Genomic DNA, 61,487 nt, shown 5'->3' with positions numbered 1-61,487 from the left:
AGAGCACCTTCTTCCACATGTTTGGTGTGTCTCCCAGGTGGTTTGTGGCAAACTTTAAATTACACTTTTTATGGATATCTTTAAGAAATGGCTTTCTTGCCACTCTTCCATAAAGGCCAAATTTGTGCAATATACGACTGATTGTTGTCCTATGGACAGAGTCTCCCACCTCAGCTGTAGATCTCTGCAGTTCATCCAGAGTGATCATGGGCCTCTTGGCTGCATCTCTGATCAGTCTTCTCCTTGTATGAGCTGAAAGTTTAGAGGGACAGCCAGGTCTTGGTAGATTTGCAGTGGTCTGATACTCCTTCCATTTCAATATTATCGCTTGCACAGTGCTCCTTGGGATGTTTAAAGCTTGGGAAATCTTTTTGTATCCAAATCCGGCTTTAAACTTCTTCACAACAGTATCTCGGACCTGCCTGGTGTGTTCCTTGTTCTTCATGATGCTCTCTGCGCTTTTAACGGACCTCTGAGACTATCACAGTGCAGGTGCATTTATACGGAGACTTGATTACACACAGGTGGATTGTATTTATCATCATTAGTCATTTAGGTCAACATTGGATCATTCAGAGATCCTCACTGAACTTCTGGAGAGAGTTTGCTGCACTGAAAGTAAAGGGGCTGAATAATTTTGCACGCCCAATTTTTCAGTTTTTGATTTGTTAAAAAAGTTTGAAATATCCAATAAATGTCGTTCCACTTCATGATTGTGTCCCACTTGTTGTTGATTCTTCACAAAAAAATACAGTTTTATATCTTTATGTTTAAAGCCTGAAATGTGGCAAAAGGTCGCAAAGTTCAAGGGGGCCGAATACTTTCGCAAGGCACTGTAGTTAACTAGTGATTATGTGAAGATTGATTGTTTTTTATAAGATAAGTTTAATGCTAGCTAACAACTTACCTTGGCTCCTTGCAGCCACAAGGTCCGTTTGATGCTGCACTCGCCTAACAGGTGGTCAGCCTCCCACGCAGTCTCCTCGTGGATTGCAATGTAATTGGCGTCTAAAAAGGCTGGTTACCGATTGTTATGAAAACTTGAAATCGGCCCTAATTAATCGGCCGACCTCTAATCTTGACCAGAATGTCCTGACTAGATAGGAGAACAAGAAATATTCTGGAAAGTCAGGACATTTAGCATGTCCTGAAAAGTAAAAATGCTATTTTAGGTTTAAGGGTTAGGTTTAGGGTTTAGGGTTTGGGGTTACGGTTAAAGATGCACTCTCAAACTTTTGTATAATTTCAGCCAGTAGTTTTGAATGTGGTGCTAGCGTGCCTAAAGTCCTCCCCTTTTTTTGGTACTACGTCATCCATTTCGTATGATATGTTACATCTTGCCATTTTTATTTGTTTATTATTATAATAAATGTTTTTGTATTTTGTATGATACTGTATGTTACGAATCCAGTTTGTACTATATGTTCTGAATTTGAGTGTGCTTAAGATCCTGGAGTGCATCTTTAAGGTTAGGGGTAGGGTTATGATTAGGGTTAGGAGTTAGTTTGGGTTAAGATTAGGGCTAGGGTTATGATTAGGGTTAGGAGTTAGTTCGGGTTAAGATTAGGGCTAGGGTTATGATTAGGGTTAGGAGTTAGTTCAGTTTTCGGGCTAAGGTTAAGGGTGTGAGGAAATGAAAGGGTTTTGAATGGAAATGAATTTTTACTCCCCAAAAAGTCCTGACAAGTAACGAAAACATGGCGGTGTGTCTGTTTGCATGTGTGTCTGGTGTGCACGAAACAGTGAGTACAAGCACCCCCCCCCCCCCCAAATTTTTTTTTGTTCTATCTTGATCTTCTCTATTTTCAGAGGCAGTCCCCAAACCCACCATAACTTCTTCCTGTAACCCAGACAAAACCTCCTGCACTCTGACCTGTGAGGGCGACACCACTGATGCTGAACCAGTCACCTACAGCTGGAAACAGGGAGAGGGGGCGTGGGAGGACTTAGACAAACAGATTAATATCAATAAGAGCGACGCTGGCAAATCAACCAACAGTTACACGTACTTCTGCAAGATGAAGAACTCTGCTGGGGAAGGTGAAGTCAGCGAGCCAGTGGTGTTAGGTTCAGGTGAGAGGACTCTCGTAAGAGTGAACACTAAAATCAGCTGCACCTGTCAATTCAAGGACCCTGTGAGCGAGGCCAGTGAAGTCTTTGATAAAGACCCATTTGGCCCAGGTGACAGGACACTCATAGTTGTTGTTACACTGCCCAGTATGTTGTTAAAGCCTAAGACTACTTACTACTTATATGTATGAATCGGGGATTGTTGATAGGTGAGGTACTCAATATTAAGAAGGTGTTCCTAATGTTTGGTATGGTCAGTGTAGCTGAGGGATTTGGGAAGATAGTACAAAAGCATCTAGAAAAAAGCATCTGGACTGGAAAGTTGTGTCATATTTTATTAAATGTTAACATTAAATGTATACCTTCCTCACTGCAGATGGCTGGTTGACCAAGGCCAGGTTACTTGGTATTTCTGTCTTTGTTATTGCTGTTGCTGGAGTTCTATCGTTCATTTTTGGTCATAGAGCTATAACAGGTAAGGACAAATTATATTTATTGCACATTTTACTTACACATGTATGAGGTGGATTGTCAAAGTAAATGTATTCTTATTTTTCTATACCACAGGAGTTTGGATCTATGAGAAAGGTAGGATGATTGTCTGTTTGTCTGTGTCTGTCTGTCTGTCTGTAATCTTGGGTAATAGTTGTGATTTGATGAAACTAATCCCTTTTTCCTTTTTTTCTTTCAGAATCAATGCCTTGGAAAGGAGGTAGGAAACATGCATTACGTTTCATTTGTAGTAATGTTCATTTAACTTCCATTCATTGTTTTGTAGTAATGTTCATTTAACTTCCATTCATTGTTTTGTAGTAATGTTCATTTAAATTCCATTCATTGTTTTGTAGTAATGTTCATTTAACTTCCATTCATTGTTTTGTAGTAATGTTCATTTAAATTCCATTCATTGTTTTGTAGTAATGTTCATTTAAGTTCCATTCATTGTTTTGTAGTAATGTTCATTTAAATTCCATTAATTGTTTTCGCTGCCATCACAATTCCTCACGATCATGTCCCTTTGCTCCGGTGGAAGGGAGATGAACATGTTACATGTTTATTACTTGCATTAGTCACTGTTGAGATTACTGACCTAATTGAATATTTGTTCTCTGTTTTCCATTACTAGAATTCTGGAAAAACCAGAGAGAAGTGGGACCTAGTAAGTGTTTCCTTTACTTGACCACAACAAACAGGATCTGTGTATGATTAAGCTAAACTCTTCTCTCTTCTCTCTCTCTTCAGCCACTGACACATCAAATGGAGTTGCTGCATCCACAGGCAAGTCATAGAGCTACTTCTAGACTGCATGATGCAGAAATAGTACCAGAAGTATCATTAGATGTCTCTCAGGTGTCTCCTACTGTGCTGTTAACACAACCGCAGCTGAAGAGGGGCATTTGAAGGAAGGTATGATGCCCAGCATCTTCCACTTCTATGTTTGATCTGAAGGGACCAAATAGGAGTTAGGAATATAACTTTAACCTCCTGGCTCACCCAAATGAAAAATGTATGCATGCATGACTGTACAGTAAGTCACTTTGGATAAATGAGTTTGCTTAATGGCATAAACAGTATTATATTTAGATGTTAGCAATATGGTGGTAGCTCTATCTAGCGATGGCAATGGGACTTTGAGCGCTCCAACTATCCTGTTTTGTTTGTTATTTTGCAGAGGAAGCCTTGGCGAGGAAAAATGATCATAAAGATGATTCGGTATTGTAGGACGGTAAGTTTAACTGTAAAATAATATATACTGCATCCACCTCATTCTCTTAATTGTGAACCAATTTAGGCTAACTCTACCAGTGTGTTGAACTCTTGTTCCTACTGATGCGTTTTAGCTGTGGCCAGAGGATCACTGTGGATCAAGAGAAACAAACATCTAGACAACGAGCACTGGATGACAAAGGGAACGCTCTCCGACTTTATTGTACCCATTAAAAAAATGTTACATCCCGATCTGAGAAATAGAGGTCAATTTGAGTTACAGATGTAGGATCTTAATTTGAGCTAAACTGAGTTTGTTACTGCAGGAAAATAGTCCTGCAGAAAGGAACTTTTAATTATATGGATTATAATACATTTTGTAGGGGTTAATATTTATTTTATTTTTATTTTATTTAACTAGGCAAGTCAGTTAAGAACAAATTCTTATTTGACAGATTTGTACCTTGTCAGCTCAGGGATTTGAGCTTGCAACCTTCCGGTTACTAGTCCAACGCTCTAACCACTAGGCTACCCTGCCGCCCCTATATATATTTTTTTGTACAGGAAAATCAAGTCAGAAGTTTCAAAGTGGAAATTACTAATTTCAGAAGCCCTTTTAAGCCTTGAGTACACTACAAGTTTTACATGCTTAGGGCCTCCCGAGTTGCGCAGTGGTCTAAGGCACTGCATTGCAGTTGCTAGCTGTGCCACTAGAGATACTGGTTTGAGTCCAGGCTCTGTCGCAGCTAGGCCGAGACCGGGTGACCCATGGGGCGGTGCACAATTGGCCCAGCGTCGTCTAGGTTAGGGGAGGGTTTGGCCGGCAGGGATGTCCTTGTCCCATCGCTCTCTAGCGACTCCTGTGGCGGGCGGGGCCAGTGCATGCTGACACGGTCGCCAGGTGTACGGTGTTTCCTCCGACACATTGGTGTGGCTGGCTTCCGGGTTAAGCGGGCATTGTGTCAAGAAGCAGTGCGGGTTGGTTGGGTCGTGTTTTGGAGGACGCATGGCTCTCGACCTTCGCCTCTCCCAAGTCCGTACGGGAGTTGCAGCGAGGAGACAAGACTGTAATTACCAATTGTATATCACGAAATTGGGGAGAAAAATGGGTAAAAAAAAAATATATATATATATATATATATATATATATAAAGTGTACATGCTTTGCAGGAAAGAACAATTTGCAAAGTAAATTGCTAAACCCTTACAAATTCTCAGGATCATAGACAAACCTATGACACCAATGACTACTACACTGAGTATGTTTACGTGCACACAAATTATTCAATATTAGCTAATTAGGGTTAATACTCAGAGTTTGGCTTCAGTCATGTCAACACCTTACTCTGATTTTCTGAAGGTCAAAAGCCAAGTAAGCATATGCCGCAATCTTTCTAATTATAATGGTATGTAAACATCCTAATCTCACTTCCAGTGGTGTATTAATGGCATGTAAACATCCTAATCTCAGTTCCAGTGGTGTATTAATGGCATGTAAACATCCTAATCTCAGTTCCAGTGGTGTATTAATGGTATGTAAACATCCTAATCTCACTTCCAGTGGTGTATTAATGGCATGTAAACATCCTAATCTCAGTTCCAGTGGTGTATTAATGGCATGTAAACATCCTAATCTCAGTTCCAGTGGTGTATTAATGGCATGTAAACATCCTAATCTCACTTCCAGTGGTGTATTAATGGCATGTAAACATCCTAATCTCAGTTCCAGTGGTGTATTAATGGCATGTAAACATCCTAATCTCAGTTCCAGTGGTGTATTAATGGCATGTAAACATCCTAATCTCAGTTCCAGTGGTGTATTAATGGCATGTAAACATCCTAATCTCACTTCCAGTGGTGTATTAATGGCATGTAAACATCCTAATCTCACTTCCAGTGGTGTATTAATGGCATTTAAACACCTTAATCTCACTTCCAGTGGTGTATTAATGGCATGTAAACATCCTAATCTCACTTCCAGTGGTGTATTAATGGCATGTAAACATCCTAATCTCACTTCCAGTGGTGTATTAATGGCATTTAAACACCTTAATCTCACTTCCAGTGGTGTATTAATGGCATGTAAACATCCTAATCTCACTTCCAGTGGTGTATTAATGGCATTTAAACACCTTAATCTCACTTCCAGTGGTGTATTAATGGCATGTAAACATCCTAATCTCACTTCCAGTGGTGTATTAATGGCATGTAAACATCCTAATCTCAGTTCCAGTGGTGTATTTGATCTGCACATGTGCTATCACGAGCAGCGTGAACCTCCTTTTCTGGCACAGGTGAAGTGAGTTTGGGAAATCTGAAAGTATGTATAGTTTTCACATGCAAACATTATATAGTATGTCCAAACTCTGAATCAGATAGGCTTCCCAAAATGATATGATCGATGTGATAGAACGTTTATGTTGATTGGTGATTTTCAGGTTGCCTGAATATGACCTGTCCACCGGATTGTAGAGGAAATCGTTCTTCTCGCAAAGCATGTAAACGTTTTAATCAAACTATAATATTAATCAGAGTATTAACACGAATCATATTATTGAATGCATATAAACATACCTGTTGTTACATGAAATACGGTAGTTTGCAAAAATACTTCATTTAAAGTTTGTGCTTATGTAGACATATGCAGTTGGTAAAGTGCAATTGCTCAAACTAAAGCCATGTGCCTTTAAAGCCTTCTCACACTTCTACTCTGCCAGTGTGTATCTCTGTGTATATCTCTGTTCTTTCTTAACCCATGTGAGAACAAGTTTACTGCAGTACTAGCAAACGTTACAATGACAATCTTAAACTGTGTGATGTGATTGCAAGATCACTGCCTTACCTCTCACACTCAATAATAGTAAAGGCAATTTTTACCCAGTGCTGTCTAATTGGAATGTAAATATCCTATCGTTTTACATGTTTATTTCCTGCATCTTAAACCAATGTTGATTTTGTGTTGAATGTATGTAACATTTCTATAGAGACCACGGCCTCAGTTTTGTACATGTTGTGAGAGTGAAGGCTGTCTTTTTAACAGAATTGTAAAACTGTCACACTTAGAATGTAGTAGTAATAAAGCAGTGGTTTTATTTTTAATGATTTGAATGTGCCTGACACCATAGACACCCTACACGCCTGTACTGTACCTGGCATTGCGTGGTATACCAAAGATACTGGCAACTAACTCAATATATCTCATCGGTGTCGTTTCTAATGTGAGCAAATTGAGCATATTGGACAGAACAAGCAAGGAGGTGGGCAGATCCAGGCACGAGCTAGCAAGATCCTATTGGCACGTGTTTGCAAGCATTTGCATATTTCCGTTAGGGTATTCCTTTTCTCTAAAGTGTGTTTGGGGCAATAACTCAATTCGCCCTTGCATTCCTAAAAAACAAAAACATTTGAAGCTTTGGCGAAGGGTCAAGTCTACAAAACGGTGTGAGTGGAGGTTCAAAATGGACGCTTCAGATTTATACATCCGGTGAGAAATCTGTCTCTTTCTATCTGTGGTGTACGTTGTGACAGTTGAATAAAGAAGTCTCTATTGCACCCCTTAGTCAACTCACACGATCACTGCGTCATAAAATGAGGAAGGGTGTGGCTTAGTTGTTACTATCTGATCACGGTAGAAACGACGGAACATTACAACCACATAGTCCCTTTCACCGCTACCCCTAACCTTAACCATTACCCAAACCTTAACCCTAACTAAATCGAGTACCAAAAATGTACGTAGTTACACATTAGTTCGGACAAAATCGTAACTTTAGTTCTTTCTAGCATTGCCATCTACAGTAGTAACTACAGAGTTGTTTTTCGCTGCACTCAGTTACTCACAGATGCCCCCTTCTGGATGTGCAGCCAAAAGCACTATGGACACCGTTGTGGCCAGTTTGGGCTGTTAGATTATGTCTAGTTGTTTGTGTGTGTACCCACAATGCCTGCATGTGAGTTTGGAGCCCCACCTGTTCAAGCCTCTACCCTTGAATGACACTCACCTTGAGGTTCCGTTTCCTGCCCTCGGCTATCGATGAATTAACTACAAATGTCTTGATCTTCTGAAACTTCGGTTTCACCACACCTCCTATTCAGTTTTAACCATTGTCAAGTGATTACCCATCTCATTTACCCTTCAAAGCTCAACGACAGTGTCCCAGAGTCCACTTGTTTATGACATCCTAGACTAAAGAACAAGGATTTTTTGAACTTTTCCTGTCTAGGTTGTTGAACAACCAACCTTCACAATTTGTGCAGGACTAGTGTCAGAGTCCTTATAGTGATCTTTTCAAACTGACATAATCTCGGTTAACGGAATGTTCATTTCGGAGTAGAATTCATTGTTAAATGGAACAGATCCCTCTCTCTTACTTGACTGTAGACAGCTCAGACTCAGTTATTCAACTGAATGGTTTTCCTTTGAAGGCCTAATAATACGTAATATGGACTTGTTAATAGATGAATAGATACCAGATGAGTTCTGGTCCAACAGACAGTATAGCCTACTATTGTACCACATGTTACACTGTAAGATCAAGCCCATGGACATGCTGTATGCTTCACAGCCTCACACATTGACCTAATGTTCTAAGGTAACTGACTTCAGGGTGAATATCTTTCATCTCTGTGACATTGTTTATGACCTGGTAGTAATGGTCTTTATTAATGTATAACTATGGCAGAGGGAGCGGCAGGTTGGCTACTTTTATGGTACGTAGTTCCACTGACCCTGTTACAATAAAGATAACCTCGTCCCCAGGCTGGAATTACTGGAGAGAGAGAGAGACAGAGAGAGAGAGAGAGAGACAGAGAGAGACAGAGAGACAGAGAGAGAGAGACAGACAGAGACAGAGAGAAACAGAGAGAGAGAGCGTGGGAGAGAGAGAGAGACAGAGAGGGGGGGGGGAAACAGAGAAAGACAGAGAGAGAGAGAGAGGGGGGGGGGAGAAACTGAGAGAGAGAGAGAGAGAGAAACGGAGAGACAGAGAGCAAGAGAGAGCCGGCTGGTGGATGAGACTACAATAAAGATAACTTGATGATAAGACTGAAAGAGCTTAAACAAGCACTGTGTGTGTGTGTGTGTGTGTGCTTGAAGCCCTGACAGTGCTGCCCACTCACAGAACCATGCGTGCCAAGTGTGTGAGTACATGCTGTCTGTGTGTGTGTCTGTATGTGTATGTGTGTGCGTGTGTGTGTAAAGCCCTGCCAAAGAGCACAAAGTGCTGCCCACTCACACAACCATGGCATCTGGTGGCTCTCTAGAGCAGTAATAATAAAGAGAGATATTCAGGAATGGGAGAGCCCAAACTGCACAGTTGTATGGTTAGTAATGCCAAGAAGCAGAGAGAGAGAGAGTGAGAAGGATGAGAAACAGAGACAGAAGTGTATTTCTTGTTTCTACCAGCAGGAGGCAGTGCTAAGCCAAGCTTTACCACTGCTGGCTGCACCCATCAGTAGCACAGTGACTGGGAGTAGCATGTCAAACACATCACAGAAATAAACATGTTTATTTACCCCATACAAAAAGCACGAATACATTAAATCTACACATTATTATTGCATACTGTAATGTTTTGTAATGGTCATAGGATTTCCTGGAATCAGTCTAGACTCTAGAGACATAAACAAGGATTATGGAAAGATTAGGTCCTGTAAGAAAGCAGGAAGTACACATGGGAGCCAACTGATCCATTTGTGTCACTCAGTGGGAGTTGATGTCTAATCCCTCTTCCCTTTCTCATTATAGGAATCAGTATGACAGCTATGAGCCATTGACCAACTCATCATTTTCGGCTGTTGACACCACAAAATCGACACTGGTGTTGACATCACAGTTCCACATGAATGACTGCCACGTCCACTCTGTCTCAAAATGTTTAACCAGGACACTGCATTTTAACTTGCTTATCCACTCAAACTGTTACTTCCTCAACAGTTTCTTCAAACTGTTTTGTATATATTTAATGTATATATTATCTAGATAGTAACCTGTCTTAATGACATCTCTCATTTCCTTATTACCGTAGTGCCTCCATGATAACAGCGTGACCAACCTTAGATTATTCCGCAGCCCACTAGTGAGCTGATCTAAAACCAGCATGGGAGAGACATACCTCCTATTATAACCCTTTGTAGAGAGAGTTTTTTTTATGTTATTCTCAGAATTCTACACCATTCACAGAATTCTGCATTCTACCTGCCCCTTCTAAGTGGAGCTAGATCAAAGAATGCAAGGAATTCTCTTTCCAAAACTGTCAGGTTCCCCCCACCTCCTCAACATGATATGTATGCTGTTAAAAGCTGGTGTTTTTATTCTGTGTATCCGTGGAGTTCACATCTGACCATGGTCACTGAGCGATGGACTGTACCTGCCATGGTGATATAGGGGGACCATGGTCACTGAGCGATGGGCTGTACCTGCCATGGTGATATAGGGGGACCATGGTCACTGAGCGATGGGCTGTACCTGCCATGGTGATATAGGGGGACCATGGTCACTGAGCGATGGGCTGTACCTGCCATGGTGATATAGGGGTACCATGGTCACTGAGCGATGGGCTGTACCTGCCATGGTGATATAGGGGGACCATGGTCACTGAGCGATGGGCTGTACCTGCCATGGTGATATAGGGGGACCATGGTCACTGAGCGATGGACTGTACCTGCCATGGTGATATAGGGGGACCATGGTCACTGAGCGATGGGCTGTACCTGCCATGGTGATATAGGGGGACCATGGTCACCGAGCGATGGGCTGTACCTGCCATGGTGATATAGGGGGACTATGGTTTGGGCGAATGGTATTGGAGCTTTAAATGTATTGGAGTTTGCTTTATGATGAGTGGTGAAATGATTATCCCAGACGGTGTGGAAATGTAATCCAGATACCGGTAAATTAATCATTGATATGCACATTTTTCATACCAAAAAATTAATTAAGCTTTCATTATGTGTGTGTGAGTGAGTGTGTGTGTGTGTGTGTGTGTGTGTGTGTGTGTGTGTGTGTGTGTGTGAGAGAGAGAGAGATAAGAGAAGGGTGAGGGAAATAAGGAAGAGAGAGGGAGATAGTTTAGAGATGATGAGACCATTTCCCACACATTTGGAGTGGCCCTAGCTATCACCTATAGCCACCTCTTACAGTAGCGTTTAATCTCTCATATAATGTACTGTATGTATCTAGATATCACTTAATAGTTAAATCAAATTGTATTGGTCACATGCCTCGTAAACAGGTGTAGACTAACAGTGAAATGCTTACTTACGGGCCCTTCCCTACAGTACAGAGAGGAAGAAAATATAGCTAATAGAAAAATAATAACACAAGGAATAAATACACAATGAGTAACAATAACATGGCTATATACACAGGGTACCAGTACCGACTCGATGTGCAGGGGTACGAGGAAATCGAAGTAGATATGTACATATGGGTAGGGGTAACGTGACTAGGCAACAGGATAGATTATAAACAGTAGCAGCAGCATATGTGATGAGTCAAAGGAGTTAGTGCTAAAAAGGGTCAGTGCAGATACTCCCGGTAGCTATTGATTAACTATTTAACTAACTATTTAGCAGTTTGGTGGCTGGGGGATAGAAGCTGTTTAGAGTTTTTTTGGTTCCAGACTTGGTGCATCGGTACCGCTTGCCGTGTGGTAACAGAGAGAACAGTCTGTGACTTGGGTGGCTGGAATCTTTGACCATTTTTAGGGCCTTCTTCTGACACCGCCTGGTATAGAGGTCCTGAATGGCAGGAAGCTTGGCCCCAGTGATGTACTGGGCCGTACACACTACCCTCTGTGGCGCCTTACGGTCGGATGCCAAGCAGTTGCCATACCAAGCAATGATGCAGCCAGTCAAGATGCTCTCAATGGTGAAAGTGTAGAAGTTATTGAGGATCTGAGGGGCCATAACAAATCTTTTAGCCTCCTGAGGGGGAAGAGGCATTGTTGTGCCTTCTTCACGACTGTCTTGGTGTGAGAGGACCATGATAATTCCGTAGTGATGTGGACACCGAGGAACTTGAAGCTCTCGACCCCATCCACTACAGCCCCGTCGATGAGGTGTGCTCGGCCCTCCATTTCCTGTAGTCCACGATCAGCTCCTTTGTCTTGCTGACGTTGAGGGAGATGTTGATGTCCTGGCACCACACTGCCAGGTCACTGACCTCCACCCTATAGGCTGTCTCATCATCTTCGGTGATCAGGCCTACCACCGTCGTGTTGTCAGCAAATGTAATGATGGTGTTGAAATCGTGCGTGGCCACTCAGTCTTGGGTGAACAGGGAGTACAGGAGGGGACTAAGCATGCAACCCTGAGGGGCCACCGTATTAAGGGTCGCATGGCGGATGTGTTGTTGCCTACCCTCATAGACTACTATCTCGCACAGAATGTGCTGTATGTATCTAGCTATCACCTATAGACACCTCATACAGTAGTATTCATCTCTCATAGAATGTGCTGTATGTATCTAGCTATCACCTATAGACACCTCATACAGTAGTATTCATCTCTCATAGAATGTGCTGTATGTATCTAGCTATCACCTATAGACACCTCATACAGTAGTATTCATCTCTCATAGAATGTGCTGTATGTATCTAGCTATCACCTATAGACACCTTCTACAGTAGTATTCATCTCTCATAGAATGTACTGTATGTATCTAGCTATCACCTATAGACACCTCCTACAGTAGTATTCATCTCTCATAGAATGTACTGTATGTATAGAGTTCTGATCTGGCTGAGGGCCGTGGGCTGTGGGATTATGCAACATGACTAGGCCCCAGGAATCTGAGAGAGCCCTCCCATTGTTCACAGCCATGTGACAAAGGTCAGGGTCAACTGCAAAGGCAACACAGGGGCCGGCCGGACTGTAGAAACACAGAGAGGAGGATGGAGAGGAGATGTTTCACATCGGTGCAGCTAAATTGAACGGGCAGGTTGCTCAGAGAACACTATGACAAGCAACAAGTGATTGAATGTTCTAGAGAGTAAGCCACAGAGATAGACGTTTGACTCTCAGTGAGAATGTACATATGTAGGAGATAGAGAGTGTGGGAGGGAGGGAGGGAGGGAGGGAGTGAGTGGAGGGAGGGAGGGAGCGAGGGAGGGACGGAGGGATGAAGATAAGTGTGTTCTACAAACACAAAGACAAAGGAGAAAAGGAGAGAAAGAGGGAGAGAGTGAGAGAGAGAGACCGTGAGAGACAAAGGAGAAAAGGAGAAAAAAAGAGTGTGAGAGAGAGACCGTGTGAGACAAAAGAGAAAAAAAGAGTGTGAGAGAGACCGTGAGAGACAAAGGAGAAAAGGAGAGAAAGAGAGTGAGAGAAAAAGAGGGAGGGAAGGAGGAGAGGGTCCAAACTCCACAGAGCTTTCTTGTTAGTGTTGCCAAGGTCATTTAGAACCCAACCTCCCTCACCAGGCACAAATGGTTAACCCTTTCCTTGGTCCAGTTCCAACTTCCCAGCCCTGTCTATGGCTATAGGCCTGGCAATGATATGAAGGTGGAACTCGCTCAACTACTTTCTACACAAAAAATATAATAATGTCTGGTTGCTAGGGTCTAAGATACCTTCAGTTATGTCCATATACAATTGTAAGGGCCAGCACTCATTGATGGAGTTGGAACAGTTTGCCCTTTTTTACACTGCATATTAAAGGATACCTCTATCCCTCCCTCTCCTCGCCAGCCATGTTGCAACTTGCCACCATCTATCAACAGGTTGTAGATCAGCAAAAAGACATGTTAGCTAATTGCACTAACGGGTACAGCGACCCTTGCATCAGGGCGACAGAAATCATAGTGGGGCGTCAACAGCGTACCATGGTTGGCACTCAACTGCTACACTATGATATGTATGGTGTGTGTATCGTGTTTATGTGTGTTTGTGTGTGAGTGTGGTGGTGGTGAATTCAGCAGCACTGGAGAGAGTAATCTGATCATATAATGAAAATCTTTCTAAATAGATATTGCTCTACTTAAAGCTCTCTTCAAAACTCAAGAAACAGTATGGTTGACAGGACTCAAATACAATGAAGAAGAACAAGTATCACTTCTTTCCCTGTGGGTGCAATATAATGGTTCTTACATGGAGCTCGGGCCAGCTCGACCTTTCTCTGATAAGCGTTCAGCTAAGAGTCTGCAGTATCTGAACACTTTGAGTATTTAATTATTAATCTTTAATGTCCATAACAGCCTTAGCTCAGCTACACATATCGGTGTTTAAGCTACACTCTCTCTGGCTCTGGAGCCACTCAGCTCACTGGAAAACATGGCCCCGGATTCTAGGCCCTGAGTGGGTGGAGACTGGAGAATGTAAAACATGGTACTGGTATATTGGCCAAACTGGATCAGGTACCAAGTCTGCTGGATCATTAACAAATGTGAATGATTGGTTCATTTGGCAATGGGATGGGAAATGGGAGAGGGGCCACTGGGTTTGCAATAAAGGCCTTTATTATGGCTAGCTCAGCATGTTAGCAACAGGACAGTTCTGCATTGGACTCAGATGGACTTCATGGCTTTACTGCTACTACTTGCATATCAGCTGCAGCTAGATTCACCACATGTTGCAGGGCCAGTGTTGCTGGATCATTAAGGATGGTTAACGACTGGCTAACGACTATGTTCCAGAGACAACGATGGGGATGGAGGGTTGAGAGTGGAAGCAGAGTTAGCAGTTATAGGCTTGATTACAGCTATATTAGTAATTGAGTACAGGGGCGGTGGTTGGCGATGATGAGTTCATACATCACCAGACTTGCAGCAGCTGCACTGTTTCTCTGTCTCCTGATGCCTTCCAACAACTCTCAGGGGGACCCCTAGCCCTCCAAGCTAGACTTCTATCGACAAAACACACCACGTACAACAACGCCCCGCTGCTTCCCCTGTTGCACTGCTCTAATGTCTGAAAGTTGCGTGTCTATTTGAGAGTTAGTGGATGGTAGATGGAGGGAAGGGACCCGAGGGGTTGGTTTGAGAGTTAGTGGATGGTAGATGGAGGGAAGGGACCCGAGGGGTTGGTTCAAGTGGGGGAAAAATTACCATCCGCAAGATTCAGTTGATTGGCTATTTAATATGCTGTTTGTTGGACAATAACATGTTTTTAGGGAAATAGGAGACGATAAAAGGCCTATCAGGACCATTATTGATGGAAGCTATAATATTTGCTTCTCTTTAGAGAGACTTGAGGGAAACCTACAAGTGAGTGAGCTTGTGAAATTAAAAAGTATACTGTTGATATCTCACAGTTGAATGAAGGTGCATGATGAAATGAAGAACAACTCTGATCTAGAAAAGACATTCAACCATGTTCCTCCAAGAGGAAACTGGAAATGTTTCCTTCTTGATCAAGTGAATGAGGATGGAAACGTAAGAGTCCCCCCCCATCCCCACCTTTCTGAATCCATTCATTATTAGTTCACATTTATTTTGTATAATATTTTTTTTCAGCAGGAAAGATATTACAATTCATACATCTCCCAGTCAACTGTTTTTTTTAAAGTAAAGGTAATCCATTGAGTCTACCGCACTCTGAAAACCAGACTTTAGATTCTGAGTTATCCCTCTTACCCATGATCGTTGTTTAAAACTCAAAGACAACAACGGCCAGATATACCCAGCCTCAGTGTCAGTCTTATGTTACATAGAGAAGCCACATTAACTTTATGGTATCCTCTTGACATGGAGGTTGTTCCCCACCCATTAGCCATTAGCACTAATGATGGTAATTGTTGAAATACGTGGGAATCCTAACAATACAGGTACAGTACCCAACACAGAGCATCATAATTCCTAATGCGAGGGGTCTCTGTGTGTGTGTGTGTGTGTGTGTGTGTGTGTGTGTGTGTGTGTGTGTGTGTGTGTGTGTGTGTGTGTGTGTGTGTGTGTGTGTGTGTGTGTGTGTGTGTGTGTGTGTGCGCGCGTGCGCGCGAAACCCCCAGTTTGGTCAAACACACATCCTTATGATTCCTTCTGAAATGAGCCAGTGGTGGGTACGGTGGAGTGGAAGGGCTCAGCTGTAGCCTTCAGGGTCCATTATCTGATCCTTTCATCCACAGGGCGAGGACACCTGTGCCATCTCAGGAATACAATACAGGAGATAGGGGTGTTAAATGCAGACGTTATGGCTCTATATCATTTCTATATCAATGGAATGGAAACTGAATAAGTAGGAAATGGTGAGATGTTTATTTTCTTTTTCCTACATCCCTCATCCACTCCATCTCATTCTGCCTCTCACTTTCAGCTCATTACGTTCCCTCGTTTCTTCTCTCTGTCTGCTTCCTCTTTAATCTCCATCTTTCTTCTTTTCATCAACTGAAATGTTCTTCCTCATCACCAAGCTTTTTTTTTTTTGTTGTTGAATTTTACCCCTTTTTTCTCCCCAATTTCGTGGTATCCAATTGTTTTAGTAGCTACTATTTTGTCTCATCGCTACAACTCCCGTACGGGCTCGGGAGAGACGAAGGCTGAATGTCATGCGTCCTCCGATACACAACCCAACCAAGCCGCACTGCTTCTTAACACAGCGCGCATCCAACCCGGAAGCCAGCCACACCAATGTGTCGGAGGAAACACCGTGCACCTGGCAACCTTGGTTAGTGTGCACTGCAACCGGCCTACTAGAGGAGTCACTGGTGCGCGATGAGACAAGGATATCCCTACCGGCCAAGCCCTCCCTAACCCGGACGATGCTAGGCCAATTGTGCGTCGCCCCACGGACCTCCCGGTCGCGGCCGTTTACGACAGAGCCTGGGCGCTGCAGTACAGTGCCCTTAACCACTGCGCCACCCGGGAGGCCTCTCATCACCATGCTTATCCAACTGATGGGGTCTAAATAGAATATTGTTTGAGCTGATGATGCGTTCCTCACCATTTACAGAGAATAGAGGCTAACAGAGGTGTGGGCTTGTCCCCCACCAGGAGAAATAGAGTCTGGTTTGTACTCATTTCCAGAAGAGCAGGAGGGCAAGGCGTCTCATTTCCAGAAGAGCGGGAGGGCAAGGCGTCTCATTTCCAGAAGAGCAGGAGGACAAGGCGTCTCATTTCCAGAAGAGCAGGAGGACAAGGCGTCTCATTTCCAGAAGAGCGGGAGGACAAGGCGTCTCATTTCCAGAAGAGCAGGGGGGCAAGGCGTCTCATTTCCAGAAGAGCGGGAGGACAAGGCGTCTCATTTCCAGAAGAGCGGGAGGGCAAGGCGTCTCATTTCCAGAAGAGCGGGAGGACAAGGCGTCTCATTTCCAGAAGAGCGGGAGGACAAGGCGTCTCATTTCCAGAAGAGCGGGAGGACAAGGCGTCTCATTTCCAGAAGAGCGGGAGGGCAAGGCGTCTCATTTCCAGAAGAGCAGGGGGGCAAGGCGTCTCATTTCCAGAAGAGCGGGAGGACAAGGCGTCTCATTTCCAGAAGAGCGGGATGGCAAGGCGTCTCATTTCCAGAAGAGCGGGATGGCAAGGCGTCTCATTTCCAGAAGAGCGGGATGGCAAGGCGTCTCATTTCCAGAAGAGCGGGATGGCAAGGCGTCTCATTTCCAGAAGAGCGGGATGGCAAGGCGTCTCATTTTTAGAAGAGCGGGAGGGCAAGGCGTCTCATTTCCAGAAGAGCGGGAGGGCAAGGCGTCTCATTCCCAGAAGAGCGGGAGGGCAAGGCGTCTCATTTCCACAGTAGAAGTGTGTAGGTGGAGATGGGAGACAATGGGTTCATCACAATTGTTCCAAAAGGTTTCCTTTATGATCACTCAGAAGGAAAGGAGATGAGGATACAAGGAGAGGAAGCCATTGTGGACTATTGAGAAGCACCCTAGACTACTGGTGTCTTGGCCCTATATGATAACACACGAGCACACTGGGATCATCCAATATTCTAGACTACTGGTGCCTTGGCCCTATATGATAACACACCAGCACACTGGGATCATCCAATAACACACTCTCGTGGGCTGCTGCTGTGCTTCAATCCAGTTTGCCTTCGGGTGGGGAGAGCAAGAGAGAGAGAAAGAGAGAGAGAGAGACAGCGAGAGAGTGAGAGAGGAAGCGAGGGAGAGAGAGAGATCGAGAGAGAGAGAGAGAGAGAGAGAGACAGCAAGAGAAAGAGTGAGACAGAGAGTGAGAGAGACAGAGGGAGAGGGATAGATAGCGAGCGAGACAGAGAGGGAGAGGGAGAGAGATAGAGAGACAGAGAGAGCTAGAGACAGAGAGAGAAAGAGAGACAGAGGGAGGCTGTCACACTGTTCTACACCCTCTCTCTCTCCATTTCCTCTCCTATTACCATCTTTCTGTCTGTTTTCCTTCTCTCTTTCTGACTCATTTTCTCGCTCTAATCTTTTTGTCAAATTACTCTGAGAACACAGACTTTGCATCGTTGTGTTGTGAGAAGAGAATGACGACCCAAGGAGTCCAGATTTGCAGGTATATTTCATGTAAAGTAGGAATGTAAAGGGAACACAAGCCCATTCCTGTCTGCCTATCAGAGAGCACACACATTGTGGTGAACTAGAACATAAAGCCTCACTGCCAGTGCATGTTTACTAAAGAGAGAGAGAGAGTGTGAATGAGAGAGAGATAGAGAGTGAATGAGATATATACAGTATTGCCTCAGTGGAGGCTCCTCAGAGGAGGAAGGGGAGGAAAGAATTTCATAAAAATAAAAATGGTAAAACATTGAAAAACTATACTAAATACATTCACGTCTCCAAATAAGTGATTAAAACACACTGCTTTGTCATGAAGATCTACAGTAGCCTCAACAGCACTCTGTGGGGTAGCACCATGGTGTAGCCAGAGGATAGCTAGCTTCTGTCCTCCTCTGGGTACATTGACTTCAATACAAAACCTAGGAGGCTCATAGTCCTCACCCCCTTCCATAGACTTACACAGTAATTATGACAACTTCCAGAGGATATCCTCCAACCTATCAGAGCTCTTGCAGCATGAACTGACATGTTGTCCACCCAATCAAAGCATCAGAGAATGAATCTATTACTGAAAGCATAAGCTACAGCTAGCTAGCACTGCAGTGCATAAAATGTTGTGAGTAGTTGACTCAAAGAGAGAGAAGGACCATAGTTGAACAGTGAAGAGGCGACTCCGGGATGCTGGCCTTCTAGGCAGAGTTGCAAAGAAAAAGCCATATCTCAGACTGGCCAACAAAAAGATTAAGAAGGGCAAAAGAACACAGACACTGGACTGAGATTTGGCTTTTTTCTTTACAACTCTGCCTAGAAGGCCAGCATCCCGGAGTCGCCTCTTCACTGTTGGCGTTGAAACTGGTGTTTTGCGGGTATTATTTATTGAAGCTGCCAGTTGAGGACTTGTGAGGCATCTGTTTTTCAGCTGCACTAACATAATTGCAAAATAGTTTTCTAATGATCAATTAGCCTTTTAAAATTATAAACTTGGATTAGCTAACACAACGTGCCATTGGAACACAGGAGTGATGGTTGCTGATAATGGGCCTCTGTACGCCTATGTAGATATTCCACTACAATATTAATAATGTCTTTATGTATTATTTTATGTTTTATTTTATGTTATTTTAAGGGACAAAAAAAGTTATTTCTTTCAAAAACAAGGACATTTCTAAGTGACCCCAAACTTTTGAACAGTAGCGTATGTTGTAAACTTTCATTCATAGGCTAGGTTGTAACAACCTCATGATGGGTACAGGGAAATAATTACAGTGTCATGTAGTAGCTTAAACCTATCAATGTTACATTGAACTGGGTGAATGGAGAATGAATGACAGTCATCCAACATGCTGTAATAGAAATAAGGCCATGCTCATGAACAAAAACAATTGTCCTCCCTCGTCATAAACGTCACCGACCGCTACTGCATTATAGAGAGAGAGAGAGAGAGAGAGAGAGAGAGAGAGAGAGAGAGAGAGAGAGAGAGAGAGAGAGAGAGAGAGAGAGAGAGAGAGAGAGAGAGAGAGAGAGAGAGAGAGAGAGAGAATTTTCATTTAGTGAGGAAAGAAGGGGATTGTCAGGGATGACTGTGTAGGGATCAAACTCTGTGAGGTGCCGGGTCTGGAGCGAGGTGAGTGGACTGGCCTAGCAGGGTAATTACCCAATCAGAGCCAACTACAGTGCCTTGCGAAAGTATTCGGCCCCCTTGAACTTTGCGACCTTTTGCCACATTTCAGGCTTCAAACATAAAGATATAAAACTGTATTTTTTTGTGAAGAATCAACAACAAGTGGGACACAATCAGGAAGTGGAACGACATTTATTGGATATTTCAAACTTTTTTAACAAATCAAAAACTGAAAAATTGGGCGTGCAAAATTATTCAGCCCCTTTACTTTCACTGCAGCAAACTCTCTCCAGAAGTTCAGTGAGGATCTCTGAATGATCTAATGTTGACCTAAATGACTAATGATGATAAATACAATCCACCTGTGTGTAATCAAGTCTTCGTATAAATGCACCTGCACTGTGATAGTCTCAGAGGTCCGTTAAACGCGCAGAGAGCATCATGAAGAACAAGGAACACACCAGGCAGGTCCGAGATACTGTTGTGAAGAAGTTTAAAGCCGGATTTGGATACAAAAAGATTTCCCAAGCTTTAAACATCCCAAGGAGCACTGTGCAAGCGATAATATTGAAATGGAAGGAGTATCAGACCACTGCAAATCTACCAAGACCTGGCCGTCCCTCTAAACTTTCAGCTCATACAAGGAGAAGACTGATCAGAGATGCAGCCAAGAGGCCCATGATCACTCTGGATGAACTGCAGAGATCTACAGCTGAGGTGGGAGACTCTGTCCATAGGACAACAATCAGTCGTATATTGCACAAATCTGGCCTTTATGGAAGAGTGGCAAGAAGAAAGCCATTTCTTAAAGATATCCATAAAAAGTGTTGTTTAAAGTTTGCCACAAGCCACCTGGGAGACACACCAAACATGTGGAAGAAGGTGCTCTGGTCAGATGAAACCAAAATTGAACTTTTTGGCAACAAAAATGTTTGGCGTAAAAGCAACACAGCTCATCACTCTGAACACACCATCCCCACTGTCAAACATGGTGGTGGCAGCATCATGGTTTGGGCCTGCTTTTCTTCAGCAAGGACAGGGAAGATGGTTAAAATTGATGGGAAGATGGATGGAGCCAAATACAGGACCATTCTGGAAGAAAACCTGATGGAGTCTGCAAAAGACCTGAGACTGGGACGGAGATTTGTCTTCCAACAAGACAATGATCCAAAACATAAAGCAAAATCTACAATGGAATGGTTCAAAAATAAACATATCCAGGTGTTAGAATGGCCAAGTCAAAGTCCAGACCTGAATCCAATCGAGAATCTGTGGAAAGAACTGAAAACTGCTGTTCACAAATGCTCTCCATCCAACCTCACTGAGCTCGAGCTGTTTTGCAAGGAGGAATGGGAAAAAATGTCAGTCTCTCGATGTGCAAAACTGATAGAGACATACCCCAAGCGACTTACAGCTGTAATCACAGCAAAAGGTGGCGCTACAAAGTATTAACTTAAGGGGGCTGAATAATTTTGCACGCCCAATTTTTCAGTTTTTGATTTGTTAAAAAAGTTTGAAATATCCAATAAATGTCGTTCCACTTCATGATTGTGTCCCACTTGTTGTTGATTCTTCACAAAAAAATACAGTTTTATATCTTTATGTTTGAAGCCTGAAATGTGGCAAAAGGTCGCAAAGTTCAAGGGGGCCGAATACTTTCGCAAGGCACTGTATGACTGTATGATAGAAACAAATTCTAATCGATTCTGTTTTGGGACGTATCTAGGTTTAAGAATGCAATACTGCACAATGGTATGCAACAATTCCCACTTCACTGTTTCGATTTCCACTTCACTGTTCCACCAAGTGTTTTGTATCCACAGAGCCAATCCCAATTCAAAATAATTTTGTTTTAAAATAATTTACAATATTTCAGCGATGCTAAACAGAGCCCAGAAATCGGACTGTCAGCAGAACCTGCAGCAAATATACAGCAAAAATACCAATTAGTGACAAAAAGATCAGAATTATACTGGCTGTGTAAATTCAGCGAATGAAGCCTGGAGACTATCACAGAACAGCAAGCTGAACAAAAAAAGGAACATGATGGTCAGTCAAAAGATAGATGAGATGGCTATTAAATGAGAAACGTCTCAGGGGACAATAAGCTAAGAAAACTATAGCCTCCAGTTACTATCCTGCAGTGGATGAATTCAAGAGATTAAATTGTCTAATTTGAATGTGCAAAGAGATATTCACTCAGCCATTATTGGAGGAAAATAAAAAAAAGTGTATTAGCCATTAAAAACCAATCTGTTTCAGTATTGCACACATCATCAGCACGTGATGGATCCTAACACTTGCTGAACCGAGCTGAGCGGTGTTGGGTTGAGCGCTAACAGTCAGAGCCATCAGTGGTGCCACTGAGCCAGCAGGGAGCTATCCTAGCACATTACATGAAACGAGCAGCAACCAAACTCTAACGTTGCCACAACGATGTCATAACCATACAATAGTGAGATGGGGGAACAGATGTACAATGCAACGTAACTGTGTAAATGTTTGCAAAGTGAAATTGTTAGATTGGATTAACTGAATATTCTTTATGTAGCTGTTCTCTGTCTATCTCTCTTTCTCTTTCCCCCTCTCTCTTCATCTCTCTGTCAAACTGCTAAAAATGTCTCATAACAAAGTCATGTAATATTGATGATGTATGATCTTAAAATTGGATAAGTTGATTTACCCCCTCTTCTCACTCTGTCTCCTTTCCCATTTCTCTCTTTGCACAAACACACGCACGCACATACACACACACACACACACACACACACGCACACGCACACACACACACACACACACACAAACACACACACACACACACGCACATGCACACACACACACAGACACAAACCCACACTCACAAAGAATTATCGCAAAACAATCCAATCAGAACCAGTACCAGAGCCCTGTCAGCCCAGCTTTTCCAGTCCAGACATCAGCCAGAGTTATTGTATTATTCCCATTAGTGAGGAGTCTAAGGGTGTTTTATTGTGCCTCCACATTGGACATCAAGAGGATTTAAGACAGTGGTGCCGCCGACAGAGAGACAGACGGAGAAAGAGAGAATGTTTTAACGGATGCTTTCATCAGAGGGAGAAAGCAAAGCAACACACCATAATACCAGTCTACATACAGATTGGTATTTCCTTGTTGCTGTATGTTAATGATGTTTTCCCTCTCTGTGTGTGCAGGCTGATGCACTGTGCTGTTTCTCTGGTTTTTACACTCTTTTTTTGTCTCTTTTCTCAATCTTTTTACTTTCTATGTTTCCCCATTAGTTTTATTTTTCTCTTTCCATTATCGGTCACCTACTTATTGTTCTCTAAATCCATATTTATCTTGTTCTCTCTCTATCTCTCTCCCTCTCTGTCCCTCTGTCTCTCTCTCTCTCTGTCACTCTCTGTCCCTCTCCCTCTCTGTTGTTGTCATGGGTGCCGCTGAGCATCTTATTCAAATCAAATCCAACTTTATTTTTCACATGCGCCAAATAGCAATAACGAGGCTATATACAGGGGGTGCCAATACCGAGTCAATGTGCAGAGGTACGGGTTAGTTGAGGTCATTTGTACATGTAGGTAGGGGTGAAGTGACTATGCATAGATAATAAACAGTGAGGAGCAGCAGTGTAAAAAACAAATGGAGGGGGGGGGGGGTGTCAATGTAAATATTCCGGTGGCCATTTGGTTAATTGTTCAGCAGTCTTATGGCTTGGGGGTAGAAGCTGTTAAGGAGCCTTTTGGTCCTAGACTTGTACCGTTTGCCGTGCGGTAGCAGAGAAAGCAGTCAATGACTTGGGTGAATGGAGTCTTTGACTATTTTTTGGTCTTTCCTCTGACACCGTCTAGTATATAGGTCCTGGATGGCAGGGAGCTTGGCCCCAGTGATGTACTGGGCCGTATGCACTACCCTCTGTAGCGCCTTATGGTTAGATACCAAGCAGTTACCATACCAGGCGGTGATGCAACCGGTCAGGATGCTCTCGATGGTGCAGCTGTATAATATCCTTTTGAGGATCTGGGGACCCATGCCAAATCTTTTCAGTCTCCTGAGGGGGAAAAGGTGTTGTCGTGCCCTCTTCATGACTGTCTTGGTGTGTTTTTAACCATGATAGCTTGTTAGTGATGTGGACACCAAGGAACTTGAAACTCTCAACCCCCTCCACTACAGCCCCGTCAATGTTAATGGGGGCCTGTTCGGCCCGCCTTTTCCTGTAGTCCACGATCAGGTCCTTTGTCTTGCTCACATTGAGGGAGAGGTTGTTGTCCTGGCACCACACTGCCAGGTCTCTGACCTCCTCCCTATAGGCTGTCTCATCGTTGTCGGCCTACCACTGTTGTGTCGTCAGCAAACTTAATGATGCTGTTTGAATCATGTTTAGCCACACAGTCGTGGGTGAACAGGGAGTACAGGAGGGGACTAAGCATGCACACCTGAGGGGCCCCAGTGTTGAGGATCAGCGTAGCAGACGTGTTGTTGCCTACCATTACCATCTGGGGCGGCCCGTCTGGAAGCCCAGGATCCAGTTGAAGAGGGAGGTGTTTAGTCCAATGGTCCTTAACTTTAGTCAGACGCCTTCTTCCACCAACCATGTATTATTCATGACTCTGGCACACATAGAAATGAATACACATCTCTATGGTAGTAGAGCATGGAGTCTAGGGTGGATGAGACTGGGTATCAGAGCTGTTGTGGCTCTGTTGTACCCTGCTGCTACGTGGGCGGTGCTCACAGGCGTTCAGATTCACAGGAGGTCCTTGTGTGTCGGTAGGAAATCAATTTGGTAGCACTTTACTTAAAGCCAGCATGGATAACGCAGTATTACAGTGTATATGGCCCATTATAATGTTTTTAGTATCAATGCAAATGCTGCATTTATATCTGGCAATGGTCCAAAATACTAAAAATGGCCTCCAATGGATTATGACTGCATACTATACCATTAAACATGTTACAGCCTTAATAGCAAAATTTGAAATTAATTCTCAATTCGTAAATGGCTGCCAGACTCAACAAAGTAACATAATATGAGAAATGGGAGGCACATTTCTTTGTTTATTTTCTCATTTCATTTTAAAACAGATTCAGTCTGCCAGTTGGGTATAGGCCACACACAGTCCCAGCTCCTGCCGTGCTGGCATGCCGTTAACTAGCGACCCTGTCCAAAACTATACCTCCCATCACCACACTGGGCACACAACAACACACACACACACACCAGATGGCCTGGTATAAACAAATGTCTATATAGTCGCTTCTACAGTATGTAGAGGATGGATGTGATGATGCTATTGATAATCCCTTCTTATAGTGCCTGAGGAGATTGATCTATGGTATTCTATTGTATTGTCTCGTATTGTCTCACTAGTGTGTGAGCTGATATTTTATGTGAGCTGTTATTTTATGTGTCCTTGTATTTCCCTGTTATTCCTCATCTATACACCCAGACAGACAAGGTGAGGCTCTGTGAACTCCCTGGGGAACCATAAACGGCTAAAAATAACTATATTTCTTTCTCTCCCTACTCGCTCTCTCTCCTACACGTTCACAACACCCAAGCACAGACGCGCGCACACTCACACACACACACGCACTCACAGACACTCCCCTCTCCCCCTCACAAATACACACACACTCCCCACTCGCTCTCTGTAGAACATAAAACCGTTCCACTGCCACAATCTCAGCTTTGGCCCAGATACTCTCTCTCTCTCTCCACCTTATCATATGCTTGATGGTAACAGATGGTGGACGTGATAATTACCAAACAGACCAAAAGGAAAGTCTCTGCGGGACCCGCTCTCTAAAATAGCACTGCATTCAACACCATGTCTGCTCCTAGGCTCTAGGAAGCATAAAGCGAGGACACGTCTGTCTCTTAAAACCAACCTGATTTATGCCTGCAAGACCAATGGCTGGTGACGGGCACTACTGTTCGGGGAGGGTTATTAAGGCAATGGAAACATGCACGTGCACACACACACACACACAGCTACACACATTCGCAGACACACGCGCGCAGAGAAACAGAGCGTAAAAACTGACCCTCCTCCTCGAGATTCAGCTGCCCTCTTCACAAACACAGAAATGTATCCGCATCCCTATACAACCAGCCATCAGCTGGTGGAGGATCGGGATTTCGATTTCAGAACACCTACTAGCACACAGGTCAGAGGCTCCAGAGGTGCTTCTCTAAATCAACAAAAATATGTCCCTTGAGAAAACACTGATTACTTAAAGCCTCTACAACAACACGGTTAAAACCCATTCACCTGGGATGCGTAACATGATGTATTGTGTTGAATCAGCAGAGTGCAACATCGTTAAAACCCGTGACTGATACATGTGGAGTTGCCTCACTGACAGCGTCATCCAGCATGGTGAATTTCACCAGTGGGCTATATATATCATAATTAAAGCATAACTAACAGGAAAACTGCTGTATAATACAAATGAGGTGAGAGTTCGGTCCTTGGTAAACCCAGCTGCGAGCCTCAGAGGATTCCTGCCGAGGCGAGTGGGGGAGCTTGGACGATTCAGGTGACACACAGCGAGTTGTAAATACAACGAAAACACCCTCACTACAATGGTATCACTGCTATTACTACGAAAATGTAATGGATTTGAGGAAATGGCCGTTGGTTGCGAAATTAAAGCGTTTTATTTTAAAGTAGCCTACTCGCGAGAGCGAGGTGCAACCGTCATTTCTCCATCAACAGCGGCTGTGAGTGAGACAATTAAGTGTAGCCTAGAACGGTCAAATCAGCGTACGCGCAATTATATATATTTCTTTATTTTAAATGTAACCTTTATTTATCTAGGCAAGTCAGTTAAGAACAAATTCATATTCATAATTACGGCCTACCAGGGAACAGTGGGTTAACTGCATTGTTCAGAACGACAGATTTTACCTTGTCGACTCGGGGATTCGATCCAGCAATCTATCGGTTACTGGCCCAACGCTCTAACCACGAGGATACCTGCCGCACCCAACGTACCAGCAATAACAACCCGGCACACCAAAACGCATATATTTTCACCTCTGCTTTGTTAAATGTTAGTGTCTGACTTCGAAGGTGTCTGCCTTCATGATGGATGAGTCAAGAAAATAATACCCCGGCATGATATGAATTATGTGAAGTGAATCCGCTGTACATTAAACGTGACTATATTCATAGTTTAACATAAGCTAGAGGCCTATAAAGGGGATGTCGGCAGCTAGTTAGCTAGCAGTATGCTGTCAACAGTGGTAGCTAGCTGACTAAACTATTTACTAGCTAACATTAGCGAGCTATATACTTTCCCAGAATAGATAGGTGACAGAACTAATGTATTTAATTTGACACCCTCGTTTTATAAATGGTAAAAACAATAGTTAAACAACAATTTCTCAACTTTTCCTAATAATACTAGTAAGCTGGCCTGTCTAAAACAATTTGATAACTTGTCCAAATTGTTCTGCTTATCAAAACGTTGGAAATGTGTGTTTTGTATTCATAGACTTTAGAAGTAATGGCAGTATCTCACACAGAATACACCCCCTTTCTTTGAAACCCATTTCTATCAAATCAGTTGCTACCTTTCAGATGGGTCCCTTGCCAATAGACCTGTTATCCCCTGGCAAAATCCAGAAATCTAATTTCATCTCCCCTCATACAATCTAATGAAGGTTACTACCAGGAAACCACAGTGATAGTTCCAAGAAACTCAGGAAGCAAAAGATGATAATGTGAACAGAAGACCCACTTTCAAAACCGTCTAATCCTTTGATCGGTTTGTGCTGCTAACAATCACAAGCCTTGTCAAATCGGTTATAATGGCTGTAATAACATATTGCATGTCTATTACCATATCAATTACATGAAATACGTCAGACATGTTTGTTAATAGCCACACAGGGTGAATACATTGTCCGTGATGATCCACAATGGTGCACAATCTGCTGAGCAACTACAGTAGATTGCCTTGTTGTTTTTCTCCGCTCATTGCTAGTCACAGAGAGAAGCCTGCAAGGCCTCTTGGTGGGAGAACGAGACCAGCACTGCAATAATGAACAGCTCCAGAAAGACAAACGCTTCCAGTCCGGGAGAAGTGAACCCTGTTCCCCCTACTGCCGCTGGTCCGAGCTCCACAAGAGCTCCATTGTTTTGGTGCAGCTCCCCTTTGCCATGGTTCCGCTGCCATTGCCAGCCGGCTACAGCTACATTTAGCCAGGAAACAACCAACAGAAGCTCGCCTTCCACCTTTGGAAGCAGAGCTGTGCTGTGGCTCAGTTTTTTTTGATGAAAGGCCTGCTTGACCAAGAGCTTTGGCGAGCACATTGGAAAATGTTTGGGCCAGCAGAGATGACGTCTGTGTAGTTAAGATGAACATCTCGTACCGAGATCCTATTCATTGCTCCCACCAGTGTCTCTCCAGATAGACGCTACACTCTACTAGAGGATCTTTAAGATACAGCCGATGTTTTCTCTCCATGGAGGTAACCATGGAGGTAACCATGAAGAACAAAGTCTAAAAGCTTGTTTATTCTGCCTGTGTTACGATTTCCAATCCATTTGAAATGTGACGCTCTCATTATAGGAAATTAGACATTTAAATGGACTGTGCAGGCCAGGTAATTAGCGGCTGTGGGGGAAAAACCAAGCTAGCGTTAATTTAATCATTTCTCCAAACCTCTCTGCTGCAGGAAATGTAAGACCCTCCAGCTTTTTGGGTTGGCATCCTCCTCTCCTTTCCATCTCCCCTTCTTTCTTCTGGGCCTATTTCTTTCCTTCCTGACGTTTTTCACATCCTATTTAATACGGTCTGGAGGACCGCGATCATCTACTTCTTAGTTCCTGTGCTACATCATTGACGGGTTCTGTCCCTCTAGGGAGGAACGCCTGCTGTGTTGCAGTGGGATGGATGTGGATTAATTCTGTCTCTCTGTCTTACAGTCTGATCCAGGGAGATAGGCTTCATCAGAGTAGGATTTAAGCTATGTCCAAGGCAGGACAGTCCAGAGCCTGACAGGGATTGTGTTGATTCTGTGAGGCATACCATAGAAAGAAATTTGGTCACCCCAGTTTACATATTGTAAACATGTCCCATTGGAATAGGCCTACTTAAAATTCATCCTTCCTTCCCTTTCTTTGAATTAGTGATTGATCTGACATGACTGGATGGATGAAAGCTATGTAGTGGAACCCTTGCTTTCACCCGTCCAGTTAGTCATTGCTTTCACCTATCCAATTAGTGATAACTTCAAGGAAAGAAGTTGGGAACGAAGGATGAGTTTTTAAAGTATTCAAACAGGGCCCTTGAAGCTTATTTTGGGAACAATAACATTTACCATCCATTTCCCTTTGTACCGTGTACTTAAAAAACACCCTTAGAGAGATTGTCTACGGTGCTCGTTTGGCACAGAAACTGTGACAGTTTCTCTTTAAGGTTTCAGCTCCATTTTCTTTTAGGAGTGTAGGCTGTAGGCACACTACAGCCCATTAGCACCACTGTCTCCACGGTAAAGAGAGCTCTGAAGAGTGGAGGGAGAAAGAGAGAGAAACACATCCACAAACACACTGCCTGTAAGATTAAGATCTCTTTATTGGTCAGTTGCACACATGGTCTAATCGAAATGTGGCTTTCGCTTATATCCCAATCCTGCCGAAAGACACACGTACACATACAGGTTTTGGAGATAGCCCCCTGGGTAACGACAGAACAGGGACCAGTGCTCATCAGAGCTCCCTCATCATGTTCTGCCTCATTTGAGCCTTTTAGAAAAAAACAATGGACACTGAGTCTGTAGATCGACTCCAACAGGAGACAGTGTTGTTAGCTACAGCCACTTCTTGTCTCACCACACTTTCATCTATAGTTACCTTATGGTGTTACACCTAAAAACCTGAGGGCTGGCTTCTTGCACTTAACAAATAAAAAGCTTTGTACGTGACAGGAGGCTGCTGAGGGGAGAACGGCTCATAATAATGTCCAGAACAGAGCAAATGGAATGGCGTCAAACACCTGGAAACCATGTGTTTGCTGTATTTGATACCAGTCCACTGATTCTGGTCCATTTATTACCACGAGCCGGTCCTCCCCAATGATTGTGCCTCCAGACTCCTGTGTTGTACATTGTATGCAGCCACGTAGTATCTGTTTGAAGACCACTTACAGCTGTAACAATAACAAACAGTTAGCGCAGCACTGCAACCGCAAAACCGTAAAGAAAAGCTACTAGCGTGTCTCAGGAAACAAATGGGTATTGAACTTCAGATTGTTGACTCAAGACTGCATTAGCCCATTGAGTTAAAGCCTAGGCATTAGCTTTGGGAGCTATGACTAATCTTACATTTCCAAGCAAGGCGACTCATCACGCAAACTGAACCTGCTTCACTATACATGGAATAAGGGTGGCTGTCTGTGCAGCATGGCAGCGGGCTATATAAGGACAGTAGACAGTTCATCTTATCCACAGCGAGGCCCAGCACCAGACACAGCTCTTTAACAGAGCCAGCTGAGGGGTCTGGATGAACATAATCAGATGGGCCAGGCTACAGAGGGACAGCCAGACCATGCAGTTATTGGATTGGGTTCTAACAGTTTTCAGTAACACTTGTAGTCTGGATTGACTTCATATCAATCATATCATAGTCATATCATAGTCCTAATCATATCATAGTCATATCATAGTCCTAATCATATCATAGTCATATCATAGTCCTAATCATATCATAGTCATAATCATATCATAGTCATATCATAGTCCTAATCATATCATAGTCATATCATAGTCCTAATCATATCATAGTCATAATCATATCATAGTCATAATCATATCATAGTCAATCATATCATAGTCAATCATGTCATAGTCCTAATCATATCATAGTCAATCATATCATAGTCAATCATGTCATAGTCATAATCATATCATAGTCAATCATATCATAGTCATAATCATGCCATAATCATATCATAGTCAATCATGTCATAGTCATAATCATATCATAGTCAATCATATCATAGTCAATCATGTCATAGTCATAATCATATCATAGTCAATCATATCATAGTCAATCATATCATAGTCAATCATATCATAGTCATAATCATATCATAGTCAATCATATCATAGTCAATCATATCATAGTCAATCATGTCATAGTCATAATCATATCATAGTCAATCATATCATAGTCAATCATGTCATAGTCCTAATCATATCATAGTCAATCATATCATAGTCAATCATGTCATAGTCATAATCATATCATAGTCAATCATGTCATAATCATAATCATGCCATAATCATGTCATAGTAATAAACATATCATCAGATTGGATTTGATGATAATCATGTCGTCATATCAAAGTAATAATCATTATAGTCAATCATGTCATAATCATGTAATAGTATAATCATATCATAGTCATAATAGTATCATCATCTTATCATAGTCATGGTGTTATTAGTCAGGCAGACTAGAGATAGAGGCATGTAAAGGATATTTATACCAGAAGAGGTTTATTTTAACCCTCTTTCTGCTGCCCAGAAGTCTAACAGTGATTAGAGAGGCTAAAGCCACCTTGCCCCTCCAGTAGCCAAGTATTGATTATCGCCTGCTGCCTTGACATGCAAACTCCAGGATACGGCTGCATATTTCAACAGGGGCATCGACAAAATCTCTGACTGGGGGGTTCTGGAGAACCGGAACCCCTGTAGATGATGGAAGAGCAGGCAGGCAGGGCTGTGATTTAGAATGTGATGCAGAAGGGTCAGAAAGAGATTAGGCCCAGTACTCATGGGAAGCCAACTGTTCCAACTGTACCAATGTGCAGTTCCATTGACTGACTGAGTTCCATTTGGCTGTTCAGTCTAAGGAGAAATGTAGGCCAAGCAACAGAGGAGGAAGTAGCAGTCCCTCTCCAGACTGAGTGTCTATTGCTTTTTTTAAAAGCCTAAATGAGGCAGAAAATACTGAGGGAGCTCTGATGAGCACTGGTCCCTTTTCTGTGGTTGCCCAGGGTGCTACATCATGTTTGTGAATGTGTTTCACTCTTTCGTCCGCCACTCTCCAGAGGTCTTTACTGTGGAGCCAGCGTCGTTAGTGGGCTGTAGGGAGGAGATATGGCCCACTGCTCCGATCTGCACTCATTAAAATGAAGCTGAAACGTTAAAGAGAACCAGACAGACATCATTTTTTAACAGCACACACCTTAGTGCAGTAAACTAAGCACACCGCATAGTGAGGTGTTGGTGCTTGGATCAAATCAATACCAAAAGAGATACCATATGATTGCTTATGACCTGACCTGTCTAGCCGATATGTAAGTTGGTGCTTGAATGTAATAGGTGCTCCGATCTGGCCTTTCCTGACCTTAAAAGTTTTCAAACACAAGATGTCATCAAGCAGCATACGCTCTGTTCCCGATAGAGGTGAAGTTATAGAATCTGAATCCCTTGAGTGTTATGGAACGCTGAGTGCCTTAAAATGTACACATGAAGTTCCAATGAAAATCAGGAAGCGATAGGAACTACCAACGACATGCTATTGATGACAGAAAAGTTTCAGAAAATTCCAACTATGACCTTCAGTGACTATGTAACCACTAGACTACACTATTTAACAATATATATTTTTTAACTATTGTACTCATTCTAATATTTTTCATGATGATATTTGCAGATGAAGATATGAATGAAACCACATTCCTTCTCTCACAGTGTTGTTTAAACATTCTACCCTTCGATAGGCCTACACCATGAATGGAAATAATCTTGAATGGGGCTGTATTTGGCCAAATCACTGTAGAAACCTCAAATTCTACACGGTGCAGGAAGTCGGTTTGTTTCCATGCCTACTGTACATACGAGCCTTAACTACCATAGAACTGAAATGGGGCTGATCTAGAATTGTCATTCTCATTCATTGAATGCAGAGTTCCGTGTGGAAGTGTATAATTCAGGATGTTTTTCAGTGCAAGAATGTAGTTGGCTAACATTTCGGTAGGTCTGTGTTAAATCAAGTGGAATTTCTAGCCATGTCTGTTTTACCTATTTCTAGCCTCACTCTTCTCACCCCTCTCATTTTTGGCCTCTTTCCAGACCTGCTAAAGACCTGCCAGAAGCACCCCTGGGAGATAGAACTTCTTTCCGTAAGTATAACGTTTTTTTCACCTTACATTAAAGGATAATTCACCTCAGTGGTGCCAATCTTTCCTATTCATTTGAATCCTGAGACATTTACACAACAGATGCCGTGGGATATGGAGCTCGACTATAGGCCACATTTGAGGCATGACAAACTTTGGCTTTGGAGAATGAACTATCCCTTTAACTGGAAGCCACATAGGCCGTCCTATGAGAGTAAGGGAGGTGTGGAGATTACGCAGCACTGTCAACCCACACGCTGTCATGCAGCCTGTCCAGAGACGGAAGAGAGACATCCCACTCCCAAATTGTTTCTAGTTCATAAACAGTCAATGAACTAAGCAGACCCAGCTGCTATCATATTGGTGTCTATGGGAGAGTCACCCCTTAAGACTGGACTGTGACACAAAAAAAAAATCTATGGTAAAGCTGGTAAATTTATCCACCATCTTTTCCCATACATGAAGTCCGGTAGGGACTGACAAAACTGGACTGTGCACTGACACCCCAAGCTTGGGGATTGTGAGCTTGTTACAGTTCTCTTTCCTTGTGGATGGGATGTTGTGTGTACTTTCGTCTCAAGCGTCTTCCACTCCACAGACAGACGGGATGTGAAATGCCTACTTTAGCAAGCTAGGTTCAATTGTAGTGTGCTCAGTCTGAGTGGGGAGTTATCAATTAAATGTTTTCTGAACAGTAGGTAGCTTAGCTTCTTATTTCGATAAATCTGGTTGCAGCTGTAGATAATATAGCCTGCAGTAGATCTACATGTTTGTAGTTGACAATGCTGCAGAGGTGGTTGTTCCTTCCACAATTTCTATGGCAGGAACTCAAACTAGCGGTTAGTTCTTATTTAAACTAGGCAAGTCAGTTAAGAACAAATTATTATTTTCAATGACGGCCTAGGAACAGTGGGTTAACTGCCTGTTCAGGAGTAGAAAGACAGATTTTTACCTTGTCAGCTCGTGGATTTGATCTTGCAACCTTTTGGTTACTAGTCCAACGCTCTAACCACTAGGCTACCCTGCAGTGTTTACATAGGAGGGATGTTGAGAGAAATCAGGAGTTCTCCTTCTCGTCGTCATGCCGTCAGTAGGACTAGGGGTTCACCACTAGTGGGTGGATATTGGATCAGGCATTCCATAGCTACTTTATTTTAAAAATATATTTATTTTGTAAACACCCACCCACAGGAGAGCATTGCTACTGTAAGCGTTATACAGAGGGTTTGAATGAAATATACATATTAAGCCACAATGTTATCAGCAGGGTTTTTATACTCAAGTGCTGCCAGTTGATAAGTCTTGCCTTGTGCTTCTGATAGACGGTTGCTCTGACACAGGCTTGCTAGTGTTTAATGTCAGGCAGTAGATGGATAACAAAGTGTGTGTTGTGAATGGGTCAAAAGGTGACATGAAATACAGTCTACATTCTGTACTACAATGACAGTGAACAACTAGCTGGTGTTCGTTGACTGCACACTGATAGCAGTGTTCATGGTTAAAACAGAGAGAATCTCCAGGAAGGATAGGAAAAGAAGGACCTGAAGATCTGTTGATGCTGTGTTTATTCTGGAAAGTCTCCAAGTTGCAATGAGGAAACGTGCAAGCACACATGCACAAACCATACACACCAAAGTGGGAGCTGACTGAAAGTTTATTTATATTACTGTTAAAAACATGTATAAAATTGGTCCTGTTCCAGAAACAAGGCACACAATGTCAAATGTCTTGGTTCATCATCTCGATCTCAGTGTTTTAGTATCACGCATTCCCTATATAAAAACACATCCACATTTTACAGAACTTAAAATTCCGAGCAGCAAGACAACCATGCAAGAACTTGGGCGATGCACACGGGATGCTTTCTAGTAGTACGTCTCCCTCTCCACCCAACCTAAAACAGAGAAGATGGAAAACAGGATTTAGAGATCAATTACCTCTGGTAAAACAGGTGGACTAAGGAAGGCTGTAGCATACATAAACAATGATCATGTTAACTATCCGTGTGTGGTTCAGACGATCACTGAGGAAGACAGTCAAGTGACCGACGTCTTTCACATCAACTTAGTCTCTGATAGCATACCGGTTTACTCACATCAAATGTATTTTATAAAGCCCTTTTTACATCAGCAGTTGTCAATGGAGTGTACTAGACTCCCAAACGTGTCTGTGTCCACTGTCTTGCACTGACTAAGCAGCAGCATATTTTTCAGATGCACTAAAGATTTACAGACTTCGCTTGTTTGCCAGATAGTAAAGCTACCTAAATATGCAGCCTTACTATCTTCCTGAGAACGAGGGAAAAGCTTGTGGTTTTGAGAGCCAAACTGACCTTAAGAATTGTATGAACAAGTACTACAGATTGTCACAGTAATAACTAAAGGGATTTAGCCTCACCTCCTGGGCTGCGTCGGATGATCAGTTTTCGGATTTCATCATAAATAAAGATGAGGAGAGAGTATGGGAAGGCGCAGAACCACCAGCTGGGTCTAAGGAGAAAAGAAAAACAAAACATAAAACAAAAATAACAGAACTGAAATGACTCCAGACCAGAACGCGTCAAGAACAGACCTTAACATTTTAAGCAACACATAGCTAAGCTTAATAGAAGTCTTCTTAGAGTTAATTTTTTTTTTTTTTTAGTACCAAAAATACTTAAGAGATGAAGTGTACCTAACTGAAGGGTCTTTACTTACTTGAGTGGGTACATTCTGAGGGCGATGCCCATCCCAGGACAGTAGGACAGGAAGGCGGCCAGGGCGGTCTCCTCAAACAGGCCGAAGATGAGAATCTTGTTCCTGAGGAGGACAGAAGCAGCATTTAAAATCAAGTAAAACTAAAACTAACAGCCGATGCTCTTCAAAATGGCTACTGAACCCACCTCATTCCTTGTTGGAAGACTGAGTTCCTCCTGGTCTTACAGATGATCAAATCAGCCCACTGTACAACTACAATACTGGCAAAGAATGCTGTGTGGCAGGTGAACTCCACAATCTTTCTCTGTTCATAAGTCTGTGGGAAACAGTCAGCAACAGAGGGAGAAACAGTCAAAACACAGTCAGCTAATCATCTACAATCAACAAGGCTTGTGAAAAGCACATTGGTGTCTGCATACTCACCCACTGCTGGCCATAGCTATCCTCCAGGTCATTGCAAAATTTGTTGTCCCAGTCCACACGAATACCTAGCAGTCTAGAGGGTAAGAACCCATTCTCAGCAAGGATCACAAAGTATGTGAAGAACCCAGCCAAAGCCTGGATCATACCTGTGGAGAGATGGGGAGCCAGATGGGTGCATTTGTATCAGATTCTATCCATGTCATTCTGTCTGTTGGTTTTCTATGTTGCATCAATCTCCATAAAAAAATGTTTTCAAGTTTGATTGTCACATACACCGGATAGGTGCAGGAGAATGTGTTGTTTTACAGGGTCAGCCATAGTAGTAGGGTGCTCCTGGAGCTTATTAAGGTTAACTGCCTTGCTCAAGGGGGTGGCGACAGATTTTTCACCTTGTCGGCTCAGGTATTCGAACCAGCGAACTTTCAGTTACTGGGCCAACACTAACCGCTAGGCTACCTGCCACCCTACAGTGATTCCCAAGGAGTATCACGTTGGTGGGAGAGGTTCGCGACCCATGACATGATGCAACAGTATGTGAATGCTGTCCATATCAGTGTTTCCTCTTAAGGAAAGTCCCGCTCACGTGGAAACCTCTGGTTTAAACCTATTTTTGGCTCCATCACCAAAGTGTGAAACTCTTGAGCCAGAGACATCCCATAATCACTCAGAGACCCCTTCTCTTATCACCAGGGAGGCTATTTCTGGCGCATACCCCACTTCCAGCTGATCCCAAAACCACCCAGTCAACTTAAGAGTTAGAATCCAGTTTGAGGTGTATGAGATGTTAATCTTTCATCTAAGAATGAAAATACTTTGTTTTGCGCAAGTCAGGCTTTGTGAAAAGCGGTCTTACCGATTTGACCGTAGGCTATGCTGATAAGTCTTTCATTCACCAGTTTGTCTGTTTTGGAGTTTCTGGGCTGTCTCTTCATGATGTCACTCTCAGCAGCTTCGTAGGCCAGGGAGATGGCGGGGACCTGCAAAGTTGAGGACGATTTCAACAATTAGAATAAAACTGAACGGTAAACAAAGATTTAGAATTTTTTTTTTTTTTTTTAAATATACAAATTCCTTACCATGTCAGTTCCCAAGTCGATACAGAGGATGGTGACGGTTCCTAGGGGCAGTGGAATGTTTGCAATGATGAAGAAGAGGAAGGGTGTGATTTCTGGAATGTTACTGGTCAGGGTGTAGGCGATGGACTTCTTCAAGTTGTCAAAGATCAGACGGCCTAGGAAAGGTACATACATAACGTTAGTGAAAATAATGCAGAATAGAAGGAACCCCAAACATTCTAAATCCACTGAAATGCTGCTTCTACCTTCTTCGACACCAGTCACGATGGAGGCAAAGTTGTCATCCAGGAGGATCATGTCGGCAGCCTGCTTGGATACATCCGATCCAGAGATACCCATAGCAACACCTATGTCAGCCTTCTTCAGAGCAGGAGAATCATTCACACCATCACCTGTCACAGCTACAATAGCACCCTGTGGATAAGGAGGAGAGGTGTTTGAGTCTATGGAGAGAGAAGTCTAGAGAGAGAAAACTGGTAAACACATTTTTAATTTGAAAGGAATTTATCTACGCTACAGTCACTGTTTACCTCTCGTGAGATAGGCCTAGTGTCTTTAAGTTGAGCTGAATATTACCTGGCGCTGGCAGCCCTCCACGATAATAAGCTTCTGCTGAGGAGAGGTTCTGGCAAACACAATCTCTGTGTGATATTTCAGGATGTCGTCCAACTGTTCAGCGCTCAGGTCCTTGAGGTCACCACCATGGACCACACAGGCCTTGGCATCCCTGGGAAAAATGTACCCTTTATTTATGGAAAATCGCATTGATATGAAGACATTTCTATAATGTCTATAAGCACTCATGAAAAGGACCTGACATTCAAGCCTGAATGAAATCTTTGGGAGAAGGCCTTCAAAAATGAAAAATGTAGAGAAACTGCAGGAGTTTAACAGTTGTTTCCAATTACAGAACTTAAATATTTGTTTTATTACCTAGGGTCAACTTCATTGACTGGAATGTTCAGACGAGCAGCAATGTCTTCAACAGTCTCATTTCCTTCAGAAATGATGCCCACACCCTTGGCAATGGCTTTAGCAGTGATGGGATGATCACCAGTGACCATGATAACCTAAGGGAAGGAAGGGAAGAGGAGTGGTCTGATCACAGTGGCTGCTATGTGGATTGACTGAAGAGTCTTGTGTTTAGTATGATATTGCCATACCTTGATTCCAGCACTCCTGCACTTTCCTACAGCGTCAGGCACAGCAGCACGGGGAGGGTCAATCATGGACATTAGGCCAACGAAGCACAGATTCTCAGTTGGGAAGTTCACCTCTTCACAATCGAACTGGAAGCCCTCAGCGAACTGGTCATCAGGGAGCTGGAAATGACAGAACCCTAGACGGATACAAAATTGTGAAAATGTGAATTGAAAAAAGGAGCAAACGCGCAATTTTACACCTCACATTGGATCATTTGAAAACACAGATGGGAAAAAAATCCAGTAGTATTGGCTAGTGATGACTGAAATAAATGACTATTACCCAGCACTCGCTCTCCCAGACCACCCAGTTCCATGTAGGCGTTCTGGAAAGAGTCCTTCATCTCGTCATCCAGAGGCTGTTCTTTGCCCTGGATCAAAATGGTGGAGCAGCGGTCCAGGATCCTCTCAGGGGCTCCCTTCATCACCAGCAGATGCTTGGACTCACCCTCATTCTTGTTCAGGTGAACTGAGAGCTAAAGGATAAAATTATAGGAGCAGCCATTTTGAAAACAGATTACCAGAGTAGGCATAACAATGTTGATCTCTGTGCTAAAGGGAAGGGTTTTCAAAGACTTACAGTGAAACATATCCCCTTATTTCATGTTGCATGGTGCTACCGTGCCATTGACCTACCTGGTATTTGTTGGTGGAGTTGAATGGGATCTCAGCAACCTTGGTGTACTGGTCTCTCATGCCTTGCACAGACCCACAGCACAGCTCAATACACTTCAGCAGGGCAGACTCTGAGGCATCACCAGCCACATCTCTCTGTGAGAGGGAAACGAGTAGGCAGATGAAGTGGACGTGGTATGCCGCACATTCTTTCACACACTAGCACTTCCCGAGGACCTGGTATATCCTTATGTGGCCTAAGACATTAAAATGCCCTCCATCAATTTAAACAGATTTAATGAAAAGGAAATCTTTGAAGATTTTGTCTTCTACCAGGCTCAGACAGTGACAAAGAGAAACTGAAAATAAGGGGTGAAATTAAGTGTGGTAATCACAGCTAGTCCAAGGTGAGATGATTAACGGAGGGAGAGGTTATATTCCAGGGGATTGCGAGGGCTGAGGCAATATGAGGCATTCGGGTGACAGGGGAGGAATTACATAAGGTGAAAGACACCCCTGTTGAGCCTTTTCAGCAGCTGTATATGCCGAACTCCTGTCGATAGCTCCATGTGTATACTGTTGTCAATTCACTCTGGGGAAATGAGACACTTACTTTAAGGATAGGAATACCGCTCTGTTCTGCCAGGAAGACGGCACGGTTACACAGGCCAGCGACTCTAGCCAGGGCAGCCCAGGTGGCAGAGCTCCTGTCAAAGGAGGTACCACTCTGGTTCTCTGTGGTGTCAGCCTCATGGATCTGGTTGTCGAACCACATGTGAGCCACGGTCATTCTGTTCTGAGTCAGGGTTCCGGTCTTGTCAGAGCAAATGGTGGAGGTGGAGCCCAAGGTCTCAACAGCTTCGAGATTCTTCACCAGGCAGTTCTTCTTGGCCATACGCTTGGCAGTCAGAGTTAAACACACCTACGGAGAAAGCCAAAAGCCACTCAACATGTCTGTCGAACAAAATTGGCAATGTACTGGTTTCTGGAGCCATATGTGAAGTGTTTGGGGGGGAAAGCACTCCCGAAAGACCATACTCACAGTTACAGTGGCCAGGAGACCCTCAGGCACATTAGCGACAATGATTCCGATGAGGAAGATGACAGCTTCCAGCCAAGAGTATCCGAGGATGAGGGACAGGACAAAGAAAGACATGCCCAGAAAGACGGCCACACCGGTGATGATGTGGATGAAGTGCTCAATTTCAATGGAGATTGGGGTACGTCCGACTTCCAGGCCAGAGGCGAGGGTAGCAATACGACCCATAACAGTGCGGTCACCAGTGTTGATGACAATACCTCTGGCAGTTCCTGCAGGAAATAACGTGCAGATTTCATTTAACAATCATGCCATCATATTGACTACTGTGTAACAGCAGTTGACATTGATTCAACCTCAGAAATGGTGGACATAATTTATACAGCAACAGGACTTCATCAAAGATAGCCCAGTCATGGTTTGGTTTGTTTTATTTATTTGCCAGGGACCATGTACAACATGCCCTTGTACCAGATTTAGCTAGATTGCTATTTTTTTTAATCTGTGGTCCCTGGGCAGAATTTATTTTTATTTGGTTTGTTTCTCATCTGAGCAAAGTACCTTCAACACAGTTGGTAGAGAAGAAGGCAATGTTCCTTGTCTCCAGGGGGTTGTCATTGGAGTAGTCCGGAGTACGTGTCTGGGGCTCAGATTCACCAGTGAGGGAGGAGTTGTCCACCTAAGTGGGGAGGGAATTAGATTAATACAATAATGAATGGCACGGACATGGGTGGAACGTGACGTATTTGGAGCAAGAGGATTTTAAAGTACCCACTTTGCAACCGCTGGCAGAGATGATTCGCAAATCAGCAGGAATCCTATCTCCACCTTTCACCTCCACCAGATCTCCAACCACCACTTGTTGAGCGTTGATGTTCATCTTCTCACCGTCACGGACAACCAGGGCTTGCTACAAGGTAGAGGACACAAGATGAATCTTTGAATGTAACAATAAGGGGGGGGGGGAACACCTTCAAAAGAAGTGTTTCTAAAACAGCTAGTACCTGTGGGACCAGGTTCTTAAAGGAGTCCATGATCTTTGAGCTCTTGGCCTCTTGGTAGTAGGAGAAACAGCCAGTAACAATGACAACAGCAGAGAGTACAACCCCCAGGTACAACTGTGTGGGACAAAGATGCAGAACGTGTTAAAATTAAGTTAACTCCCCCGCACAAAGACCAGTACAAAAGAACTACAAAACCCAAGCATCATCTGCTTTCAATTCCATCACAATGTCAATAAAATCAACATTCTTCATCTTGGAATCTTACGTTATCATTGGCCGGCTCATCCTCCATGGCTGCCTGGATTCCGTAGGCCAGGAAGCAGAGGAGAGCGCCAGTCCACAGCAGCATGGAGAACCCGCCAAACATCTGCTTGCAGAACTTCACCCACTCAGGGGTAGTGGGAGGAGGGGTCAGGGAATTGGGGCCATCACGGGCAAGGTTCTCAGCAGCCTTAGCACTGGATAATCCCTGAGGAAATACAAAATTGGTTGTTACTTTACATGTCGAGACCTCAAATTAAGATGCTGTAGGAGGATACTTAATTGTAAAATAAATGGGTGCTTCCCTCCCACCCAACCTTTTAAGGGTATACCATTATCGACCCTTGCTTTTTTAAATCAAGTATGTTGCTATAGTCGGGCATATCTGGGTACCCCCCCTCCATTCTTGAGATTCTCTCTCACGGCACGTGATAAGGAGAGAGGAAGCAAATTGTCAACACAATAATCTCTCTCTACGAGGTCTGTCACTGGCAGACAGAGACACTGCAGGGCCAAGTCATAACTCTAATTTCACATAAGGCAGAGAACAGAGAAACAAGTCAATGGGGCTCTGGAGAGAGTCGAGGTGCTGACAGTTGCCAGGCAACTCGCTGCAAACAATGAAAACAGTGCCATCTACTCTGCTGGGATTGAGCGCATCCTAAATCTGGGCTGAGGTGCTATGAGCCTGCTGCTTGTGAATTATTCAAAAGGACCACTCGGCTGCGCTGCTAGGTTTGGAGGCGGTAATCTACTATTCCCCTTGATCTCCAAATCATGATCAAGAGTCCATTTGTATGAATGTAAAAGAGGGATAAAGCAGCTGTCGTATTGCCTTGGATATTTGTCACATCCAAGCCTATGATGACCCCCTTCTTCCACGGTTTAATAATTGGAAGAGATCCCAAGAGTCCGAAACCCATAACTTGAGCAGAACTTTGAGGTCCATCACTTGACTTAATTTTTCTATTAAATAATTGAAACTATTCGAATTGAGGAGAACCGAGCTGAATTGCCTTCCAGCTGTGGTCGATAAACAACTAATGTGTTAACAGAAAACAGTGCAGGGGAGATGAATGAATTGCCAACTGAAATGAAAATCAGTGAAGCTCCAGACTTACCCTACTAAGGTCAGTGCCGTATTTGCGGTTGAGCTCATCCAGGGTCAGTTTATGGTCATCCTATGGGACAGAGATTAGGAACATGTCACTGGCAATCGTATTGCACTGCACTTCCGCACCATCGAGATAAACATACAGTACATTACATGCAGCGCCAAGCTTGACACCAAGTCAGTGACATCAACACACGAGTGACCAAGACTTGTGATTTAAAGATGAACTTCCCAGGTCCTGAAAGAGAATGAAAGTGAGAGAAGCCGACTCACCAGATCAACTTCCTTTTTCAACTCATCCATGTCCCTCTCCTTCTTCATGGCCTTGGCATTCTTCTTCTTGCCTCCCTGCTCAGAGGTCGCCGCCAGCTCATACTGTTCCCGTCCTTCCTACAGAGAGGTCAAGAAGAGATTGTTAGGAGAGATAAGAAAAAAAAATATATACTAACATATAATGAAATAGGTAGAAAGAGGCCCTTTAAAGCTCTGCCCGAGAAAATAAAATCTTCACCCAACTCAAGCCCCTGATGCAGAATCTGCTTAGTTTCCCATAGTGTTTCTGAGGTATGAATAAAACCTGTCTGGGGGCCCAACTCTTGAAAGGTAATTCATTGAGTCAATGAGAGACTCGCTCATTTGAATAAAGGATAAAAATGCTACTTTTCCGTTACAAATGACTTACCAGAAGTCACCCAACAACTTGTGGGTTATTGATGTAGCATTGTTCTACTGAACGTAAGCCCAGTTATCATTTACAAAACAAACGTGACCTAGACAGGTATGGTGCAACAAATACAAAGATAGTTGTGGCTGTCCCTTTTGGACTATCACCCGGTAGGCTTTCACCTTTTAGAGTCTACGACCTGCGCTAGATAGCACAATTACTTTCACTACTCAGCAGAAGAAACTCCGATGTTTGAAAATGGCATCTGTGAAGTTCATGAGGAATGCTTAATGAACAATCATGTCACAGACCGTCACTTTGCACAACTGCGTCATTAAGGAGAGCTGTGGGAGGGGTGGGGCCGAGGGTCATTTCAACATACTCCACTGCAATCCAGGAATGTGAGACTATAAGGCCCTAGGTCACAATACTTTGTCCAGAATCGGGGCTAAATGAACTCTCCAGAGGGGAAAGATGCATACCATTGGCTCGGTTTGTCTTGAATACACACAGAACTTTCTTCCTCTGAGTCATCTCATTGTGAAAGTCCAAAATAACCCTGGCACCTCACCTTCTGCAAACACATTGTTCATTCACTCTTCCCTTTCTCCATTATCAAATAGGTCACTTTTGGGAAGAGGACAAAGACCTGTTGAAGAATGCGTCAGCTAGACGGCTGAAAAGGGGAGGGTGTTGGGACACTGCGGCAACAGGATAATGCACAGTACCAGATAAACATCGGTAAGGCAGTTAGCGAGCATAAATTATTCAGGTTCTACTGGTGTTCAGAAGTGTTTTGGCTGTGGGGGAGAGAGCTCTACATTCTTCTCTTGATTTGACCCTATGAGGTTACACAAAAGCTGCTTGACTCTTAAGCAAGACAGTTCCTGGTTCAGAATGTGATCCCCAAGTCACAGGGGCTTTACTGATAATTAAACTTTGTTGTTTGGTTACAACTGAAGCCAACATAAGGGGTCCTACCAGTTTTGGAAATATCCCTTTTACTTTCCCAATAGTGCACACATCTGTTATTACCACACCGAAGGAAGGGAGGATGCTGTTTTGGAAGTATTACTCAGCTGTCTCTCAAACGAAACAGGAAGCTACTGCACTGAAAACAAGAAAAAGTGTGGATGTCAGCAATTGTGTGGAATCTCTCACAAGACCAATCATGCAAAAACAACAGTTGTCCCACTACAAGTCTGAGAACAATGAGGCTTTGTACCTCTATAGAGAACCACGTAAAAACAATAATGAAAAATATATATCTTTAGAGTGACTTTATTTTGGACAAACTGTACAGTCACGGAATTTATTCAGACCCTCTTAGCAAAACACTTAAGATACCAGGCTTACCGCATTCTTATATGGGATTACTGTAATGGTTTGATCTGGGAGTGGGAGCAACACCACTGTGGTAAACATGGCTTGGGTCTGCATACCATTTCTCCCATAGTTCAGAGTAGTATATTCAACTGCGTAATCGTTGTTCTCATGAACGTTGCATATGGGAGTGAGTGTAATTAGTCTGGGACAGAAAGAGAAACAACTGTGTGAAAGAGTGCAAGAACGCAGGGTGGGTGGAGAAGGGGGTGAAACCGGCAAGACATCTCTTTCCAAGAGGACAGAAAGTTTGAAAGAACAACTGTCCTCAAAAACAGCGATAGACAGAACAGAGCCTCAGTGAGACGAGGGGACTCTCACTTTTACGCTAAAACAACACCACCGCCAGATCAACAAAAGTTCATAAGAGACGGTCGAGCGGGTGCATATTTTACAGCCAGGGTCGAATTCCTGTGAACACCATTCCTGCTTCTGTTCCTGTACGTGTGCCAAATACAAAAGCTGCCCACTCAAGCATATTGGCTCCTCCTCGCCCTGGGACTTTGCCCCGTTGCTACAGGCGACATAACCACACCTCTCAGATATCTGAATGGACCGAGTCACGTGTTACTCTCCTCCCCCTTTTCGCTCCAGTTTAGAAAAAAGTTCATTTATTCACAAGAAACGCATTTAAAACTCCCACCACGTCCACTGGAAGAGTCGGTTTTCCCACAGAACAAAAGATGGTGAATGCCTGTGTTTCTCCTTAAGACCCCAGGAACCACAGTTAAAAGCAGAATACGAATCAATGGGATGCAACTTCCTTTATTGCACTAGTCTGAAATGTAGGTTAGAACAGAACGCACATGGCTATTGCGAAATGCCGTTTGTGAGTAGGCCTATGGGACAAACTTTTTTTTTTTTTTTTACAATTCCCTCGGCAGTTGGAATAGAAATTACAGTGGAGGAAACAGAAGGTGTAATAATGTGTGGAACTCTCCATAATGTTTAGGCAGCTAAGCCAAACGAGCAGAGAGGGAGATCGAGCAGGAGAGAGAAAGGGGCAGTGGGGGTGAGATGTGTTCTCTGTCACAGAGATGGGGTGGCGTGTGACAAAAGGGATGCCTAATACATAGTGACTCTCGAGCGGAAAGAATGTGAAATCCTCAGTAGAGAGAGAGAGCATTTTTTCTTTTTAAAGAGCGCTAGAGAGCAGGTCTCTTGGTTCCACAGTGGACCCCTGGGGGGAAAGAATGGTCAGCTGAGGCCACAACCTGATAGTAGCTCAAAGATGGAACACTGGAGAGAAATAAAAGAATTCCCCAATTACTTCACCATATAAAAAGGCCTTGTTTTGGACATGTTCTAGACCTCATTTGTTTACAATAGAGATTTTCCACAAGCCACTTTCCATCACACTCAGTGGTGGAATCTTTAAAACAAATGACCCCCCTTGATGAAAGATGGCGAGAAAAGAAGTGGAATAACAAAGAAAGAATGCGCCCTAATAACATTACAGGAAAACGGCCTTGTTTTCAGATCATCACAGTTTATTTTGAGAGATGGAAACAATAGCCATAGTATTCCATTTCGGGAAGGAACTTTTGGGCGTTTCAATTTGTTGACAGTGAGCAGTTGAATACTATCATACCTCTTGATTTTCCATTTCATTACAGAAAAACTGAATTTTTCCTCCATCTGCCATTCAATCAGTTCAGAAAAACTCTGCCAGCTCCCCCTGAACAGGAGCCTATGAACAATGACAATGCAGCAACTGGTGCCTCATCTTCACAGCAGCCTCCCTTCCATATACACCTCACTGCTCTAACCAACCCTTTGGTCCCTCCAGCCCTATGCCACCCTCATTCTCCCCCCTCCCCCCCTCCTCTCTGTGGTCTCCTGGAAATCATTAGTCCGGCTGTCCAAGCATCTGTGCCTATTGTGCGTGTACTGGACCGGAGCGCTGAGAAGAGGACAGAAGGGGTGGGGGCAGAGCAGAGTGTTCACCACCATACAGGGAAAGAATCCAAAACACGGAGGTTTGCTGCTCTGCATTCACATCATACAACCAATCTGTCTCTCTAATCACCCCTCTCTTACTGTAGCTGTGAATGCATCATTTATCACTGTGCCCGTGTGATCCGTTGCCCAGCAGGGAGTGGCAAGCCTTTTATATGCTATTAACCTCCCCGATATCCCACCAGTCTGCCATACAGTACCCAAATACAGGAGTCACAGGTAGGTAGCTGTAAAATATATATAAAACATCAAATAAAAATCACCCCAATAGTTGATACATTTTCCATCACCATAAAATTGCATGTAGTTATTTATAGGTTTGATGACAAAAACCCTATTGACTAAAGATTGCCCATTTAAACTAAAACACTTAATTCTACAAGTCTAGAACAATATGCCTTGAAGTGAGAGGAATATACAACAAATCTAGTGTATTGAAATTCATTGGAGCAACTAGGAGATTTCATGTGTCTTGGACAGATTTGTATCAAATGTAATACAACTATTGTTTGTTTTTTAAAAGCAGTGACTTTCATTAATACATGAGGGGGCTGTAGTTGATGTAGGTCTTCCCAAAGACACATTGTAGGCCTATCTGAACATTAGCAGAATGTAGGCTACACAAGAAATGTCATACACAACCATATGCCAAATCCATATACAACAAATAAGCTTTATGTGGAATACATTTTTTTTTTTTTTTTAGATTTTGCAGTTGCTCAAATGTTATTAATGAACAGTTCGGTATTTTCCCCCAGAGTCAGATGACCTCGTGGATACCATTGTTGGGTCTCTACGTCCAGTATTACGAAACTTACGAGGTATTTTCGTGAGCCAATGCTAACTAGTGTTAGCGTGTTCACATATACTTCAAGTCATTGCGCTAACGCTAGTTGGAAATTTCCTTCAAACTGAACGTATACATAAAAATGGTATCCACGAGTTCGTCTAACTCTGGGGAAGTAGATAAGGGCATCCTGCTCAAATCCAGAACTATCCTTTTAAGCAGCCAAAGTGAATTATTCCAATGTAGGCCATCTACATAAAACGATATTCTTTCAACGAGCATGACAAAAAAAATAAACACTGACGACTTTGGCGCATGGTTGATATTGTGAATGGGGTGGACTACGGTTATTATTCAATTTATGAAGAACAGACTTTCGCAACAGCCTAGTCGCAACTACATTTAACCAATTGATTAAGTATCTGAATATTACCTATATTTCTCATTGATGAACAAAATTCAGTCAAGTGGGTTACAAGTCACCATGAAAGACCATCACTTATATTCAGAAGTGGACTACAGACTGTATGGCCGTGTATCTCAAAGTAACACAAGTCACAAGATAGCATGTCTGCCTCCACTTCCCGCAACTCGAATTTAAACAGACCACGCTACATTTGTAGCCACCTTGGCGGCAGTTTACTATGATGAAAATAAACATTGTATCAATCTTCAAACTTATCTTACACCGCCAATTCTATCATCGTAGCGTTTACAAGCTTTTCTCCTTGGCGACTAGATCCAAGCTAACCAACCTGTGGATCTTCAGTATCAATGTTAAAAACAACACATTTTTTAACCCTAATTGACACTCGGATCAAGACACGTTAAGAAAGCAACTTTTGTTCAGCGTACAAAATGCGGAAGTCACTCTCCCATCGCAGGCATTTTGAAAAAGAAAAATGCGGCCAACTACGTACATGTGATAATTTGAAAACAACTTCGACTGTATTATATATATATTTTTAAAATCCATATCACTTTTGACAAGTAGCCTACAATTAAGAATTGCTTAAATTAGGCTACATTAGCATTTCATGGAGGAGCTGGAATGTGAAGATGGAAAGAAAAAGCGCACTTACTCCACGTCCCATGTTTGCAGTTTGTGGAGGAAAAAAAACTTATTGAACAATCAAATCCCAATTTACTTTAAAACGAATTGAAAAATGTATTGCCCCTGGATGCGCCCTTATCCACACGTGTCACTCCTACCGGACACGCATCCAAGCTCCCCGTCTCATTAAAAGGTCCAATACTTATATACAGTGTTCCTTTCGATCGTGACGTCTGCACTTTTTGCCATGGTAACATAGAATGGAGGGGCGGAGTCCCCATTATTGAATGTTTTACGATTATCGGCCTTCATAAAGTAGATTGAATCCATTGCGTGACAATGGACTTTAGTCTCTGTAACTTCAAATATTTATGAAGGAAAGTCACTTGGTCTCTTCTGTGCGGCCTTATTCATATTAGGATGAAATATCTGTCCATATCTCTCACCACTCATATTCATAATGGATACTAACCTATCCTCAATCCTCTTTAAGAATACTCTACATGTGTTGTTTGTCCCTTTTCTCTTAATTTCCACATAGATTTAAGAATGATCATGATTTAAACACACACACTCGTTCTCTCTCTCTTCATTCCTTATTTTAACCTCATTTATGGAAAGGGATACTTTTTGTGTAAACTCCATCACTGGTCTTTAGGAGGTTTAAACTTGAACGAACCAGGCCGTTAAACCCTGTAGGATGTAAACTTTCCCTCCTGACCCTGTCATGAACACTTTGTGGACAATGTGACCTTGTCAGAAGAATAATGGCAGCCTGGAAGATGGCAGGTTATTGCATCTACAAATTATTAACTCTTTAACTTAGGGATCCTAACCATTAACCCCGTCTCAAGGTCCTGTTTTATGTCTTAACTTCACCCTTCAGTTTGGACCCCAGTAGGAGTGCTGATCTAGGATCAGTTTGTCCTTTAGATCATAGTGAATAATATTATAGGGACAGATCCTAGATCAGCACTCCTACTCTGAGGTGCTTTGTGGATACGGGACCAGGTATTTCACTGCAGAACCAGACAGAGGCAGATTCAACCACATGTCTATAGGTCACTGTAATTAGTGTAGCATTCTACCTGTGTGAGGTAGAATAGAATAGTATAGAACAACACATCTATATTTCCTTTTGGCTTCACCCAACAATAAGACAATCTAAAATGGTGTTAAGAATGAGCATTCCATACAAACTCTAATGAAAACACATTCACCCAGACATGGACTTTTCCCCCACCACCGACAGGTCAACTAAAGTCAAAGAAAACTATTTGAAATGCTAATTATATTTAATTTAATATTTTTAGACACAAGACTTTGCTTCATGTTTCATGTCGATGTACAGTATCATCTAGGACTTGTTATACCCAAGAAGCTGCTTGAAAGCGTTTGCATGAATTTTACTTGGAGAGACTTGATGGACAGATGGACAGACAGCGCGGCACACTCAGGCACAGTGTGTGTGTGTGTGTGTGTGCATGTTCAAAGATAGAACTAAAAATATCTCAAATTGTATATACAAGCTGTGAGCCTGATCCAATAAATGAGTTACCATGGAAACTATCACGTTCCTGTCCCCGCAGAGCGAGAGGAAGCGCTTCTCTCTTTATCTGCATAATGCCCCCTAGTGGGGAAGAAATACCAGTCCACAAGTTGGTCTCAGAGTAGGATGAAGCTGTCCCTAGTAGGCCTAAAGACTGATCTAAGGTCAGCTTTGCATTTTACCCATATGCAAACCCAGACCAAAAAATACAGGCTCTCTTTCAAATAATACCACCATTGTTTTGATTGAAGTTGCTCCCTTTTCACTGTATGCATCAAACAGCAGTGTTCCTTTTCAGTCGGTACCTTCAGTAAAACAACTATGGGGAGTAGCACTTCAATGAAATCCGCGCCTTGCTGGAAGCCTCGGCTTCCACAGGTCATAAGCCCCAGGCTCCGATTCATTCCTTCAATTCTTCCGCACTTCACCTCAAACATTTTTGGAATACAAGACTACAGTGCCTTGCGAAAGTATTCGGCCCCCTTGAACTTTGCGACCTTTTGCCACATTTCAGGCTTCAAACATAAAGATATAAAACTGTATTTTTTTGTGAAGAATCAACAACAAGTGGGACACAACCATGAAGTGGAACGACATTTATTGGATATTTCAAACTTTTTTAACAAATCAAAAACTGAAAAATTGGGCGTGCAAAATTATTCAGCCCCCTTAAGTTAATACTTTGTAGCGCCACCTTTTGCTGCGATTACAGCTGTAGGTCGCTTGGGGTATGTCTCTATCAGTTTTGCACATCGAGAGACTGACATTTTTTCCCATTCCTCCTTGCAAAACAGCTCGAGCTCAGTGAGGTTGGATGGAGAGCATTTGTGAACAGCAGTTTTCAGTTCTTTCCACAGATTCTCGGTTGGATTCAGGTCTGGACTTTGACTTGGCCATTCTAACACCTGGATATGTTTATTTTTGAACCATTCCATTGTAGATTTTGCTTTATGTTTTGGATCATTGTCTTGTTGGAAGACAAATCTCCATCCCAGTCTCAGGTCTTTTGCAGACTCCATCAGGTTTTCTTCCAGAATGGTCCTGTATTTGGCTCCATCCATCTTCCCATCAATTTTAACCATCTTCCCTGTCCCTGCTGAAGAAAAGCAGGCCCAAACCATGATGCTGCCACCACCATGTTTGACAGTGGGGATGGTGTGTTCAGCTGTGTTGCTTTTACGCCAAACATAACGTTTTGCATTGTTGCCAAAAAGTTCAATTTTGGTTTCATCTGACCAGAGCACCTTCTTCCACATGTTTGGTGTGTCTCCCAGGTGGCTTGTGGCAAACTTTAAACAACACTTTTTATGGATATCTTTAAGAAATGGCTTTCTTCTTGCCACTCTTCCATAAAGGCCAGATTTGTGCAATATACGACTGATTGTTGTCCTATGGACAGAGTCTCCCACCTCAGCTGTAGATCTCTGCAGTTCATCCAGAGTGATCATGGGCCTCTTGGCTGCATCTCTGATCAGTCTTCTCCTTGTATGAGCTGAAAGTTTAGAGGGACGGCCAGGTCTTGGTAGATTTGCAGGGGTCTGATACTCCTTCCATTTCAATATTATCGCTTGCACAGTGCTCCTTGGGATGTTTAAAGCTTGGGAAATATTTTTGTATCCAAATCCGACTTTAAACTTCTTCACAACAGTATCTCGGACCTGCCTGGTGTGTTCCTTGTTCTTCATGATGCACTCTGCGCTTTTAACGGACCTCTGAGACTATCACAGTGCAGGTGCATTTATACGGAGACTTGATTACACACAGGTGGATTGTATTTATCATCATTAGTCATTTAGGTCAACATTGGATCATTCAGAGATCCTCACTGAACTTCTGGAGAGAGTTTGCTGCACTGAAAGTAAAGGGGCTGAATAATTTTGCATGCCCAATTTTTCAGTTTTTGATTTGTTAAAAAAAGTTTGAAATATCCAATAAATGTCGTTCCACTTCATGATTGTGTCCTACTTGTTGTTGATTCTTCACAAAAAAATACAGTTTTATATCTTTATGTTTGAAGCCTGAAATGTGGCAAAAGGTCGCAAAGTTCAAGGGGGCCGAATACTTTCGCAAGGCACTGTATCTGACTTTGCGGACCTAGGATCAAGAGAGACACTCAAGTGTTTTAGTACTATATCTCTTGACACAATGATGAAATAATCATGGACTCTAAACCTTCAAGCTGCATACTGAACCCTATTCCAACTAAACTACTGAAAGAGCTGCTTCCTGTGCTTGGCCCTCCTATGTTGAACATAATAAACGGCTCTCTATCCACCGGATGTGTACCAAACTCACTAAAAATGGCAGTAATAAAGCCCCTCTTGAAAAAGCCAAACCTTGACCCAGAAAATATAAAAAAACTATCGGCCTATATCGAATCTTCCATTCCTCTCAAAAAATTTTGAAAAAGCTGTTGCGCAGCAACTCACTGCCTTCCTGAAGACAAACAATGCATACGAAATGCTTCCGTCTGGTTTTAGACCCCATCAAAGCACTGAGACTGCACTTGTGAAGGTGGTAAATTACCTTTTAATGGCATCAGACCGAGGCTCTGCATCTGTCCTCGTGCTCCTAGACCTTAGTGCTGCTTTTGATACCATCGATCACCACATTCTTTTGGAGAGATTGGAAACCCAAATTGGTCTACACGGACAAGTTCCGGCCTGGTTTAGATCTTATCTGTCGGAAAGATATCAGTTTGTCTCTGTGAATGGTTTGTCCTCTGACAAATCAACTGTAAATTTCGGTGTTCCTCAAGGTTCCGTTTTAGGACCACTATTGTTTTCACTATATATTTTACCTCTTGGGGATGTCATTCGAAAACAGAATGTTAACTTTCACTGCTATGCAGATGACACACAGCTGTACATTTCACTGAAATATGGTGAAGCCCCAAAATTGCCCTCGCTAGAAGCCTGTGTTTCAGACATAAGGAAGTGGATGGCTGCAAACTTTCTACTTTTAAACTCGGACAAAACAGAGATGCTTGTTCTAGGTCCCAAGAAACAAAGAGATCTTCTGTTGAATCTGACCATTAATCTTGATGGTTGTACAGTCGTCTCAAATAAAACTGTGAAGGACCTCGGCGTTACTCTGGACCCTGATCTCTCTTTTGACGAACATATCAAGACTGTTTCAAGGACAGCTTTTTTCCATCTACGTAACATTGCAAAAATCAGAAACCTTCTGTCCAAAAATGATGCAGAAAAATGTATCCATGCTTTTGTTAATTCTAGGTTAGACTGCTGCAATGCTCAACTTTCCAGCTACCCGTATAAAGCACTAAATAAACTTCAGTTAGTGCTAAATACGGTCTGCCATGGGCCATTTCATTTGGTATCCATTGGTATAAAAGTTCTACCCGAATACATCATGAATAGTTGGTTTTCAAACACTATGAGATTCACCGTGATGTGGGGAGCAAGGTCATACCCTCCCTCTGTCTAGAAACTTGTTGCAGGTTAAACTTTTGATCATTGGTTGGAACCGGTTCAGGGCACAGAACAGAAAACCGTAAAACAAATAAAACATTTGAGGAACATCTATACTGTTCTGGAACAGAACCATTATTTTAAAAGTATGGGGAACCAGTTAATAGTGTTATTTTACGTTCCGGGCATTTTCAGTCCTACAACAAATGTAACAAAGCGCCTCTGCAAAGCCCTCTGTCACATTCGTCGAAGTGAGGAGACCAAGCGCAGCGTGATGTGAATAGTTTTAATAAAGACGGACACTAAACAAACTATACAAAATAACAAAACGAACGTGAAGCTATCATGCAAACGTGCAGACACAGGCAACTAGACATAGACAATAACCCACGAAATACCCCAAAAAGATGGCTGCCTAAATATGGTTCCCAATTAGAGACAATGATAAACAGCTGCCTCTAATTGAGAACCAATCTAGACATACATAGACAGTTCAAAAACACATACATCACCCATGTCACACCCTGACCTAACCAAAACAATAAAGAAAACAAAGAATACTAAGGTCAGGGCGTGACAGTAGACGGAAAGGCGCCTCTGGGCTGAGGAGCGGCTCTGGCAGCTCCGGACAGGAGGGAGATTCCAGCATCGCCAGCGTGACAGGTGGCTCTGGCAGCTCCTGGTTGGCTGACGGCTGTGGCGGCTCCTGGCTGGCTGGCGGCTCTGGCGGCTCTTGGCTGGCTGACATCTCTGGCGGCTCCTGGCTGGCTGACGGCTCTGGCGGCTCCTGGCTGGCTGACGGCTCTGGCGGCTCCTGGTTGACTGACGGCTCTGGCGGCTCCTGGCTGGCTGGCGGCTCCTGGCTGACTGGTGGCTCCTGGCTGACTGGCAGCTCTGGCGGTTCCGGACAGGAGGGAGACTGGCGGATCCAGATTGGAGGGAGAATCTGGCGGATCCGAGTCTGGAGGGAGACTCTGGCGGATCTGAGTCTGGAGGGAGACTCTGGCGGATCCGGACTGGAGGGAGACTCTGGCGGATCCGAACTGGTGGGTTCCGGACTGCGACCCGTCGTGGTAGGTTCCGGACTGCGACCCGTCGTGGTAGGTTCCGGACTGTGACCTGTCCTAGGAGGTTCCGGTCTGTAGACTGTTGCCGGACGCTCTGGACTGGGTACTTTTGCCGGACGCTCTGGACTGGCGAGGCGCACTGTAGGCCTGGTGCGTGGTGCCGGCACTGGTGGTACTGGGCCGAGGACACGCACCTCAGGGCGAGTGCGAGGAGCAGGAGCAGGGAGTACTGGGCCCTGGAGGCGCACTGGTGGCCTAGTGTGTGGTGCCGGCACTGGTGGTACCGGGCTGGGGACACGCACCTCAGAGCGAGTGCGAGGAGCAGGAACAGGGAGTACTGGACCCTGGAGGCGCACTGGTGGCCTGGTGCGTGGTGCCGGCACTGGTGGTACCGGGCTGGAGACACGCACCTCAGGGTGAGTGACGGTAGGAGGAACAGGGCATACAGGGCTCTGGAGACATACAGGAAGCCTGGTGCGTGGTGTTGGCACTGGTGGTACTGGGCCAAGGACACGCACCTCAGGGCGAGTGCGTGGAAGAGGAACAGGGCGTATTGGACTGCCGAGGTGCACTATAGGCCTGGTGCGTGGTACCGGTACTGGTGGTACCAGGCTGAAAGCACGCACCTCAGGATGAGTGCGAGAAGCAGGAACAAGACACACCGGGTTGTGAAGGTGTACTGGAGACCTGGTGTGTATAGCCGGCATCAAATCTTCCGGAACTTTAACACAAGTTTCAGGCTGAGTACGAGGAACTGACACAGGTGGCATCGGACAGCTAACACGCTCCTCAGGGCGAATGCCATACATACTACGCCAAACCAACAGCTCTCTCTCTTCACTCTCCTCCAATTTCGTCAACAACTCCTCGAATGTCTCATAATCTCCCCTCCGTTCACTCTCCTTCAATCTGTCCAATAACTCCTCGACAATCTCAGACTCACCCCTCAACTTCGCCGACTGCTCCAAGTGTGTGTGTGTGTGTGTATCAGCTGATATCTCAAAGTGCTGTACAGAAACCCAGCCTAAAACCCCAAACAGCAAGCAATGCAGTTGTAGAAGCACGGTGGCTAGGAAATACTCCCTAGAAAGGCGTGTGTGTAGGATACCTTCCCCTCCCCCTCCGAAGCATAGGCCACTGTAGCCTACTGACATTACAAGCGTGATTCAGAAATTAGGGAGAGAGATTTTTAATTAGAGAATAATGGATTCACTTTTTCAATGCTAGTTAAGAATACTATAGTTATCAGCTGTAACGTGTTTTTATTTGAATTCTGGTTCCACTCTGCACACACAAGCTTGTTGGCTAGCTAGCTAGCTCTGGTCCAAAGTTAAGCTAACTCCCGGAAGTTCAAAGAAATTCAACCTTCCTTCATAGAAGCTGCTCCTCCGTAGGTATAAACGCTTCAAGCTAAGCCTTCTCCTCCACCCTCTCTCACTCTCTCCCAACCTGCAAAATTTCAGTCACATCTCGTGCCCTACACTTGTCTGTACAATGCATGTAAATAACTATGGCTTGCCCCCTCCATAGCAAGCTGCTCTATTCGCACTGATTGGTGAAGTAATTTAATGTTGAGCTAAATGTTTAAAAAATCAATTGTACACCGTTACTTTTTGGGGGTTTGAACTGGTTCAGACCTTTATTTTGCTGGTCGGAACAGTTGAACGGAACAGATTTTATTATTTCAGAACCAAACGATTGGAAAATAATTTCGCTTCCAACCACTACTTTTAATCCTACACTATGATGTCACAGAGCATTTTATAGGACCTTTCTTCTTATCTTTTTAACCGCAGATCATATAAATGTGCCGTTTTCACATACAGTATGTAGACTGGTATGGTGCTGGAGATAATGAATATGAAGTTGAAAAGGGGCGGAATTGCCCTTTAAGAAAGCACTAAACTTTGAATGAACATGAACCCATGTCTCATTCATAACTGGATAATAAAGCCTGTATCCAGTTTGGAGTTTTTAGTGAATACCATTCAGTCAGACAGGCCCTTAAGATAATTGAGGATAGGGGCTCAAACAGAGGAGAGAGGGTAATCAAATACGGCCAGATGGAATCCTTGACTAATAGCTTTGGCATACCAATACCTTTTCACCATTGTGTGCATGTGTTCCGTATGACTCATTGTTTTGAAGCCATATTTGGCTTGACTTCAATGGATTTCACATGTTTGTTTGCAAGTGTTTTCATATTTCCATTCTCTTATTGTTTGTCTGGCCTAGTAATCATATATAATCATAAACCTAGATCTACCTCACATACCCTCCCTCAACCTTGCTGTTGTCAGCATCAAAACAAAACAACTGACCCATCTGAATCTGTGTCACAAGCCTTGTGTTTTCTATCTATAACCATAGGGAGGGAGTTTTAGAATGTTATTTTAGGTGTTCTATTTTGGAATCCTACAGTTCAATAAGGATAACAGTGTTCAGCATTTCAACAGAGTATAAAATGTGCAATCCTAAATTATCAAGTGCTTAAAGGTCCAGTGCAGTCAAAAACTAGATATTCCTTAGTTTTATTCCTTTGTTTTAGATTGGAATAATACTGTGAATTTATGAAAATTATGATAATGCCATTTAAGTCTAAGAGCTGTTTGAAAAGACTGCCTGAAATGTCAGCCTGTTTTGGTGGTATGGAGTTTTGGCCTGCCTGGTGACATCACCATGTGGTAAATTAGTTAATAGACCAATAACAAAGAGGGTTGCAAACCTCTCTGCCAATAACAGCTAGTTTTCAGTTTTCCGCTCACCACTCAGATCACTCCCAGTCAGTCCTAGTAAAATTCTTGGTTGAGAAATTGCTCTTTGCTAAGAATCAAATCAAATGAAATGTTATTAGTCACATGCGCCAAACTAAATGTGAGTGAAATGCTTACTTACGGGCCCCTAACCAACAATGCAGTTAAAAAAAATACAGATAAGTATAAGAGATAAAAGCAACACGTAATTAAAGAGCAGCAGTAAAATAACAATAGCAAGTCTATATACAGGGTCGTACCGATACAGAGTCAATGTGCGGGGGCACCGGTTAGTTGAGGTAGTATGTACATGTAGGTAGAGTTATTAAAGTGACTATGCATAGATGACAACAGAGAGTAGCAGTGGTGTAAAGAGGGGGAGAGGGGAGAGCACTGCAAATGGTCTGGGTAGCATTTGTCTAGATGTTCAGGAGTCTTATGGCTTGGGGGTAGAAGCTGTTTAGAAGCCTCTTGAACATAGACTTGGTGCTCTGGTACCGCTTGCCATGCGGTAGCAGAGAAAACAGTCTATGACTAGGGTGGCTGGAGTCTTTGACAATTGTTAGGGCCTTCCTCTGACACCGCCTGGTATAGAGATCCTGGATGGCAGTAAGCTTGGCCCCAGTGATGTACTGGGTCGTTTGCACTACCCTCTGTAGTGCCTTGCCAGGCAGTGATGCAACCAGTCAGGATGCTCTTGATGGTGCAGCTGTAGAACCTTTTGAGCATCTAAGGACCCATGCCAAATCTTTTCAGTCTCCTGAGGGGGAATAGGTTTTTTTGTGCCCTCTTCACAACTGTTTTGGTGTGCTTGGACCATGTTAGTTTATTGGTGATGTGGACACTAAGGAACTTGAAGCTCTCAACCTGCTCCACTGCAGCCCCGTCGATGAGAATGAGGACATGCTCTGTCGTCTTTTTCCTGTAGTCCACAATCATCTCCTTTGTCTTGATCACATTGAGGGAGAGGTTGTTGTCCTGGGACCACACGGCCAGGTCTCTGACCTCCCTATAGGGTGTCTCGTCATTTCGGTGATCAGGTCCACAACTCTTGTGTCATCGGCAAATGTAATAATGGTGTTGTAGTTGTGCCTTGCCGTGCAGTCATGAGTGAACAGGGAGTACAGGAGGGGACTGAGCACGCACCCCTGAGGGGCCCCTGTGTTGAGGATCAGCGTGGCGGATGTGTTGTTACTAGAGGTCGACCGATTAATCGGAATGGCCGATTAATTAGGTCCGATTTCAAGTTTTCATAACAATCGGAAATCTGTATTTTTGGGCGCCAATTTGCTGATTTTTAAAATGTATACCTTTATTTAAGTCAGTTAAGCAGCAAGTCAGTTAGGAACAGCCGCACCAATGTGTCAGAGGAAACACCGTGCACCTGGTGACCTTGGTTAGTGTGCACTGCGCCCGGCCCGCCACAGGAGTCGCTGGTGCACGATGAGACAAGGTTATCCCTACTGGCCAAACCCTCCCTAACCCAGACGACAATAGATCAATTGTGCGACGCCCCACGGCGACGCCCCCCGCGGCCGGTTGCGACAGAGCCTGGGTGCGAACCCAGAGTCTCTGGTGGCACAGCTAGCGCTGCGCCTTTAACCACTGCGCCACCCGGGAGGCCCCCATGTTTGTCAAGATGGCATAGCAGTTCAGACGTCTTTTGTCCTCGTCTTGTCGTCGTGCCGTATATATATATATATTTAGAGTTAGTTATCCGGCTGGCTCCTCCGTCGCGACGTTACCTGAACGCCCATCTGCGGCCTGCTAACTGTTAGCTGTCTTATCGGCTGCTATGTGAATAGACAATCGGACAATTTTTTTTATTTTTTTTATTATTATTATTATTTATTTATTTTCTTCTTGGGCCTCTATAACTATATCTATTGTTTTTATTTTTGTTGTTGTTGTGTGATTTGGATTAATCCCCTACCACACGGAACCCCACTAGTCTACTGACGGAACGCAAGAGGTGGCTAATAACAGACCTCCATCCTATGCTAGCTTGCTACCGATGGCCTGGCTAGCTGTCTAAATCGGCGTGACCCCCAACCAACCTCTCCACTCACCGGACCCTTTTGATCACTCGACTAAGCATGCCTCTCCTTAATGTCAATATGCCTTGTCCATTGCTGTTCTGGTTAGTGTTTATTGGCTTATTTCACTGTAGAGCCTCTAGTCCTGCTCACTATACCTTATCCAACCTATTAGTTCCACCACCCACACATGCAATGACATCTCCTGGTTTCAATTATGTTTCTAGAGACAATATCTCTCTCTTCATCACTCAATACCTAGGTTTACCTCCACTGTATTCACATCCTACCATACCTTTGTCTGTACATTATACCTTGATGCTATTTTATCGCCCCCAGAAACCTCCTTTTACTCTCTGTTCCAGACGTTCTAGACGACCAATTCTTATTGCTTTTAGCCGCACCCTTATTCTACTCCTCCTCTGTTCCTCTGGCGATGTAGAGGTGAATCCAGGCCCTGCAGTGCCTAGCTCCACTCCTATTCCCCAGGCGCTCTCTTTTGATGACTTCTGTAACCGTAATAGCCTTGGTTTCATGCATGTTAACATTAGAAGCCTCCTCCCTAAGTTTGTTCCATTCACTGCTTTAGCACACTCTGCCAACCCGGATGTTCTAGCTGTGTCTGAATCCTGGCTTAGAAAGACCACCAAAAATTCTGAAATTTTAATTCCAAACTACTACATTTTCAGACAAGATAGAACTGCCAAAGGGGGCGGTGTTGCAATCTACTGCAAAGATAGCCTGCAGAGTTCTGTCCTACTATCCAGGTCTGTACCCAAACAATTTGAACTTCTACTTTTAAAAATCCACCTCTCTAAAAACAAGTCTCTCACCGTTGCCGCCTGCTATAGACCAACCTCTGCCCCCAGCTGTGCTCTGGACACCATATGTGAATCTAAACTTGATGCCCTCAATCTCACACAAATGATCAATGAACCTACCAGGTACCTCCCCAAAGCCTTAAACACGGGCACCCTCATAGATATCATCCTAACCAACTTGCCCTCTAAATACACCTCTGCTGTCTTCAACCAAGATCTCAGCGATCACTGCCTCATTGCCTGCATCCATAATGGGTCAGCGGTCAAACAACCTCCACTCATCACTGTAAAACGCCCCCTGAAACACTTCAGAGAGCAGGCGTTTCTAATCGACCTGGCCGGGGTATCCTATTGATCTCATCCCATCAGTAGAGGATGCCTGGATATTTTTAAAAAATGCCTTCCTAACCATCTTAAATAAACATGCCCAATTCAAGAAATTTAGAACCAGGAACAGATATAGCCCTTGGTTCTCCCCAGACCTGACTGCCCTTAACCAACACAAAAACATCCTATGGCGTTCTGCATTAGCATCGAACAGCCCCCGTGATATGCAGCTGTTCAGGGAAGCTAGAAACCATTATACACAGGCAGTTAGAAAAGCCAAGGCTAGCTTTTTCAAGCAGAAATTTGCTTCCTGCAACACTAACTCAAAAAAGTTCTGGGACACTGTAAAGTCCATGGAGAATAAGAACACCTCCTCCCAGCTGCCCACTGCACTGAAGATAGGAAACACTGTCACCACTGATAAATCCACCATAATTGAGAATTTCAATAAGCATTTTTCTACGGCTGGCCATGCTTTCCACCTGGCTACTCCTACCCCGGTCAACTTCCCCATTTCTCCTTCTCCCAAATCCGTTCAGCTGATGTTCTGAAAGAGCTGCAAAATCTGGACCCCTACAAATCAGCCGGGCTAGACAATCTGGACCCTTTCTTTCTAAAATTATCTGCCGAAATTGTTGCCACCCCTATTACTAGCCTGTTCAACCTCTCTTTCGTGTCGTCTGAGATTCCCAAAGATTGGAAAGCAGCTGCGGTCATCCCCCTCTTCAAAGGGGGGGACACTCTTGACCCAAACTGCTACAGACCTATATCTATCCTACCATGCCTTTCTAAGGTCTTCGAAAGCCAAGTCAACAAACAGATTACCGACCATTTCGAATCTCACCATACCTTCTCTGCTATGCAATCTGGTTTCAGAGCTGGTCATGGGTGCACCTCAGCCACGCTCAAGGTCCTAAACGATATCTTAAACGCCATCGATAAGAAACATTACTGTGCAGCCGTATTCATTGATCTGGCCAAGGCTTTCGACTCTGTCAATCACCACATCCTCATAGGCAGACTCGACAGCCTTGGTTTCTCAAATGATTGCCTCGCCTGGTTCACCAACTACTTCTCTGAAAGAGTTCAGTGTCTCAAATCGCAGGGTCTGCTGTCCGGACCTCTGGCAGTCTCTATGGGGGTGCCACAGGGTTCCCTTCTTGGACCGACTCTCTTCTCTGTATACATCAATGAGGTCGCTCTTGCTGCTGGTGAGTCTCTAATCCACCTCTACGCAGACGACACCATTCTGTATACTTCTGGTCCTTCTCTGGACACTGT

The 61,487-nt window shown here is 43.6% G+C and overlaps 2 protein-coding genes across 3 annotated transcripts in view; one reads left to right on the top strand and one right to left on the bottom strand.

The window, feature by feature from the left end:
- The window catches only part of LOC110495663 (uncharacterized), an 8,028-nt gene extending 3,999 nt beyond the window's left edge, over positions 1-4,029 (top strand). The window contains exons 3-10 of one of the 2 annotated variants that reach the window (XR_016488338.1): positions 1,810-2,073; positions 2,447-2,545; positions 2,638-2,658; positions 2,762-2,782; positions 3,197-3,229; positions 3,313-3,477; positions 3,743-3,796; positions 3,912-4,029. Coding sequence is in view for 1 of the 2 variants with exons in the window: in XM_021571012.3 (XP_021426687.3) it covers positions 1,810-2,073; positions 2,447-2,545; positions 2,638-2,658; positions 2,762-2,782; positions 3,197-3,229; positions 3,313-3,348; positions 3,743-3,792 (524 nt within the window). In the remaining variant the exon portion in view is untranslated. The remainder of the gene's footprint in view (positions 1-1,809; positions 2,074-2,446; positions 2,546-2,637; positions 2,659-2,761; positions 2,783-3,196; positions 3,230-3,312; positions 3,478-3,742; positions 3,797-3,911) is intronic. The other variant, XM_021571012.3, reaches the window with a different exon arrangement.
- Positions 4,030-34,581: 30,552 nt separating this feature from the next.
- Positions 34,582-48,419, bottom strand: LOC110495657 (sodium/potassium-transporting ATPase subunit alpha-1). The gene is made up of 22 exons (XM_021570998.3): positions 48,251-48,419; positions 42,649-42,765; positions 42,383-42,442; positions 41,266-41,469; positions 41,001-41,114; positions 40,772-40,906; positions 40,558-40,675; positions 40,000-40,268; positions 39,571-39,879; positions 38,979-39,113; positions 38,626-38,818; positions 38,304-38,479; positions 38,074-38,210; positions 37,717-37,867; positions 37,386-37,554; positions 37,141-37,295; positions 36,918-37,041; positions 36,065-36,210; positions 35,827-35,957; positions 35,642-35,743; positions 35,343-35,434; positions 34,582-34,839 (listed from the first exon to the last, which is right to left on the bottom strand). Exons 1-22 carry the CDS (start codon positions 48,260-48,262, stop codon positions 34,811-34,813), a joined length of 3,078 nt encoding a protein of 1,025 aa, XP_021426673.2. The 5' UTR covers positions 48,263-48,419; the 3' UTR covers positions 34,582-34,810.
- Positions 48,420-61,487: the final 13,068 nt, after the last annotated feature.

Source organism: Oncorhynchus mykiss, chromosome 18 (assembly GCF_057628025.1).
Source record: "Oncorhynchus mykiss isolate SJ-2025 chromosome 18, ASM5762802v1, whole genome shotgun sequence".
In the NCBI taxonomy this organism is placed as follows: Eukaryota; Metazoa; Chordata; class Actinopteri; order Salmoniformes; family Salmonidae; genus Oncorhynchus; species Oncorhynchus mykiss.
Note: the sequence above shows the minus strand (reverse complement) of the source record. Positions and strands in the feature narration are given on the sequence as shown.

Coding starts and splice junctions, on each gene's coding strand:
- LOC110495657 (XM_021570998.3), bottom strand. Junction 39,114..39,570: donor GCGGTATTCCTATCCTTAAA/GTAAGTGTCTCA, acceptor TCCCTCTCACAG/AGAGATGTGGCTGGTGATGC. Junction 38,211..38,303: donor GCAGGAGTGCTGGAATCAAG/GTATGGCAATAT, acceptor TCCTTCCCTTAG/GTTATCATGGTCACTGGTGA.